This window comes from Bombus terrestris, chromosome 17 (genome assembly GCF_910591885.1).
Source record: "Bombus terrestris chromosome 17, iyBomTerr1.2, whole genome shotgun sequence".
Taxonomy (NCBI): domain Eukaryota; kingdom Metazoa; phylum Arthropoda; class Insecta; order Hymenoptera; family Apidae; genus Bombus; species Bombus terrestris.
In genome coordinates, this window is record NC_063285.1 from 1,346,057 (window position 1) to 1,418,145 (window position 72,089).

At 43.7% G+C, this 72,089-nt stretch overlaps 3 protein-coding genes across 3 annotated transcripts; 2 read left to right on the top strand and 1 right to left on the bottom strand.

Annotated features, from left to right (window-relative positions):
• Positions 1-9,217: 9,217 nt before the first annotated feature.
• LOC110120273 lies at positions 9,218-25,186 on the bottom strand. Its single transcript, XM_048413888.1, has 4 exons — positions 24,932-25,186; positions 24,678-24,870; positions 9,344-11,639; positions 9,218-9,233 (listed from the first exon to the last, which is right to left on the bottom strand). The coding sequence occupies exons 1-4, from the start codon at positions 25,184-25,186 to the stop codon at positions 9,218-9,220; spliced, it is 2,760 nt and encodes a 919-aa protein (XP_048269845.1).
• A 9,461-nt stretch (positions 25,187-34,647) lies between these two features.
• LOC105667042 lies at positions 34,648-40,173 on the top strand. The gene is made up of 2 exons (XM_048413611.1): positions 34,648-34,885; positions 36,511-40,173. Exon 2 carries the CDS (start codon positions 38,254-38,256, stop codon positions 38,863-38,865), a length of 612 nt encoding a protein of 203 aa, XP_048269568.1. The 5' UTR covers positions 34,648-34,885; positions 36,511-38,253; the 3' UTR covers positions 38,866-40,173.
• On the top strand, positions 38,871-59,831 carry LOC125386759. Its single transcript, XM_048413889.1, has 3 exons — positions 38,871-39,081; positions 57,410-59,705; positions 59,816-59,831. The coding sequence occupies exons 1-3, from the start codon at positions 38,871-38,873 to the stop codon at positions 59,829-59,831; spliced, it is 2,523 nt and encodes an 840-aa protein (XP_048269846.1).
• Positions 59,832-72,089: the final 12,258 nt, after the last annotated feature.

A 72,089-nucleotide genomic window follows, 5' to 3' on the forward strand; every position in this document is an offset into this window, starting at 1 on the left:
TTCTTAATAATAATATAAATAATGATGGAGGTAAAAGTCAAAATCTAATATTATTTATGCGTGGGAAAGCTGTATCAGGTGAACCTAATATTAATGGGATTAAATAATTACCAAATCCTCCAATTATAAATGGTATAACTATAAAAGAAATTATTAAAAATGCATGTATTGTAACTAAAGAATTATAAATTTGATCACTATTAATTCGTATACCTGGATGACTTAATTCTGTTCGAATTAATAAACTTACAGATGAACCAATTATTCCTGATCAAATAGCGAAAATAAAATATATTATTCCAATATTTTTGTGGTTAGTTGATGTTCCGCCGCGCAACACATCTGCACGCCAACCCGCGCGGCTTGCCAACCAATGGTCTACGTGTCGTCCTTCGAACACTCCATAGGCCCAAGGACCCACCAGTTCGTTCGTGAGTGCCGAGGCGTGCAGACGTGTGTCCAGTGCCCGGCAAAGTCCACAAAGCAGCACGTGACCATCCAGTTGCTGCTGAGTGCCGAGACGTGCAGACGTGTGTCCAGTGCCCTGTGAAGTTCACAAAACTCCACGTGACGCCCATCTGTCGAAAGCGAATCCAACTAACCTAGCCAGGGGTTAACAGCCTCTCGACTAGTTCTTTCACACTGAATTAACTATCTCGATGACGGCTCTATCATTTCCAACAGGCTCCCCGGAGCTAAATTATCACACCGCCATTTTTCCTCCCCCGTGGCAAGAGGGCAACACGTCCATCCTGGTAAACGACCAGCACACGAAAAAACGAAAGCTCGAACCGACCAAGACAAACGTAAACAAGAATCAAACCAAACCATCAGCCAGCCAAGTGACCACCTACAATAGATTCTCAATACTGGAGTCCACGGAAGACTCCATGATTACAACCGAAAAGGTAAACAATCTCCATACTCAAAGAATTCCCCCTCCCCCACGGATATTCATAAACGACGTAATCGACATTCAGTCAATGATTAAGACTATCGAAAAAGACATCAGCAAAGAGGACTACAAGTTAAAGATTAACAACAACCACGTGAAAATACTGCCGACCCACCCAGACGCCTATAGAAAGTTAACCAAGCTATTAAAAACATTAAACGCTAAACTCCACACATACCAGCTCAAACAAGAAAGACCATTTCGAGTGGTGCTACGCAACATCCATCACTCAGTCGATCTAGACGAACTAAAGTGCGAACTGTCAAACCACGGCCACGAAGTAACTAATATCAGCAACATTAGGCATAGAATCACAAAAAACCCACTATCCTTATTCTTTATAGACTTAAAACAAAAAACAAACAACAAAAAAATCTACAATATCAATCGGCTGATGAACTCCATAGTTAAGTTCGAGCCACCTCTAGTAAAGAAAGAAATAATACAATGCAAAAGGTGCCAAAGGTACGGCCACACGCAGAAATACTGCAATCACAACTTCCGGTGCGTAAAATGTGCAGGTAATCACCCCACTGACCAATGCACTAAATCTCCGGAAACCCCCGCCAAGTGTATCCACTGTCAAGGAGAGCATCCTGCGAACTACAAAGGATGCTCAGCCTACAAATCGCTACATAATATAAAGTATCCAAAACTGAGACTGAAGGACATAAACATACAAGAACCTAAACCCCAAAAACTCACCTCACCAACAGTATCCTATGCGCAGGCAACGCAAGGAAACGTATACAACTCGAAAACACACAGTGTACACACAGAAAATAGAATTCCCACCCCACAAAGCGCAGACAACTTTACCAGACTCGAAAAACTTATCGAGAAGCAAACTGAGCAAATTAACAACTTGCTGTCACTACTCACACACTTCATGGACAAATTCATAAACACAGAAGCAAAATAAAACCAATGCGAATAGCTCTGTGGAACGCCAACGGTCTAGCTCAGCACAAACCTGAGCTAGAACTATTCTTAAAACAACAGCAAATCGATGTGATATTCATATCCGAAACCCACTTCACCGACAAAAACTACCTCAAAATACACGGCTACAACTTCTACCACACCCAACACCCCAGCGGAAAGGCTCACGGCGGCACCGGAATCATAATCAAGTCAAACATCAAGCACTACGAACTTCAACCATTCCAGAAAGACTACCTCCAAGCAACAAACGTAGCAATAGAAGACTGTCATGGTACAATCACCACTTCAGCTGTATACTGCCCTCCCAGACACTCCATCGCCAAAGAAGACTTCGACTACTTCCTGGACACCCTGGGCAACAGATTCATAGCCGGAGGAGACTACAACGCTAAACACACCCAATGAGGTAGCAGACTGGTTACAGTAAGAGGCAAAAACCTCCTCAACAGCATAATAACCAACAACCTCAACTACCTTACCACATACGAACCCACACACTGGCCCACCGACACAAACAAAATACCCGATCTCCTTGATTTCCTCATAACTAAAAATATCTCGTCAAGACACGTCCAAATCAATTCCTCGGCTGATCTCTCCTCTGATCATTCCCCCGTGATAGTAACAGTCAGTTCAACTATCATAGATAATACACCTAATGGCTCCATTCATAACCAACATACCAACTGGCAGCTCTTTAGAGAAGTCTTTACCCACACAACTTCAGCTTCAACCTCACTAAAAACCAATGAAGAAATCGAAGCAGCCACGGAATACCTAAACGCGAGCATAATAAACGCTATCCTCGTCTCCACACCGGCAAAAACATCCATCAGCAATCACGAATAATCCCAGTACATATTAAAAAAATAGCAGAAAAACGTAGACTAAGAAGGATATGGCAGACACATAGAACACCGGAGGACAAACGCAAACTAAACAACGCAACTAGAAAACTATCCAAAACCATAAAAAACTACAATAATGACCGTTTTCACAAATATCTCGCCAGCTTGTCCCCCACAGCCGACTCCAACTACTCACTATGGAAAGCCTCCAGGAAACTCACGCGCCCCCCACAAATAATACCTCCAATCCGCCGCCCACAGGGTGGATGGGCGCGTAGCCCTATAGAAAAAGCTAACCTATTTGCCAAACACTTGACTGAAGTATTCCAACCGCATTCCTCCATAGCTGCAGCGGACGTCACCGAATACCAGCACACCCCCTTCCAAATGTCCCCTCCTATTGAACCCTTCACTTCTGCAGAGATCATAGAAGCAATCAGTCGCCTAAACCCCAAGAAAGCAGCAGGCCACGACCTAATAGGAAATAAAGCAATCAAGGAACTTCCCATAAAAGGGATTGCACTCATCGCATCAATCTTTAACGCCATCCTCCGCCTTGAACACTTTCCTAAGGCGTGGAAAATCTCACTAATCACTCTCATCCCCAAACCCGGTAAACCAATATATGAAACCAGCTCCTATCGCCCAATCAGTCTTTGACCTACCCTGTCTAAACTATTCGAGAGGATGCTCACGAATCGTCTCCTTCCACTCCTAGAAGAATTGAAAACACTCCCAGATCACCAATTCGGCTTCCGAAAACAACACTCAGCAGTAGAGCAAATCCACCGCATAACCCACATGATCAGCCAAACCCTTGAAAAGAAAAAATACTGCTCAGCGGTATTCCTAGACATCCAACAGGCATTCGATAAAGTATGGCATGAAGGGCTACTCTACAAGCTTAAAAAAATCCTACCTCACCCATACTACTCCATCTTAAAATCCTACCTAACCAACGGACAATTCATAGTTAAATGTCTAGACGCCACTTCCGCAACATTCCCAATAGAATCCGGCATACCACAAGGTAGTGTCCTCGGACCCCTACTATTCTCCATCTACACAAGGACTTTCTAATTCTAGAAGTGTTTTCAGCTGGTTTTTTAGAAAGGTCCTTGGGTTTATTACGCGCTCTTAAGAATTCCGCAGAAAGCGGGTGTGGCCTAACGTAAGATGGAAATGCCTAACGGAAAAGTCGGGTTTCCCAAAAAACAAAGGCATCAAACTAGCAACAGTAGTAGGAGGTTCCGTCCCCTCTCATCACTCATCAACATCGACTAACCAATGGATATCGCAGATCGTTGCCCTCACTTCACGAACGAAAAGTGTGAGCAACGAATCCGTTTTCTTCACCCAAAAAACCACACCCACACGAGCTTTCCTCCGCAATTGCACGAGAGCAAAGAGTCAGTCTTACTCATGCGGTCACCCGGTCAATCTTCTTTATACAGTCAATCGACTAATCAGTCGCGAACTCTCTCTTCTAAGAATAATCCTTCTCTTCGCTATCGGTATCTTATGTAACGACGTTATTATTTTGTGTGATTGTATAAATCGTTGGAAAAATATATATTTTTTCTAACTCTGTGAATCACAGTGTTATACCACAACTACCCCTATTATCCTAACCGAAATACGGTGATCGAACTATTCGTGATGTCGATTATTCTAATTGTAGCGGGAATTTACGACTCCCGTTGACGCGTATTCTAACGACCGCGTCTCCCCGCGATAGCTCGAAAATACAGTTGATATTAACCATTTTTTTATTAAGATTTATAAATTTATTTTATATTTTTAATTTTGAAGATTAATAGTTTTAGAAATTAACTTAAAATCTTTATATTTAAATATTAAAGTATTATGTCTGAAAAAGAAATAAATTGTAAATTTATTAGTGGAAGTTAAAATTTTTCTAATACTAATTATATATATATGTCGGAGATGAAAGAATATCGGAACCCCTCCTTGGATTCGCGGGAATACCGTAACTTTGTAACTTAGCATAAACAAATGTCGCTCCGATTGTTCGAGATTTATGATCATGACCTTGGGCTCGAGGCGACAATTAGTCGCCGAACGTAGCCGCGGTCAAAGGGATGAACGTTTTATCTAACAAAGGCACAGAGTAACTCTATACCTCTCCTTAAAAGAAATAGCCGTAGCGACACGTGGCAGTAAATATTTCAAAGGTTTCTGTTCCGTGGCTCGCCACACGCAGATCTTATCCTTCGGGTAAGATGATCTCCAGATGTCAATATACCTCCGCAGTATGTTTAGCTAACGTGAGGACCCGCAATAAATCTTAAGATTTAGTCAAGCAAAGTTCTTCATTTAGACAAACAGTCCTTGTCGCAACTACGGGAAGATAGGAGAAGCCTATCTTCCACGAACGATGCCCCCGTCAACAACCTCCCCTTAAGGGCGGCCAGCATCTCTTTCAAAACGCCGATATGGAGATCGACCAATTAGCAACAGCGCTAATTTCCCTCACCTTTGGAACGAAAGCTTTCTTTGACGAATCCGAGGATCTCATATCCTTAGACCCACCCATTATAGTTTTCCTCGACGACATCGTCGAGACGGAGAGTCATTCTTTCGTGCGATCTCATTGACGAGTGACAGTATTATCTTACAACCAGTGAATACCTCACGTCTAGTTAACAAAGAGTCAGACTTGAACTGTGCGATAACATACGTTTATCATCCTGTGACCGCGGATTCGTTTCGAACCTAAGGTCATTATCACTAGTGCTACGAGTGCTTAATCTTGTTAATAAGCCTGTGCTAATAAACTCTTCGTTGTATCACGACAATGGCTAATTCTAATGAAAATTCATTAAACGCCCATCTCCTTAATCCTGACTTCAATCCGACATCAGAAGTGGGATCAGGGCCATACGTAACGATGGAACAACTTATGGGCATCATGCGCCAGATGACTCAATCGCGAGAGCAAAGACCGAGTGAAACATTTACGACCGTACCGCTTCCACGTTTTAACCCCGGAAGCTTGGGTTCCGACCCAGCCGCATGGTGTGCGACTGTTGACGTGATCATGGAAGAAAAACCTTTGCAAGGCAGTGCGCTACTTTGTGCCTTGAGTGCCGCTCTAGAAAGCTCGGCAGCGCAGTGGCTTACGCAAGTACCTGCTACTCAAGTTTCCTCTTGGCCAAAGTTTAAAGACCGTTTCCTTATACGCTATGGTGGGAAAGAAACAGTTGCCACGGCGCTATGGAAGATGAAAAATGGAGCACGACTGGAGGGTGAAACCCTGGGAGATTAGAGTAGCCGTTTACGTTTCTTCCTGATGGCGAGGTAGGAAAGGTGCACCAAAGACGAGATAGTCAACGCTGCCGTGCTCCTCCATATAGGTTCACAGGACCAGCGCGTCTTACGGATAGCACTCATAAGCGATATCAAGACCGAGGACCAGTTCACAAGCGAAATGACAGTGCTCTACGATTCGGTGAAGAGGCCGGCGTCTTGAGTAAGTAGCTCCTCTACGGGTCCCGAAGCTAAACGGCATAAGCCTTCTGACTCCCGACACAAGTGCTACCACTGTGGTAGACACGGACATAAAGCATCTGAGTGCCGCGGGAGGACAAGACTGGAGGCGGAGAAACGCAATCGAAAACCAGGGGAAAACCAGGCTGCCACGTCTTCGAAGGTGTCCTGCTACAGGTGTAACGAGGAGGGCCACATCGCGCCCAACTGCCCGACCTTACGTAGAGGAAACCCTGCTACGAAAGAGGAGCGCCATGTTAACTTCTGCGTGGTGGAGGCCCCGACCGGTAAATTAAGTCACCAGGGTGAGTCGTTCCTGTTTTGCTTTGATTCCGGAGCTGAATGCTCATTAATCAAAGAATCGGTAGCCTCAAAATTTTCCGGCAAGAGAACGACCGAGATAGTTGTAATGCGAGGAATTGGGAACACTTGCGTTAAGAGTACGATCCAAATTCTGTCCGCCGTATGTATCAGCGGTCTTATACTGGAGGTAACTTTTCACGTCCTTGCCGACAATTACTTAAAACACGATATTATTATTGGGTGCGAAATTTTAAGCCAAGGCTTCGACGTACACATGACGCGCAATAGCCTCGATATTTGTAAGTCGAAAACGGTTAATGTCTGTAATAATATCGCCGAACCTGCGATCGATCTCAATGATGTAGACACCGTGGTACTCGGCGACGATAAAGACCGATTGATTTCCATTCTCGACAGATTCAAAAACTCGTTCATCACGGGTTTCCCACGTACCCGCGTAAATACGGGCCAATTAGAAATACGGTTGATCGACCCTAACATCACCGTCCAAAGAAGCCCCTGTAGACTTAGCGAGGAAGAGCGGAGAATCGTACGAGCGCGAATCAGCGAACTACTCAGAGCTAACATTATAAGACCTAGCAATTCGCCGTTCGCGAGCCCTATGCTACTCGTGAAGAAAAAGGACGGTTCGGATAGATTGTGCGTAGATTTTCGAGCGTTAAATAAGAATACGGTCGCGGATCGGTACCCCCCACCCCTTATCGCGGATCAAATCGCGAGGTTGCACACGGCGAAATACTTCATTAGCCTGGACATGGCCAGCGGGTTCCACCAAATTCCTATACACCCCAATTCGGTGGAATACACGGCGTTCGTTACACCCGACGGGCAGTACGAGTACGTAACGATGCCGTTCGGATTGAAAAATGCACCGTCCGTTTTTCAGAGGGCCATTTTCAATGCCCTGGGCGACCTTGCGTATTCCTACGTCGTTGTCTACTTGGATGACGTCCTAATTATTGCCGACTCAATAGATCAAGCCTTAGAGAGGTTGGACATCGTGTTAAGTACCGTTGTAAACGCCGGGTTTTCGTTTAACTTTTCTAAGTGCTCTTTCCTGAAGACGTCGATACTCTATTTGGGATATGTAATCCAGAACGGAGAAGTCCGTCCCAACCCGGGTAAAGTATATGCCTTAAGCTCCCTACTTGCGCCGACGACCGTCACACAGCTCAGGCAGTTCATAGGGCTAGCCTCGTACTTTTCGGCTCTAGCTTGGTTTGATTTCTTTCCTCGTTTTTGCCTCGTTTCGTAGTACGAAGTCGGCGAGGTTAAACCTAACCACTTTAGCTTTGTTCCTATCAAATCTTTCTTTATCGTATTGGGCGTTACTTTCTATGTTCTGTACGGCCTGCTGTCTTACATCGGAGATATCGACTTCTTTTTCTTCGATATTGTCGGGTAGCAATAGGTCATACGGTCTCTCCGATCTACCGATTAGTAGTTGTAAAGGGTTCGAATTAGTCACGCGGTTGACGGTGCAGCTCAACGCTAGCTGCATTTCCCCAATCGCGTCTTGCCACGGCCGCCCGGTCGTTTCTACTGTCGTGAACATGTTTTTCGACGTGCCCATAACACGTTCTACTTGTCCGTTAGCCCTACTGGCACCGGTCGCTATCAGGTGAACTTTAATTCCTTTGCTTTCGCAGAACTCGCGAAATTCTTTACCCGTAAAACATCTTCCCTGGTCCGCTATTATCCGACAGGGACTCCCGAATAAAAATATAGCGGATTTAAGCGCTTTAATGGTGTTAAGAGAATCTATCTTAGGAGTATGATGCAGGTATACAAATTTAGTGAAGGCGTCGATCAACACAATGACGTACTCCTTCGAATCGCTTTTACCACTCAACTTGCCCGTTATATCCATGTGGACCGTATGCCAAGGTATGCTGGTCTTAGGTATAGGATGTAGTTCGGCTTGTATCTTACCTGAACTAGCCTTCGAAACTCTACAAGCATGGCAGTTCTCTACGAACTTGCGAACGTACTTCGCCATTCCTTCGAACCAGTAATACTCGTACAGTTTCTCGAGCGTCTTATCCCAACCCAAGTGCATAATTGACTGATGCACATGGTTAATAACGGACCATCTAAACCCTCTTGGAACAATAGGTAAACTGAGAGTCCTGCCTCTTCTTTGAATTTTTCGGTAGAGAGTACCGGACCGTAATTCGTAAGTGTTCGCGATGTCTTCCGCGAGCTCATCATTTTGCAACTTTTCGACAATTCCGGAAATTTGGGGGTCACCACGTTGTTCGGCTAGTAGCCAATCTTCCGATATTTCGGCCAAATTGATTTCTTTCTCCGCGATTTTATCAATGTTACAGTGATCTGAATCTACGTGATTTCGTGAAAAGAAGTCAACGTGGGCCGATACATAATGTCAAAGGTGAAAGTCTGTAAGTAAGCCCACCACCTGTGGACCCTGTCATTCAAATGTGCCTTACTATTTGATGCTTTCAACGAGTTGCAATCGGTAACAACAAGAAATTCCCGTCCATGTAGATAGTGACGGAAATGCTTGATGGCGTTTACGACTATCAACGTCTTTAGTTCGTAGGAATGATACCCAGATTCCGCAGGGGTAGTTCTTTTACTGTAGTACTCGATCACTCTATTCTTACCTTCGACTTTATGCATCAAGATCGCTGCATAACCCTCCGAACTAGCGTCAGTATGTAGCTCAATGGGGTAATTAGGGGCGAATATCATCAGTACCGGCGCGTCTGTCAGGACGGAAACTATCTGTTGCCTGATTTTCTCGTGCCTATCTGACCATGTTATGTTTTTGCTACCTGAGGTGAGCGCATACAGGGGTTTCATCGTCTGTGAGAACTTGGGGACGAACTTACGGAAGTAGGAAGCTAACCCAATAAATTGTCTGAACTGAGTGACCATCGTTGGCGCAGGTAAGGAACTCAAGGCGTGTATTTTACCCGGGTTGGGGCGAACTTCCCCGTTATGAATCATGTACCCCAAATAAAGTACCGACGTCCTCAAGAAGGAACACTTCGCGAAATTGAACGAAAATCCGGCTTTCACAAGGGTATCCAATACATTGTTCAGTCTTTCTAAAGCTTGGTCTACAGAGTCGGCAATAATTAGGACGTCGTCTAGATAAACAACGACGTATGAATGAGCGAGGTCGCCTAAGGCATTGAGAATGGCCCTCTGAAAAACGGACGGCGCATTTTTCAATCCAAACGGCATCGTTACATACTCATATTGTCGGTCGGGTGTAACGAACGCGGTATACACCGTTGAATTGGGATGTATGGGAATCTGATGAAACCCGCTGGCCATATCCAGGCTAATGAAGTATTTCGCGTTCTGCAATCTCGCGATTTGATCTGCGATAAGGGGTAGAGGATACCGATCTGCGACCGTATTCTTATTTAGCGCTCGGAAGTCCACGGACAGTCTATTTGAGCCGTTTTTTTTCTTCACGAGCATCATCGGGCTCGCAAATGGCGAATTACTGGGTCTTATGATGTTAGCTTTAATCAGTTCACCGATTCTTTCTCGTCCCGTCCTACGCTCTTCCTCGCTAAGTCTGTAAGGGCTTCTTTGGACAGTGACGTTGAGGTCGATTAGCCTTATTTCTAGCTGGCCTGTGTTTACGCGTGTACGCGGAAAACCCGTGATGAATGAGTTTTTAAACTTTTCTAGAATAGAAATCAATCGACCTTTATCACTACCAATTACCTCAGTGTCTACTTCATTAAGATCGATCTCTTTTTCGACGGTCCTGTCACAGACATTGACTACCTTCGTTTTGCAAATATCGAGACTAGTGCGCGTGATATGCACGTCGAAGCCCCGACTTAAAATCTCGCGACCGATCTTGATATCGTATTTCAAGTATTTATCAGGGAGAACGTGAAAAGTTATCTCCAACGTAAAACCGTTGATACACACAGTGGATAAAATCTGAGACGTACTCTTAACACACGTATTTCCTATCCCTCGCATTACTACTACATCGGTGGTTCTTTTGCCAGAAAATTTCGAGGCAGCGGATTCCATAATTAATGAGCACTCGGCTCCAGAATCGAAGCAAAATGGGAACGACTCACCCTGGTGACTTAATTTACCGGTTGGAGCCTCCACCACGCAGGAGTCGACTCGCCGTTCCTTGTTGTGACCGCTTTTCTTATCCTCCCGTAACAGACAATTGGGTGCGATATGGCCGTCCGCACGGCACCTTAAGCAAAACACCTTGGATGATGTGGCTGGTCGGCTCCATTCCCGGCGCCTTGTCTCCTTCTGCTTTTCGGTCCGCATCTTCTTGCGGTACTCCATCGCCTTATGCCCGGGGGTTCCACAGTGATAACACCTAGTCTGGGAGTTGGATGGCCTGCTCCGTTTAGTTTCAGGTTCTGTCGGCGGATCATCTGCCAAGGGTAACGGCCTCTTCCTCGAACGAGGGAGAGCTCTCAGTTCCCGAAGAAATTGGTCCTGTGTCCGGACGTCTTGCGTGAGTGCTATCCGTTCGACACGCTGATCATATGACGTCAGTCGGAGGAGGATGACAGCGTTAATTAATTCGGCGTTGGATATACCACTCCATCTCGCAGCCAGGAGGGAGCGAAATCGAATGCCGAAATTTACCGTGGGTTCGTCCTCCTCTGGTGGTTCCTCGAACACCTTTATCAGCGTTGAGGTTGCCGTCTCCTTGCCGTCGTAGTGCGAAAGGAAATATTCCTTGAATCGTTCCCAAGTAAGGCCGCAGACCGGAACTTGCGTAAGCCACTGCGATGCAAAACCCCCCATCGCACGATTTAGGACGAAAAATAACTCGCGGTCTTGTAGGGGCTCGTTGCCCATAAGCTTACTGACTGTCTCGCACCACCCCATTGGGTCGGCGCCCGCCAGTTCAGGGTTAAAGAACGGTAGCGAAAATTTTTCGAGTTCCACTCCATCTTTCTTTGTTAGCGTATGAAATACGTCACGCATGAAATCCATTTGCCGTTTCATCGCTCTTAACAAGTCCTTGGATCCCACTTCTGATGTCGGGGAGGCACTAGGATTTGAGGTGTGGGCAGGTAACGAATCTTCACCAGTAGTAGCCATTGTCAAGGTATGATCCAGAGTTTATTGACACAAGTATGGAGATGTGAGGTTTGACAAATAAACTGCGGCGGTTAGGTACTCGCGATGCGAATGACAATAGTCTTAGGTCCGATAACGAATCCGCGGTCAACGGGACTCTTTTACTCTTTACTCGTCGGCAACGCCTAGGTGGTACTCTCAGTTAGCACGCGAAGTAAGCACTCTATCGAAATGATACCTTAGTCGATGAAATCGTACTGGAAACTCTCACGGTGACGCTGTTTAGGAAAAACTGCTCCACTCTCTAGCGGCACTAGGTCTTTTATATTCGTGGAGACAAGTCTTCGTTCGGAGAGTGAGGGAAATTGCCGTTGTTGTTAATTGGTCAGTCTTTGGAAGTGTCCTTCACGGAAAAGACTGTTTGCCTATTTTCGTTAATTAAGGTTTAAGGTTTATGACGGGTCATTAGGCTGGCTGCCGATGTTTTGCGAATATGTCTCGACAACCGGCAATCAACCTACCCATAGAATAGGGTCTGCTTATGACGAGCCATGAAACAGAAACCGTTAGTATGCTTACTGTCGAGTGCCGTTATAACTACTTCTTTTTATGGAGGGCTATAGACTTTTTCATCACTTTGTTAGAAAAATGTTCGTCCCTTGACCGCGGCTACGTTCGGTGACTGGTTGTCATCTCGAACCCAAACTCATTCTCATAGATTGCAGGCAATTACAATCAGGCTGAAGGACGGTGATTGTTTAACTACGGCTATGGTGGAATCCAAACTACAATATTAGGGGTTTTTCCCCGGTTTCGACGGAAGGCTCCGGTGTCTCTCCATCTCCGACATATATATATGTCGGAGATGAAAGAGCACCGGAGCCTTCTCCTCGGAACTTTGGGAAGACACCTAGTACTGTAATTTAGATTTCACCATAGCTGTATTAAGAAAACCGTTGTCATTCGATCCGACTGTACTTATTCGAGATTTATGATAGTGAGCTCGGGCTCGAGGCGACAACCAGTCGCCAAACGCAGTCGCGGTCAAGGGGATGAACGTTTTGTTTAACCAAGGCAGGAAGTAACTCTATAACTCTCCTTAAAAGAAATGCTTGGGACAGGGTGCGATGGTAAATGTCTCAATGGTTTCTGTCCCGTGGCTCGCCACACGCAGACTATGTTTCGAGTAAGACGATTGCCAGATGTTGATGCGTCTCCACGGTACATGTTCGGCTAGCCCGAGGACCCGCTATAAATCTTAAGATCTATTTAACGAAAGTCCTTCAAACCGACAAGCAGTCTTTGTTCCAACTACGGGAAAATTGGAGAAGTATATTCTTCTCACGAACGACGCGACCCGATGGCGACTTTCTCTTAAGGGCGGCTAGCACCCTTCCCCAACCACCAACATGGAAATTGACCAATTAACAGTAACTCCAATTTCCCTCACTTTCCGAATGAAGACTTTCCTCCACGAATCCGATGATCTCGTGCCCTTAGACACACCCATCATAGTTCTCCTCGACAGCGTCACCGTGATGGAGAGACACTCTTTCGTGCGATCTTAACGGCGATACAAGTAATTCTCCGGTACGGAGTGCTCGTTCTGTGGCGATCGGAATATAACTTAGACTTCCACGAAGTATACACGTTCGACATCCCGTTGACCGCGGATTCGTTACCGGACCCGAGGCCATTGTCATAGCGCCGCGAGCATCTAACATTGTGATTAATTACCAACGCTGTAATACCAGTCTCTTGTGCCAATAAACTCTACCATTGTTACTCCGCATCGATGGCCAATATCAACGAAGATTCATCGAACACCTCCACCCCCAATCCTATCGATAACCCGACATATATATATATATCGGAGATGGAGAGACGAGATCATCGGATTCGCAGAGGAAAGTCTTCGTTCGAAGGGTGAGGGAAATTGACGTTACTGTTAATTGGTCAATTTCCATGTTGGTGGTTAGAGAAGGACGTTAGCTGTCCTTGGGAAAAGCTGCCAGTGGGAAGCGTTCGTGGAAGGATAGATTGCTCTTATCTTCCCGTAGTTGCAACAAAGCCTGCTTGTCTATATGAAGGACTTTGCTTGACTAAATCTTAAGATTTATTGCGGGTCCTCACGTTAGCTAAACATATACTGCGGAGGTATGTTGACATCTGGAGATCATCTTACCCGGAGTATAGAATCTGCTTGTGGCGAGCCACGGGACAGAAACCATTGAAATATTTACTGCCGCTTGTCGCTACGACTATTTCTTTTAAGGAGAGGTATAGAGTTACTCTGTGCCTTTGTTAGATAAATCGTTCATTCCTTGGACCGCGGCTACGTTCGGCGACTGATTGTCGCCTCGAGCCCGAGCTCACTATCATAAATCTCAAATAAGTACAGTCGGATCGAATGACAACAGTTTCTCAATACGGCTATGGTGAAATCTAAATTACAATACTAGGGGTCTTCCAATACGTGTGTTAAGTTCCAAAGGGAAGGTTCCGGTGTTCTTTCATCTCCGACATATATATATTTTAATAAAACATTAATTTTGAATTGAACTTAAAATTCAAATAAACTTACTTATTAAAAATTTCTACATGAAATATATTTATATTTCAAGACTCAAATTCTGTTTATTCAGATAATCTTATTTCATTTCATAATTTAACTATAATAATAATTATTATTATTATTACTTTAACTACATTTTTCCTTATAGATTTTACATTAAATAATTTCTTAAACTTAAATTTATTAAAAAATCATACTATTAAAATTATTTGAACTTTAACTCCTATAATTATTTTAATAATTATTCGTTTTCCATCACTAAAAATTTTATTATATATTGATGAAATCATAAATCCTTATTTTTCTATTAAATCTATTTGTCATCAATGATATTGATCTTATGAATATCCAGAATTTAATAACTATGAATTTGATTTATATATATTAAATTGTGAATCAATAAATCAATTTCGACTTTTAGAAACTGATAATCGATTAATTATTCCATTTAAAATTTCAATACGTATAATTGTATCTTCTACAAATGTAATTCACTCATGAACAATCCCTTCATTAGGAATTAAAGTTGATGCAATTCCTGATAGAATTAATCAACTAAACATATTTTGTATTCGTCCTGGAATTTATTTTGGTTAACGCTCTGAAATTTGTGGAATAAATCATAGTTTTATACCAATTATATTAGAAAGAACTTCTTATGAATTATTTTCAAATCGGATTAAAAAAAATTAATATGAAAAATTAGTTAATTAAATAACATTAGATTGTCATTCTAAAATTAATAATTTAACTTATTATTTTTCTATCATTAAATGTCTGAAATTAAGAATTGATCTTTTAAATCAATTAGAGTAATTAAAATTTACTTCTAACGAATTCCACAAATGATACCTATTAATTGATTTATTTATCTTTTTATTATGTATGATTTGCTTATTATTAATTATAATTTTAATAAATTCATTACTATTAAATTTAAAAATTAAAAATATGTTAAGGTGGCCGTGAGTGAGTTATAGTTGTTGGGCCTGGTACGCTGTAATTGTCACTGGGGGCTGTAGATGTCGCTGCCGGGATACTGCTGATTTTTCCTCCGTTTTTTTGGTACGTGGAAATAAAATCGGACTCCGGTCGCCGGGATTCGAACCCGGGTTCCGAACGTTCGCAACCTAAGGCGTTAACTATTGCTTTTTTTTATTTTTGTTTATTAATTCCAGGTTTTTTACATATTTTTTTTACATAATTTTTTTTCCAGAATAAACGTAGCCATGCATTATTACTTTTTTTTTTTTTTTAAGATTATTATTGTGCCTTAAATTTAAGCCGCTGTTGCGCTGTGCCAATGTACGATATTTCAATTTATGTCCTGAAAGCCTGGACGCAAAAACAGGACAGTTCGCTAGCCTATTAGGGAGGGATGGGAGGGGTGTTCTGTGGGATTAGTATAATATTTGTTTATCTATTTACATATTTACATATTTACACTTTATTTGGTGAGCGTTGCCGTTCTGTGGCTCTTTATCTTGTTGTTTTTTGTTATGGGTTCCGTATCCACCAATATTTTTTTGTGTTTTTTCTGTGTTTGTCTTCTGTATCCTTTTGGGGAAGTGCCATGTTGTATCTCCACCTAGTGTCTGCAGTACGGCCATCTAGGTTTTCCTCGTATTGTATAGATTTCATTCCTATTTTCCTTTGCATATGGTAAATTATAGGGATGTTGTTTTGGTCTTGGAAATAGTTTCTTTCGTCTAGGTTCGGGGGGGGGGATGTAGCCTGTTAAAAGAGTGTCTTTGAAGTATGCGTCGTTTGGGAATAAGCAGCCGAAGATTAGGCTGTTTTCTTTGATCTTCGCGGCTTGCGCGAAGTGGTTTCTTGTTAGTTTTTAGGATGTGACAGTCGATGCGGTGGATGTTGGCTAAGTCGTATATTTTTTTGTTTTTTACGTATTTTCTGTATCCGCTGTGTTCTGATCTGTAAATGCTCAGGTAAGCTCTGGTGCATTTTCTTTCGAATATGCGAATTTTTTCCATTACTGACGCTGGTATTTTGTACCATATTGGATAGTCGTAGGTTATAATGGGTCTTATTAGCGTTTAGTAGCACATGATTTTTACTTTGCTATCGAGATGTCTGGAATAAAACAACCTTTTTGTATTCCAAAAAGCTTTGCTGGCTTTGGAGAGTTGGATTTCGATGTGTTGCTTGTAGTTTAGTTTTTCATCTATATTTACTCCTAGGTATTTTACGCAATTTTTGTGTGGTATGAGGTTCTCTTCGTTTGCTTTTTCTTTTAGATGGAATTTCCTGACGCGATCCCTTTCTGCTGGACCGATTTTGCTTGTCATGGGTCTGAATAGAATGATTTCGCATTTGCTTGCGTTAATTTTTAGTTTCCATGTGTGATAGTAATCGCTGATTTTGTTAAAGAGTTCTTGCAGTTCTGTTCTTATCGTTTTGGTTTTGCGGCCTGTTACGTAGATGATTAGGTCATCCGCGAAGGCTATGGAGCGTTTGTGTGTGGATGTGTTGAGGTTAAAGAGGTTTAGTAAGTCGTTATTGTAGATGCTGAAGAGTAGCGGGGAGTTTACTGTTCCTTGTTGCAGGCCGTTCTCTATGGAGAATTCTTTGCTTGAAGTGTGCGAGCCGTCGGTCATTATGAAAGTTTTGTTTGTTACCATGTCCCATACTATTTTGATTAGGTATTCGGGGAAGTTCTTTTTAATCATTTTATAAATGAGCCCTGGGATCCAGACGGTGTCGAAGGCTTTTTCGATGTCTATTAGGCAGGCGGCTACTCGCTGGTTTGCGTTAAGTGCCCAGCAGATATCCGACGTAAGTTTGTTTATTGCGTGGATTGTGGAGTGTTTGTGGCGGAAGCCGAATTGGTTTTCCGGGATTATCTTATTTTTTGAGCAGAAGGCTGCTAGGGGGTTGTTTATGATCATTTCGTATACTTTGCTTATGTTGGGGAGGAGGCTTATGGGTCGTAGGTTTGCAGGTGATGAGCCGTCTTTATTTTTTTTTGTAATGGCTATGAGTTTGGCTTTTTTCCATTTTTTAGGGAAGTACGTGTTGTTTAGTGCGTTATTAAACAGTACTGTGTAGTACCATTTTATTTTGTTTGGTAAGCGTTTGAGCGAGAAGTTTGGGATGCCATCGAAGCCGGCGGATTTTTTGTCGTTTAGCGTGCAGAAGATTGTACTTAGTTCATTGAAGTTTGTAAAGTAGTTTATTTCTGGGTCGGGCTGTTTGGGGTCGTCCGATGTGTTTTCGTTTGAGAATGTGCAGACTGTTTTGTTCAGCGCTATGTCTTGTTCTATTTTATTTTTTAGTTTGTTTGTTTCGTCGATGATAATTCTGTTTAATTGTTCTCGGCCCATGTGTTCGTTTTGTGTGTGAGTTTTGGCGAAGTGGGTGCCGATAATGTCTAGTTTTTCCGTTGTTTTTGAAATTATGAAGTTATCCTCGGTGTCTTTGTTGGTGTTGTGTATCTCGATGCCTGCTTCTTGGATGAGGGAGGCTTTTCTGGTGGCAGTTTGAGGGGCGGAATGGAGTTTTGTTCCTTTGGTCTGAAAATTTGATTTATCTGCGGGAACATGCTAGCAGAGTCTTTTTTGGAGATACTTTTTATTTTATTTGTCCAGTATTGATTTATAGAGTTTGCGAATTCTTGTTTTAGTTGTGATTTTATTTCGTGTAGCAGGTACTTTAGGAATTCTATGTCTTCTCTTTTGTCGTAAGAGTAGTTGTGTCTTAGGTTGTTTAATTTAGATAGTATGTAGCTTTTATCTCGTTGTAGTTTTTTTAATTTATAGTTTACATATGGCTAGCAGGAGTCTTTTTTTTAACGTCAGTACGAATTCTAGTAGGGCGTTTTGTATATGTTTTTCTATTTCGTCTATGAACGAGTCGATTTGTCTGTCTGTTAGGTTGACATTGTTATGGATTTTTAGGTCGCAATTCTGTTCGAGTAGGTTTTGGAACTTTTTCCAGTCTGTCTTTTTGTAGTTGTACCTGGGTGTTTCGGTCTATGTTTCGAGTGTTAGGTAGTCAGATGTGTTCCAGCTTATGTGAAATACTATGGCGTTATGGTCTCTGTCGTAGTCTATGGTTTTAAGAGTGTTATTTGGTCATAAGTTTTGGAATTTTATTCGGGCGACTGCTAGGCATATGTCTAGGTAGAAGCGTCCTTTTGGGTAAGAGGGTAGCTCGGAGCTGTAGAGGTTTGTTTTGTAGAAAATGCTTTTATTGTCTAGCCAGATTCTGACGGAGTTTCCTCTCGTGTTGTTTATTTCGTTTTTCCAGCTGGTATGTTTGGCGTTACGGTCACCGGCTATTATGTAGTAGATTTCCTGTTTGTCGAGCTGCAAAAGTTGGAAGAGATTGTCGAATTCGTCATTAAATTGTTTCTGGTTTCCGTAGGCAGCGTAGGCTGCGGTGATAAATGAGTTTTCCTTATTGTTTATTTTTATTTTTATGATCGTCGTCTCTAGGATTTTGAAGTTTGTTATTTTGTCGTTTTGTATTGTTTTGAACTTCAGGGGGTTTTTTATGAGGATTGCCGTTCCTCCTCCTTGGGTAGCGTTTGGTCTGTCGTGTCTTATTATAGAGTAGTTTTTGTAGTGCACTTTGTGTCTATAGTTCAGTTTTCTTTCTGAGATAAGTACTATGTCGGGGGTTTCTTTCTTAATTAGGGTTAGCATGCTGTACCTTTTTTGGTTTGAGATTAGTGAGTTGGCGTTTATTGAGATGATTTTCAGATGTTTAACTTTTATCCGGTTTATTTTTTGCTGTGATTGGTGGACGGGTGGGTTTTGGCTAATCTTCGTCTATATTTTCGATGATGTTGAAGATGGAATCGATTCTTTCTTCATGCGTATTTAATGCTTTTTTTATTTCATTTAGTTGTGTTTGTTGGTCGCTTAGTGCTTTTAGAATGCTTTTTTTGAAGTATTCAATGACATTTATTATGCTTATTTGGGGTGAGTATATCGTTGGGTTAGGGTTTTGTTTGACTCGTGCCGCTATATTTGTTACTTGTGGGCTTGTCTCGTTTATACTTGTTCCTTGTTTTACTATGTCCGCGAGCTTTAGCTCGGGGACGTACTTACGGCTTATTTTGGCGATTCTTTCGGTTTTTGCTGTTTTTGCGTTGGTGATTTTTTCATTAATCTTTTTACGTAGTTCGGCGAGTTTTGGGCATCCTTTGTATGATGCAGGATGCCCGAAGTTTTTGCAGTTTACGCAGTAGATTTTTTCTTTGCTTACTGCGACTTCTTTTTTTATCTTGCACTCGCCTGGTCCGTGCGGCTCAGTGCATTTTACACAGCGGTAGTTTAGGTTACAGTTTTGTGCTGTGTGGCCTATTCGCTGGCATTTGTAGCACTGCGTGATATCGTTTTTTTTTAATTTTTTCCCATGCTATTTTCAGATAGTTAAGTCTGTTTATTTTTAGTAGGTTCCCAATGTTGCTATCGGGGGATACTTGAATTATATAGATTGGGAGCAATATATTGTTCTCCCTTGATTTTCTTGGTGTGAATCGAGTCACTTTGGTGAAGTTAACTTCTTCTATTTTCAGGGCTTTTAGGTCTTCTAGAATTTCTGCTTCTGTGTAGCTGTTTCCTAGCCCTTTTAGCAGGTACGTGTGAGGTTTTTAGCATTTTGGGGTATATGTGTAATAGGCCGTGTTGGCTGCGGTCAGTATTTTTTTTGCTTTTGCGTGGTCATTTAGGTTTTGAAGATAAAGCACGTGCTTACCTGCATGGATTCTTTTGATATGGAAATTCTTGATTTTGAGGGAGTTTTCCATGAGTGCTATTGTGTCTTTCGGGTCTTGTAATGTTATGTTGATGGAGGGCGGCCTGGCCCGTTTTGCCGATGTGCGGGGGTCTGCCTGGTCTTCAGCGGGGTGGCTGGGTGGCAGGCCCTTATGCGTTTGGTTTTCTGTAATGTTGAAGGTTGTGGTGTTGTTTTTTTCGGCGGAGCGTCGGGGGGGGGGTGCTTGTCTGAGCGGTATAGCTTTTGCTCGTGGTTATTGGTGACGTGTCCAGGGGAGTGGGTTGTCTGGTTGCCTTTTTCCTTAATACGTCGTTTTTTTTTTTTAAATGTTTTCGATAATAGTTTGCTGCGGATGCGATGCGCAGGGGTCTTGAGCTTGGAGGGCTTCGAATCTGTTTTTTATTGGGATTGCCATTGGTTGAGGGCTTCTCTTTTGTTTCATATTTTCGTTTTTTTCGTCGCGCTCTTCTTGTGAATCGCTTTCTTCTTCTTTTAAATTTTCTTGTCTGATGTTTTTTTGTTCCTGCTTACCAGATTTGGAGGCGGATTGAGATTCCGCGTCTTTTGTACAGCAGGTCTTATGCTGCTGTCTTTAATTATCTGTTGTTTTTCTATCTTCCTTTTGATCCCTTTTTTTGTCGGGCTTATGGCGGATTCCGCCTCCTTGGTTTCAATTTCATTCCTTTCCTCTTCTATTTTTATATTGTTTGTAGTAGGGGTGATGTTATCACTATTGTAGTATCGGAAACAGGATAGGATTAGGATAATTTAGATTTGTAAAATTCTCCTAATACTATTTATTAAGATAAATGAAAATAACAGAGATTAATTGGACAGAGAACTATAAATGTTTAACTTGAACTAAAACACAAAAGTCTTATTCCGCTGAAATCACTCTCGCAACTCTATAACTATAACAACTCGATCTCTCTACAACACTAGCAACTCTACAACTCTCGTCTTCGCCATCTGCACTCGCACGCTCTCGCTTCTCAACTCATACTGCACGCCTCTTGCATTCGTTCTCGCTGGCGTCTCAACTAACTCTACCCTTAGCGTTTCATTGTCTTTTCTCGTCCCATCGAACACGTGTCCCGAAACCCCGTGGCCAGGGTCACGCAGGCTCTTTCCACAAAACTGTCCACTTGAGAGGACCGACGACACATTGATGTACTCGACGGCGCCACGGCTCTCGCCACTTTGTATACGGTTCGGCCGATATCTTGGGCCTTTTGCCCACGATACTACACTATTTTTTCACTGTTTAGCACTCTTTTTGTTTTTTTTTTTTTTGCTCTATCACTGAATACTGTACACTGTATAGCTTGCCGCGCGCACTGTTAGGGCCTACGCCTGGTAATCCCTTAGAGCCGAGAGGTCCGGCCTGCTCGGAGGATCACGGTCAACTGCCCGCGTTAACCACTGCGCTGCCGTCGTCCGACACTAGTTAGTGTCGAGTGGATGGTATTTGGCTTGTCGAGTGCCGCCGCATATAGATAAACTTTTCGACGAAAACAATAAATTAAAAACCAATATAACTAACAAAACATGTCTCAAAACTATAGCTTTACCCATAAATGACAGTCTAGAAGAAATCCTAACAAACGGGTAACGGATCCTCGGCCATCTAAACATATACTGTGAAGATGCGTTGACATCTGGCAATCATCTTACCCGAAGGACAAAGTCTGCGTGCAGTTGACCGTGATCCTCCGAGCAGGCCGGACCTCTCGGCCCTAAGGGATAACCAGGCGTAGGCCCTAACAGTGAGCGCGACAAGCTATACAGTGTACAGTAGACAGTGAGAGAGCAAAAAAAAAAGAAAAACAAAAAGAGTGCTAAACAGTGAAAAAATAGTGATAACATCAACCACTCTACAAACAATATAAAAATAGAAGAAGAAAGGAATGAAATCGAAACCAAGGAGGCGGAATCCGCCATAAGCCCGACAAAAAAAGGAATCAAAAGAAAGATAGAAAAACAACAAATAATTAAAGATAGCAGCATAAGAACTGCTGCACAAAAGACGCGGGAACTCAATCCGCCTCCAAACTTGGTAAGCAGGAAAAAAATAAACTCAAAACAAGAAAATTTAAAAGGAGAAGAAAGCGATGCACAAGAAGAGCACGACGAAAAAAACGAAAATACGAAACAAAAAAGAAGCCCAAAACCTCAACCAATGGCAATCACATTAAAAAACAGATTCGAAGCCCTCCAAGCTCAAGACCCCTGCACACCGCAACCGCATGAAACCATTATCGAAAACATTAAAAAAAAAACGACGTATTAAGGAAAAAGGCAACCAGACAGCCCACTCCCCTGGACACGTCACCAATAACCACGAGCAAAAGCTACACCGCCCGGACAAGCACCCCTCCCCCCCAACGCTCCGCCGAAAAAAAAACACCACAACCTTCAACATTACTGAAAAACCAAACGCATAAGGGCCTGCCACCCAGCCACCCCGCTGAAGACCAGGCAGACCCCCGCACATCGGCAAAACGGGCCAGGCCGCCCTCCATCAACATAACATTACAAGACCCGAAAGACACAATAGCACTCATGGAAAACTCCCTCAAAATCAAGAATTTCCATATCAAAAGAATCCATGCAGGTAAGCACGTGCTTTATCTTCAAAACCTAAATGACCACGCGAAAGCAAAAAAAATACTGACCGCAGCCAACACGGCCTATTACACATATACCCCAAAATGCTAAAAACCTCACACGTACCTGCTAAAAGGGCTAGGAAACAGCTACACAGAAGCAGAAATTCTAGAAGACCTAAAAGCCCTGAAAATAGAAGAAGTTAACTTCACCAAAGTGACTCGATTCACACCAAGAAAATCAAGGGAGAACAATATATTGCTCCCAATCTATATAATTCAAGTATCCCCCGATAGCAACATTGGGAACCTACTAAAAATAAACAGACTTAACTATCTGAAAATAGCATGGGAAAAAATTAAAAAAAAAACGATATCACGCAGTGCTACAAATGCCAGCGAATAGGCCACACAGCACAAAACTGTAACCTAAACTATCGCTGTGTAAAATGCACTGAACCGCACGGGCCAGGCGAGTGCAAGATAAAAAAAGAAGCAGCAGTAAGCAAAGAAAAAATCTACTGCGTAAACTGCAAAAACTACGGACATCCCGCATCATACAAAGGATGCCCAAAACTCGTCGAATTACGTAAAAAGATCAATGAAAAAATCACCAAAGCAAAAACAGCAAAAACCGAAAGAATCGCCAAAATAAGCCGTAAGTACGTCCCCGAGATAAAGTTCGCGGACATAGTAAAACAAGGAACAAGTATAAACGAGACAAGCCCACAAGTAACAAATATAGCGGCACGAGTCAAACAAATCCCCAACCCAACAATAGACTCAAACCAAATAAGCATAATAAATGTCATTGAAGACTTCAAAAAAAGCATTCTAAAAGCTCTAAGCGACCAACAAACACAACTAAACGAAATAAAAAAAGCATTAAATACACATGAAGAAAGAATCGATTCCATCTTCAACATCATCGAAAATATAGACGAAGATTAGCCAAAACCCACCCGTCCACCAATCACAGCAAAAAATAAACCGGATAAAAGTTAAACATCTGAAAATCATCTCAATAAACGCCAACTCACTAATCTCAAACCAAAAAAGATACAGCATGCTAACACTAATTAAGAAAGAAACCCTCGACATAGTACTTATCTCAGAAACCAAACTGAACTATAGACATAAAGTACAATACAAAAACTACTCTATAATAAGACATGACAGACCAAACGCTACCCAAGGAGGAGCAACGGCAATCCTAATAAAAAACCCCCTGAAGTTCAAAACAATACAAAACGACAAAATAACAAACTTCAAAATCCTAGAGACGACGATCATAAAAATAAAAATAAACAATAAGGAAAACTTATTTATCTCCGCAGCCTACGCAGCCTACGGAAACCAGAAACAATTTAATGACGAATTCGACAACCTCTTCCAACTTTTACAGCTCGACAAACAGGAAAACTACTACATAATAGCCGGTGACCTTAATGCCAAACATACCAGCTGAAAAAACGAAATAAACAACACGAGAGGAAACTCCGTCAGAACCTGGCCTGACAATAAAAGCATTTTCTACAAAAAAAAAACCTCTATAGCTCCGAGCTACCCTCTTACCCAAAAGGACGCTCCTACCTAGACATATGCCTAGCAGACGCCCGAATAAAATTCCAAAACTTACGACCAAATAACACTCTCAAAACCATAGACTACGACAGCGACCATAACGCCATACTATTTCAGATAAGCAAAAACACATCCGACTACCTAACACTCGAAACGCAGACCGAAACACCCAGGTACAACTACAAAAAGACAGACTGGAAAATGTTCCAAAACCTGCTCGAACAGAACTGCGACCTAAAAATCTACAACAATGTCAACCTAGCAGCAGACAAATCGACTCGTTCATAGACGAAATAGAAAAACATATACAAAACGCCCTACAAGAATCCGTACTATTATGTATATAATTATTATCATTATATGTATCGTGAACCTGATACAACTTTTCGTAGGTAACGTCTCTATTAACACTTTTCAAATCTTTTTTACTTGATACACGTTTTCTAATTTCTGTCTCTTCGGAAAGTTCTTTGGTATTAGTTGAGAACTTGGTATTAGTTGGGTATTGGTTGAGAACTCGGATGATTTCTCACTCATGATCCTGTCTGTGGTGTCGTGCGTCCTCTTCTTATTTACAGTAAGATTATCCTTTATCATAGCAGCGGAATAGTGTTTGTATTGGGAAGTCATATGGAATGAGCTTGAATCTTCTAACTTCCTTGTATCAGAAACCTTTGATTGTTTCAAATGATCAGTATCCCTCTTTTGACTTAGACTTCTATCTATCTAAGTATTCATCTATGCATTTTTCTTCCTAGGTTATTGCTTTTCTTGCTCTTTTCCTGACATCTAGATTAAGTTCAGAGGGCGTTGGGCAGCTAGCATTTGTAGATATACTCGAAGTCTTTATCTTCTTTCTCCTAAGTTCTTTATCGTCTTTCAATGCTTGCAACTCATCATTAGATAATGTTGGGCTTAAATTTGCATTAGAATCAATGTCATCGTTCGACTTACTTTTCTTTATTCCCGGTTTTGTCTCTCGCGATGTTATCGACGATGATGCAGGTATCTTAATTTCGTTTGTTACCCTACTCATACCCATTTTTTCCTCTAATTTACCAAGTGCTAGGTCGAGGTCGGTTATTACGCGAAATTTTTCATCCAACGCGTTCAAATTTTCTAACAATGTCAGGAGCGCGTCCTCATACCGTGAGTTTCATGCGGTCGACATGTTTTCTGTTTATATTTTGTCAATACTCGTAAGAAATTTAATCCTCTGTGGAGCGTATCCCACCGTTGTCACCAAAAAATATTTGTTACGTTCTATTTAGTTGCCGACGAGAAGGTAGCGTTAACTGACGTTTAATACAACTGGCAATAAGCTCCACTTTCGGCTAACCTGCTATGTGCGAGAATACTGGCATGGGAGAGGATTAAAGTTGTTTAAAAGTAAATTAACAATATGTAATGATTTATTCAAATCTTACTTGATTTCGATATTGAAAATTGACTAACAGACTGACGGATACAAAATTCTTCGGTTGACAAAATGATGATTCTTCGGTTAACAAAATAATAACTAACTATTCGATAGACAAAATAATAATTAACTCCTCGATAGACAAAACGACAACTAACTCTTTGATAGACAATGGTAATTAATCGGTTGACAAACGGTAATTAATTAATATGCTCAATAGACAAACGGTAAAGAATCTCACTCGATTAACGAACGGAAAATATTCTCATTCGATTAACGCACGGAAATATTCTCATCATGACTTCTCTGAGTCGCTACATTTATATCCGTCGAAGTTAAAAAAACGTCGTCGTCTTTCTTTTGAAAATGTTTCGGAAGACCCTCAACGTTTGTTCAACTACCGACTTTGTTCACAATTTAAGTTGTCTTAATATCGTTATAGAAACATGGTTAGATAAGTTTTCGCTAGATACAGCTTTTAGCGGCTTTAACCGTCTTTCACTTCAAATACTGTAAACATGGTTTCAAATAGACTTGATTTGAAGAAATTATCGATTTTTCTTTCGCGCTACGGATCGTGCGAGTCGCGGGACGTGACCCCCCCCTCTGGTTCCCTCTGCTGCATCGATAATTATTAAGGCTTTGAAGGAGCCACCCAGGGACCGAAAAAGGCAGAAGAATATAAGACATAATGAGAATCTATCATTTGATGATATCGTTTCCATTGCTCGGTCGATGAGACCGATATCTACGGCAAAGAACCTTAGTGGTACTGTTAAAGAAATATTAGGTACATGTCAATTAGTTGGATGTACTGTTGAAGGTAGACTACCACGAGATCTCATCGAAGAATAACAGTGTCAAGTAAAACAGTGTAAAATAGTGCTCCTATTACCCTTGGTAAAAGCAAAAACAAAAAAATAGAAGAGAAAGAGAATGAAATTGAAATCAAGGAGGCGGAACCCGCCATAAACCCAACAAAACAGGGGGTTAAGAGGAAGATACAAAATCAAAAGACAACCAAAGACAGTAGCAGCAGCATAAGACCTGCCGCACAAAAGACGCGGAAACTCAACCCGCCACCAAATCTGGTAAGCAGGAATAAAAAGTACAACAGCCAAGAAAGTATAAACGAAGAAGAAAACGATACACAAGAAGCGTACTGTGAAAAAAACGAAAACATGAAGCAAAAAAGAAGCTCCCAGCCAACGGTAATACCAACAAAAGATAGATTTGAAGTCCTACAATCACAAGAACCCAGCTTATCGCAACTGCAGGGCCATCCAAAATCAATATTAACGAAAAAAACAGAAACTCAAAATACGATTGTGGAAAGCATAAAGAAAGAAAATAAAATGTTAAGAAACAAACCAAACAGACAACCTACGTCCCTGGCTACAACACCAGAAACCAGAAACATGAGCAATGACGTACGGTCAATCACCCCCCTCCCCTCGAACTAATGAAAAAGACAACATCACAAGCGCAGCCCATGCAAACAGACAAACCCAAATGTCTATCACCACCGACAACGCCACTGAAGGGACAAGTAGTTTGAGCGGTTAGGGATCAACCATTTGGGCCGACCACGCCATTCCTGGAGTATAGCACTCATACTGGCTTCGCAATCAGATGTTAATTATATCCTACTTTCTGACGTCCAATGCCCGGGGAACGGCGCGCATAGGTGGTCGGCGCGCGACTTGGAAAAACCCTGCTCTCTCCTTTCGGGTCATTGGACACATTGAACCTACCCTTTCGGGTGGCAGCTCGCTTAGCCGGCGCCGAGCGATGCACGCATCGCACAGCACCGTTACCAGCGGGGGCCACGAAGAGGCCGGAACTGCCAGCATGTAATTCGATCTCAGCAGGTTGGCTTTGCAACCAATTGTCCCTGCACCGTCTCTGCACTCATTTGCATGAGTACCGCCTGCACTGACGGTCACAGGTCGCCTCTCCGACTCGTACTGGTTGTCCTCTCCTCTTCTTCTTAATTCTCATCTCCGTTCCCAGTACTTTTGTGTATTGTCCTGTCTTGGGTCCTGAGTTGTTTTGCAGGTTTTCTTCCTCTTCGCTGTTTTCTTCTTCTTCTTAATCCCTCTCCTCTTCTATTGGGTATTGCCGTCTTCTTCTTCGTTGTTATTGTGGTTGTCGTTGTTGCTGTTGCCTTTGCTGTTGTTGTTGATATTAGTCTCTCCGCTTTCAGGTGTCGTCATTGTGGTGGGTCCCTCTGCGTTGCTTTCTTCTTCTTCTTCCCTTCTTTGTTCGGGCACCCGCCGAGCCAGCCATGGACTTCGACTTGGAGGCCGGCCTGTTTGCTCCTCCAGTTGTGTCGATCTTCTTTCTGGGGGTCGTCCTAGCTGCGATGCGCCTCCCATCTCTCGTAGGGTTCTCCTTCTCTTCTATTCCTTTGCTTGGAGTATTTTCCTTGTGAACTGACGGAAGTGGGGGTATACGTCCTTTGTTACGAAATCCCACTTTTCTTCAGGCCAGCGCAGATCGAGTTCTCCTATTGCGTTCCGGAATTCTTGCCTTTCTTCGTTGAAGATTGGACAGTCCCCTAGGATGTGATGAGGGTTTCTGTTCTGCCGCATTTGCATGTGTCCACTTCTCTGAGACTGAATGACTTGAGTTTGCTGTTGAAGTCCCCGTGGCCGCTAATGAACTGTGTCGTGTAGTGGTCGGGTCTTACCCAGCGGTTCTCATGTCTATCCTTGACACTGTCGAAGTACTCGAACGTCGTCCTGCCCTTCGATGTTGTTCGCCAGCGTTCTTGCCACTTCTCTATCGCCTCTCCGACGATGGTTCTTTCGCCGCGCACTTCGTCGAGTCCTTTTTTCTTGTTGTGGAGTCTCGCCCTGGTTTCAACTAGGAGGTCGATGGGTATGACTCCAGTGATGACCTGTAGTGCCTCGGTTGACGTTGTTCTATAGGCCTTGGTAACTTGGAGAAGCGCCATCCTCTGTAACCTTATCAACTTACTCCTCGCTTTCCCCTTCAGCAGATCACTCCAACCGGCTGCGGCGTATGTGGTTATCGATCGGCTCGTACAGCCCTTTGTACAGGGTACGCATGGCCGCGTGTCCGTGTCCCCATTTTACCTTGGCCACTCTCGCGAGGCTGCTGAAAAGTTTTTGGCACTTACCGGTTATTTCTTGTACGTGCCTGTAGATTTTTAGGCCTCCTTCGAGATGCACTCCCAGGTATTTGATCGCTTGTTCCATCCTTACATTACTGCTGCTGATCTTAATGATTGGTGGTCTCTCCGCGTCCAGTTTGCCTTTGACAAGCAGCATCTCGGTCCTCCGTGCCGATAACGCTAATTTCTTCCTGGTGCACCAGGCAGAGATTCGGGTAACTACCTCCTGCCCTTTTTCCTGAAGCTCGCTCCTCGCGTTACCGGCGACCAGCATCATTATGTCGTCCGCGTACGCGATAGGTTCGCACTCTGTCTCGCTTTCCGTTAGCTCGGCCAGCAGGTCATCGAATATCAGGTCTGTAAGTATGAAACCGGAATTTGCCTATAGTTGGCCCTAGCTGATAATGTAGTTATCACTGAACTGCGTCATTGATGCCAAAAGTCTTTGTTGACATCTCACAAACATTTTCGACTCAGAACAATACAAGTTTCATACAACAGCATAGTTTGTGATAGCGTTGAACATGTCGAATTTTGTGCCTGGAAACTACGATTTACGGACAGCATTGATTTTCTGTTACCATTTGAAGAAAACTGCTGCAGAATCGCATCGAATGCTTGTCGAAGCTTACGGTGAGCATGCTCTTGGTAAATCACAGTGCTTTGAGTGGTTTAAAAAATTCAGAAGTGGCAATTTTGACGTGAGGAACGAAGAACGTGGAAGACCACCGAAAAAGTTTCAAGACAGCGAATTGCAAGCATTGTTGGACGAGAATGACGCTCAAACGCAACAATAACTCGTTGATCAATTAAACGTGAAACGAGAAGCCGTCTCCATACGTTTGAAAGCCATGGGAAAGATCTAGAAGGTGGAAAAATGGGTTCCACATGAACTGAATGAAAGACAGCGGAAAACCGAAAAATCACTTGCGAAATGCTGCTCGTCAGATACAAAAGAAAGTCATTTCTCCACCGAATTGTGACTGGCTATGAAAATTCGATATATTTTGAGAATCCTAAGCGTAAAAGATCATGGGTAGCTCCAGACGAATCACCGACATCGACTACAAGACCAAATCGCTATGGACGGAAGATAATGCCCTGTGTTTGGTGGAATTAGAAGGGTGTGATCTATTACGAGCTGTTAAAACCTGATGAAACCGGTTAATGCTGAGCGCTACCGACAACAAATAATTGATTTGAATCAAGCTTTGCGTGAAAAACGACCAGAATATCAAAAAAGGCAACACAAAGTAATTTTGCTTCATGATAATGCACCATCACAACAAAACCGGCATACAGCAAAACCGGTCAAGGAAACGATTGATGCGTTCAGTTGGGAAATACTTTCGCACGCGGCTTACTCACCAGACTTGGCTCCGTCCGATTACTATTTATTTGCATCGATGGGACACGCACTTTCTGACCAGCACTTCATTTCTTACAAAGATGTACGAAAATGGCTCGATGACTGGTTTGCCTCAAAATAGCGACAGTTTTTTTTGGCGTGGCATCCACCAATTGCCAGACAGGTGGGAAAAATGTATAGCTAGCGATGGGCAATACTTCGAATAAAATATTTTTAATCATTTTCATACAATAAACGTGTATTTTCTATACAAAAATTCCGTATTCATATTTACATACCTGGTACAAGGTTCCAGAAGCTTGGACACAGTACCGATCCCTGCGGGTATCCTTTCGTAATGAGCTTGCACACTATTCGTTTTTCCCAACGAGAACTGCCGCGTCGACTACGAAATCTGCGCACACTGCGCAGAAAGCGGGCATAGCACGAAAGAGTGCACAAGCAAAAACAAAGACGCCAGCTGCGTAAACTGCAGGAAGGCAGGGAAGAAGGGCGATCACGCAGCCTCCAGTGTGAACTGCCCGAAGTATAAAAAAGCACTGGAAGTACTTGTTTCACGCACACAGTATGAGTGAAACAGGAAACAGAGACCGAAGAGGACATGGGAAAAAAGGGGGAATATGGATCCTGCAGCATAACATTCAGCGATCCAAAACAGTTCCCTACGAGATCAGCATCAGGATGGATGCTGATGGTGACGATATCCTGTTAATACAAGAACTATACAGCTTCGAAGGAAAAATACCATACCATAGGATACTGGAGACGCTCCTAGATTTCGCGAAGAGAAGTACCATGCCGCAGCTTCAGGAAAGAAGATACAATACGCAGAAGGCCAACTGGGAGGAATTCCAGAGAGCTGTCATGGAGGGAACAGAGACACTCAAAGAAATAACCCTCCAGCGGGCTGAGGACGTCGAGCGAATGGCCGAACAACTCCAGGTAACCTTAATAAGAGCCTGCGATGCCGCCATTCAAAAGAAGAAGTGGCACTACAGGTCAGTACCCTGGTGGACGCCCGAACTCACCAGAGCAAAAAGGAGCACCTACCAGGCGAGAAGAAGATACCAAGGGGTCAAGGACCTCGCAACGAGGGAACAAGAGAAGTTGCGATACAGGGAAACCCGAAAGGAGTATCAGCGGATGATATCAAGAACAAAAGTCCAAAGTTGGCAGGATTTCTTTACCAAAGAAGATAACAGGGAATCTTGGGGCATCGCATATAGAACAGTCACAGGGAAACTCAGAAGGGAGGAAACAATATCAACTCTGAAAACGCCACAAGGAGACACCTCCAACTGGCCGGTACCTAATTAGAGACCACTTAGAATTAAAATTAACTATAAGTATTCGATTGGCGATTTTACGACGACACTGGAAAGTTTATTTGGATACGAATTGTATACATTCGGAAGGATACAGTGTGATTATACGACGACCGGCTACGTCAACGGACATTTCCCTTTTATATAAAAAAAACAATATGGATAAGTTAAATAAGGTAAATAAACTTACTTACGGCTCAGGGGGTTTCGGAGCCACCAGGTCCCGTCGATGATTCGAGTAGCGTCCCAGGCTCGACCCGATGGTCACCTAGCGACTGGACGAACGGCGAGGGGAAGGTCGATTCCAGGGTCACCCCTCGTTCGGTAAATACGACCGGGGACCAAGAAACACCCGCAGTTGTCACAGAGGAAAAGATGTGCAAGAAAGCCACAAGAAGATACCTCGAATTTGATGAAGACATCGCGGGAACCATCGAGGATGTCGAGATGCCAATGCAGGCATTCAAGGAAAAGACACCACCCACCGAAAAGGCGACCCGAATCGCCAAGAAAAAAATGTTGAAAGGTGACAAGATCACCAGATATATGAGTAAGTCCCCAGTGGAGGAGGGCGCGTGCAAGACAACGAAAAGCCTGGCCAGGAGCCAGCCGATGGCAACGAGGGACAAAGCAGCCAGCACCTCGGAGCTAGACACACCGGCGAAAATGTCGGACAGCGGCAGCGAAGCTGCGGCACCAAGGGAATCTCTCAGGAGGAAAGCCATGGCGAACAGAGCGACGGCCGAGACCAAATGCAATGACGAGGACAGTATCGTCATCAAAATGAGCGAATGGAAGGCGATGACGGAAATCATCACAGAAGTCTTCCGCGAAATCCAATGCATAGGTAGCAGACTCTACCTCATGAGCAAAAAGGACACCGACATCAAGAAAAGGAGGGACGCTATCAGTAAAAAAGCGATCAAGCTCCACTCGACGTTGGACGAGATGAGGCTCAAGAGGAACGCTAGGATAGTCACGGCCACCAGGATGACCACCCCTCCGGGGAGGAGTGAGGAGAAGGAAGGAAAAAGGAAGGAGATATCGCCCGTCGAGGGGAAAGGCTACACCAAGAGAAAGAGACCAACGACCGTGGAGGCCTCCTACGCAGGAGCCTGTGCCGGCAACAGCTCGGCAAAAGCGACTACGGACTGCACGGACAGCGATTGAAAGGAAGACTGGATCTGTCCGCGGAAGAAGAGGAACAAGAAAGGACATCCCGACGATGGACAGGAAGGCGAACGCAGAAAGGGTAGCAGTGGACAAGCCAAAGAGGCCGGAGAGACCGAAGAGGCTACGTAACAGGCCCGAAGCCATCCTTGTCAAAGTAGGACAAGACAAGGAGTGGACAGCTATAACAGCTGCATGGTATGATGATCGATGTTCATCTTCTTTTTGGTAAATAGCAGCGCATTCGGTATTAATTTCCTTGTGACATTCTCCTTTTTGTAGTTGTTCCACTCCTGCCACTCCTCTTGGGCTTTCTTGTGAATCGCCTCCAGTTCCTCCTTCAGCTCGCTGCCGTCATCCGCGCCGATCCTGGTCTTATGGATCTTGTTCCTCTCGTAAGTCTCTCCGAGCATCTTCATCTTTATGTAGATCCTTTCCCTTCGATGGGCGATATCTCCTTCCTTTTCCCTTTCTTCTTATCGCTCCTCCCCGGAGAGAAGGTCAGCCTGGTGGCTCTGACCATCCTAGCATTCTTCTTGAGCCTTATCTCGTCCAGCATCGAGTGGAGCTTGTTCGCTTTGTTACTAATAGCGTCCCTCCTTTTCTTGATGTCGGCATCTTTTTTGCTCGTGAGGTATAGTCTGTTACCTATTCCTTGAATTTCGCGGAAGACTTCTCTGATGATTTCCGTCATCGCCTTCCATTCGCTCACTTTAATGACGATACTGTCTTCGTCGTTGCTTTTGTTCTCGGCCGTTGCTCTGTTCATCATGGCCTTCCTCCTGAGACATTCTCTTGTTACTGCCGCTTCGCCGCCGCTGTCAGACATATCTGCCGATGTGTCTAGCTCCGAAGTGCTGGCTGCCTCGTCCCTCGTTGCCTTCGACTGGCTCCTGGCCAGGCTTCTCGTTGGCCTGCACGCTCTTTCCTCCTCTGATGACTTTCTCATATATCTAATGATCTTGTCGCATTTCAAGAATTCTTCCTTGACGATTTGGGTCGCCTTTTCGCTGGGTGGTGTTTTTTCTTTGCTTGCCTGCATCGGCATCTCGACTTCTTCGTTGATCTCCGCGATATCTTCGTCAAATTCCAGGTATCTCCTTGTGATTTTCTTGCACCTATTCTCCTCCTTGACAACTGTGGATGTTTCTTGGTCCCCGGTCGTATTTATCGAACGAGGGGAGGCCTTGGGATCGACCTTCCCCTCGCCGTTCGTCCAGTCGCTAGGTGACCATCGGGTCGAGCCTGGGACGCTACTCGAATCACCGACGGAGCCTGGAGACTCCGAAACCCCCTGAGCCGTAAGTAAGTTTATTTACCTTATTTAACTTATCCATATTGTTTGTTATATAAAAGGGAAATGTCCGTTGACGTAGCCGGTCGTCGTATAATCACACTATATCCTTCCGAATGTATACAATTCGTATCCAAATAAACTTGCCAGTGTCGTCGTAAAATCGCCAATCGAATACTTATAGTTAATTTTAATTCTAGTTGGTCTCAATAATTAGGTACTAACTATAATACTAGCAATTCGTAATTTATTTTAACGAATCTAACTTTATAACCTTAATTTTATTTTTATCATTCTCACTTTCAGTTTTACTAATTAGATGGTTATTATCAGTTCTAACTTTACTCGTAGTACTACTAACAATTACTTATTGGTTTAAATCTAACTTTGGTCTTAGTAATTGTATAGTTATAATTATTCTAACTTTAACTCGTAATTATTACCTTACGATCAATCTTACTAATTGTTATTAACAATTTGTTGGTATAATTAAATCTAACTTTTATTCGTAATTATCCTTTTACGAATCAAGTCCTAACTTTATAACCTTAATTTATTTTTTTTTAATCCGTGCGCGTATCAATTATGTGTGTGCAGATCTATTTTCTTTCATCTACGTTCGATATTAGCTACAGAATTTACATTTAAATTAAGCGTTTATATTCTCCGTTATTGAATCGGTTTTGCCATCGAGTTCGACTCTATGCATCGTGCACTCCGTGACTCATTGATATCCGCATCGATACGAGTCGTCGATCTTGAGACCGTGTGCTCTATGCTTCGGTCGGCCCGCCACGTGCCACCAGTGTAATGGCGGCGCGTCACTAGCGTAATGGCGGCGCCCGGTGATCACCGCACGTTTCACATCGCAGTTACGGTTTACGAGTTTTTTAAAAAATAATAAAATATTCACAGTAATATCCGAATATTTGTAAAAATTCACCGTGACCTGTGCTCTCCTTCTTCTCCTCGGTTAGAAAAACCCACCGATTCATGCCCGCTGACGATGCGCTGTCCGCGAAGGGTAAATATTTACCTCGCAAAGTCACTTTCACTATTCGTCGAGGAGAGTCTTAACTTGCACTACAGCTAGTTGATAAGTTTGTTCATCGGCCTTTATTGATTTGAAAAAATGAGCACGATGCCCCTGGTTACTGCATAACCTCAACCGTGTGACAGCTTGCCTTATAGGCACAAAACCTTAGTAAGTAATATTTGCTTATTATGGACTATTGCCTTCTCATCATAAGAACAATTATGTCCAAAAGTGGCATCGAATTCAGATGTTAGATATCCAGATTGTCATATATCAATTATGAACTTTTCCTCGTTTTAGGTTTGCGACAAGCAATTTTTATAAGCTATCCTGCTACGACACAATCAAGAGCGCTTGTGCCAGGAGAAAGGCACTAGAATTTAGTTTATTGACTATAATTATAGTGCTATAATTAATCTGGCGTTCTATCCAAGATCAGTTCAAGATCAGATGTTTCCTCCCCTTGAGTTGCGTCATATGACCACACGCTTCTATGTATCCCAGACTTTTCCCTTTCCCATGGAGAGTCTCCTCATTTGATTGTATTACACCCAAAGGGCTCGTGAACACATTCAGACACTAGTTGCTTTTACTTATAATGAAGAGCACGTATCTTGCTCCGACAGCTAGTATACAAGATAAGTATTACACTAATAACTTGTTGCTTCGGGCTTATCACATACACGAATCACATACATACAACTATCACTAATACTTTTTCTTCCAGGTGGAGGATTTAACACAACAATCAACCACTCTGCTCTCACACATAATATTTACCTAACTTAATTTAACTTAATACCACTCTACCTTCTGTGACGGTAATGGCCATACCCTGCGTCTACCCTGCTTTTCGCATAATCACTTTCTTAAATGCGACACAAGTTAAACTCATTGCATGGATTACCATCTCATATTTAATAAAGAATCTATAACATCCACCTTTGATTTATAATTTTGTTTTAAACCTATTTGTCCCTATAGAGAGTTATGAACACCGGACATAGCAAAGTATGCTATCACAATATCTTTCTACGTTGGTATTAACCCTTTCCCACTCCTTCTTAGCTCTGAAGGACCGTCGCCACTATTGCTGGTCAAAATTATAACCACATTGTATCAAGAACTCTATAGACTTTTTCAGAAACCTAACCTCGACTTTTCACAGCTCGCCTAGCCTTTGTTTTGACTGAATATATGCCAAAGCTAATGTTAGCATAATCGTTACACCTTGCACTTTTGATTGCACACATCGTAGTTGAGAAATTTATTAATTCGTAAGTTTTCAAGCATATTCTACGAAGTCGATATAACATCGGCATGGCCGGGCCACGTGGCCCGGCATACGATCCCCTATTGATAAGGCATATCTAGATAGCCTAACACGCCAGTATCCAGGACCTAAACAAAAATTTTCTATGGGACGAGACAAATACGAAACGAACGAATACGTAACGAAACGAATTTTTGGACAGGATCACATCTTTCACATAGTATCGGACAACTTCCCTATTATCGAAGACGGAATCATTGGGCTACCATGTTTAGGGAAGTATAACTATTCAATATCCAATGACAAAATCCGACTAAACGACAAAACCATTTTGTTTCAGAAACCAATACACTTAACTCCTGGTGTACTGTTGACCCGAGGAGATCGCTCGTCTCCGCGAGGCGTGAATCCGCGCTCGGCGCCGGTTCACCAGATCCCGCCGTAAACGGCGGCTGGACGAAGCCACGGTGGCTCGTGTGTACGAGGTGAAGAGACGGGCTTGGGACGAGCTTCTGACCAGCCTCGACTCCGATTCCCTGGGGGCACCCTTACAAGATGGTATTGAACAAATTCCGTCCATGGGCGCCTTCCGCAACGGAGAGCATGGACCTTCGGTTCATGGAGGAGGTTGTCGGCACTCTGTTCCCGGGAGCGGCGAACGAGGAAGAGGGCAGGTTCACCGATGAGGAAGAGCAGGAGCGTCAACCGCCGGAAGTTGGAGCCCGGAATCGAGGGTCACCGAGGAAGAATTGACCTAGGCTGTAGGGAGGCTCGGAGCGCGGAAAGCTCCGGGTCCCGACGGAGTCCCAGCCCGCCTGTGGAAGGACGTCGCCGGGGTCTTGCCCTGAGATTAATACGTCTGTTCGACAGATGCCTGTCTCGGGGCGAATTCCCCGTCTTGTGGAAGGAGGGACGGATGGTCCTGCTGCCGAAGCCGGGATGGTCTTCGTACTCGCCTTCCGTCTTTCGGCCGGTATGCCTTTTGGACGAGGCTGGCAAGCTACTGGAGAGAGTGGTAGCTGCCCGCCTCGAGTCGCATTTGTCTGGAAGTGTTCTCGGACTGCACGACAGCTAGTTTGGCTTTCGGAGGGGGCGGTCTACGGCCGACGCTGTCGCCCGTGTCCGTTCCTTGGCCAAGGGGGTCGAGCAGCGTGGTTGCGTGGCATTGGCCGTGTCGCTGAACGTGGTCAACGCTTTCAACAGTATCCCCTGGAACAAGATATGCCGGGCCCTCGAGTTTCATTGGGTACCCGCGTACCTGCGGCGTGTGGTCCGGGCGTTCCACCGGGACCGGAGTATCGTCTACACCGTTCGCGGCGGGGGGATGGCAGATAGGGCGGTGTACTGCGCGGGGTCCTGCAGGATTCTGTGTTGGGTCCGTTGCTGTGGAACATCGCGTACGACGCGGTGCTTCCCCCGGACTCGGCATTGGCGTGCTACGCCGACGACACCGTCAATTCACATCAATTCACATCAGAGACCAGGCCACACACCGCGGGCAGGATGGCACCCAGATGTCTGCACATCCTTGACGCGTACCCTCAATAGTCTTAAGTACTCACCAGGGGTCTTGCAATTTTCATAGTTAAGGTCCCTCAGACCAAGCGAGTATCTCTTGTCTTACATTTCCTTTTACGTTTATTGTTTACTACGGAAAGTCGGTTTTCCTCACTTCTGGTATATTCCGTTGGCAACTTTCTCACGAGGGCGGTTGAAACCCTTCCTGGTCCACCAACCGTCTTATTATCCAATCGGAGACGGTGTCTACTGCCCTCACTTCCTTAACCAAAATTAACATCAACAAATCCGATAGATCCGTGTCCTCAGACACGCCCACACCTACTTTCCTCGGATACAGTATCGTCAGTACGTCTTATACGTACTGATTGCTCCATGCATTAACCTCGAGTACAACTTAGACGCTAACGAAGAGTAAAGTTCGTCATCCCGTTGACCGCGGATTCGTTATCGAACCTGAGGCCATTGTCATTAGTGTCGCGAGTACCTAGACGTTGTGGTTAACTACCAACGCTGTAATATCTCTACTTGTGTTAATAAATTGTACCTTTGTTCTAACGCATCGATGGCTAATTCCAGTGAAGGTTCATTGAACACCCCTAACCCTAATCCTAACTGCAACCCGACATCAGAAGTGGGATCAGGGCAGTTAACTATGCAACAGCATATAGCCATCTTGCGTGAGTTAGTTCAGACGCTAGTGCAAAAATCGAGTGAGGAAACTAAAAATTTATCGCTTCCGCGCTTTAATCCTGGTATCGCGGGTTCCGACCCAGCTGCATGTTGCGCGGTTGTTAATCTGATCTTGGAAGAAAATCCTTTACGGGGCAGTGCGTTATTTTTTGCTCTAGAAGGTTCTGCAACACAATGGCTTTCGCAAGTACCTGTTGCTCAAGATGTTACCTGGTCAAAGTTTAAGGTCATTTTTATTGCACGTTTTGGTGGCAAAGAAACAGCTACCTCAGTACTAATGAAGATGTCCAATGAAAAACCACTGAAGGACGAAACCACGGGAGCTTTCGGCATTCGTATCCGTTCCTTCCTGAAGGCGAAGTGGGAAAATTTAACTTTGGTTGAGGTAATCAACGCCTCCGTCGTTTTTCAATTGGCTTCACTAGACCAGCGTATTGAACGGATAGCACTTCAAGCGATATCAAGACTGAAGATCAATTCCTGAATGAAATGGGAGCTTTCTACTACGCGAAGAAGAGGCCGGCGTCTTCGTCAGACAACTCCTCAGCGGGTCCTGAAGCTAAACGACATAAGCCTTTTGAGTCCCGGAATAGGTGCTACCACTGTCGTAACTATGGACATAAAGCACCCGAGTGCCGAAAGAGGATAAAATCGGAGACGGAGAAGTACAGAGAAAAACCGATCGGCCACATCGTCGAAGGTGTCCTGCTACAAGTGTAACGAGGAGGAGCATATCACGCCTAATTGCCCAGTGTTGCGGAAAGGAAACCGTACTTCCAAGGATGAGCGCCGGGTTGACTCCTGTGTGGTGGAGGCCCCAACTGATAGATTAAGTCATCTGGGTGAGTCGTTCCCATTTTGCTTCGATTCTGGAGCCGAATGTTCATTGATTAAGGAATCCGCAGCCTCGAAATTTTCCGGCAAAAGAACGACCGATATAATAGTAATGCGAAGAATAGGGAATACATGTGTTAAGAGTACATCTCAGATTTTGTCCACTATATGTATTAACGGTTTTGCATTGGAGATAACTTTTCACGTCCTGACCGATAAGCTATTTAAAACATGATATCATGATTGGTCGCGAGATTTTAAGCCAAGGTTTTGACGTACATATTACGCAAAATAGCCTCGTTATCAGTAAACCAAAGATAATTAATGCCTGTAGTAAAACTACGGAAGATGAGATCGATATTAACATGATCGACACTGATGTAATTAGTAACGATAAAAGTCGATTAATATCCGTTTTCGAAAAATTCAAAGATTCTTTCATTACGGGTTTTCCACGCACTCGCGTAAGTACGGGCAAGTTGGAAATACGGTTAATTGATCCTAACGTCACCGTACAGAGAAGCCCTTACAGACTTAGTGAAGAAGAGTGAAGAATAGTACGTGAGATTATAGGCGAACTAATTAAAGCCAACATTGTAAGGCCTAGCAATTCATCGTACGCGAGCCCTATGTTACTCGTGAAGAAGAAGGACGGCTCAGATAGATTGTGTGTAGACTTTCGAGAGTTAAATAAAAATACGGTCGCGGATCGGTATCCCCTGCCTCTTACTCCGGATCAAATCGCAAGACTGCAACAGGCGAGATACCTTATTAGCCTAGACATGACCACCGGGTTTCACCAAATCCCCATTCATCCTAATTCGACGGAGTACACAGCGTTCGTTACCCCCGACGGACAATATGGATACATAACGATGCCGTTTGGACTGAAAAAAATGCATCGTCCGTTTTTCAGAGGGCCATTCTCAATGCCTTAGGCGACATCGCTTATTCATATGTTGTTGTTTATATGGATGACGACCTAACTATTGCCGGCTCGATAGATCAAGTTTTAGAAAGATTGGACATCGTATTAAATGCCCTCGTAAACGCCGGATTTTCTTTTTGTTGAAGTGGTCACCACTTCTAGGAAAACTCCACATCTGGTCTTTTTAGCTTTCTCAAGCGCTGAAGCCATCGACAGCACATAGACAAAAGAATAGCAGGGAGGCAGACCATAAACAGTAGACAGGCGACGTTGGCTTCGGGGTTTTCAGTCATAAAGTAACACTGCTAGCATGCGGATCTGGACCAGCTCAAATTGTATTCCTGTATTTCATTATTAAGTCAAATATATACTTTGTATCTTACACTTTATCCACGCGTTTTTCTCTCTTTATATACCGAATAACCTCAACACTTTTAACTTCGCTAAATGCTCTTTTTTAAAGACGTCGATACTCTATTTGGGATATGTATGTAGTATCGTGGAGAAAAAGGCCTAAGATATCGGTCGAAACATAAACAATGTCGCGAGAGCCGAGGCGTCGTCGGGTCCATCAATGTGTCGTAGGTCCTTTCAAGTGAATAGTTTCGTAGAAAAGGCTCACGTGATCCTGGCCACGGGTGTCTGCGGAACACGGAACGTTCTACCGACGTTTCATACCGGAGGCCACAAAAACACTTAAACCGCTCAATGATCTGTTAACTGCAAACCTGTAAATTGCATCCGCTAAGGTTCGCAACGATATTTTTGACCCCCGCTCGGCAAAAATATAGCGCGTACGATCGCGAACTACTCGCAATATACAGCGCAATCAAACACTTTCGACACACTTTAGAGGGCAGAAACTTCGTAGTATATACCGACCACAAACCTCTTACCTACGCGTTCAGACAAAAACTAGAAAAATGTTCGCCCCGACAATTTCGATATCTAGACTACATCGGTCAATTCACCACCGACATACGTTACATAAAGGGTCTAGATAACAACGTAGCCGACGCTCTGTTCCGCATCGAAGCGATAGGAAAGTCAGTGAATCATTAAACTCTCGCCGCCGCGTAAGAAAACGACAACGAACTAAGCGACATCGTCAACTCCGGTACAACCGCGTTACGGTTAATGAAGATACGCTTTCCTGATCACGACGCAGAAATATCCTGCCACATATCAAACGACATTGTAAGACCGTACGTACCGAAATCCTTGAAGCGCGACGCATTTAATTCGCTCCACGGACTTTCCCATCCAGGGATACGTGCCACGCAAAAATTGGTGACGTCACGTTTCATTTGGCCGTCCGTAAATAAAGATTACCGGACTTGGGCACGACAATGTATCCCGTGTCAACGATGCAATGTCACCAGGCACTTATTCTCACCTGTCAGAACGTTCGAAACTTCAGCAGGCCGGTTCGAGCACATACACACATACATTATCGCGATGCAATATTCACAAGGATACCGATATTGTCTAACGTGTATCGACCGTTTTTCGCGTTGGCCCGAAGCCATTCCCATCGTTGATATGGAAGCGACAACCGTTGCCTCGGTTCTCCTCTCTACACGAATAGCTCGTTTCGGCGTACCTTCGAAAATAACTATCGATCAAGGACGCCGGTTCAAACTGGTAAACTGCAACCGGTAAAAACTGTAATTCCGACACAAAACATTGTATGGCTATGTCGTATCGTCACGTATCGGTACTTTTGCCTAAGCCAGCCCGCACTCGAAGTCCATTGTTTATTGTGAACAACATACAAATGTAATACGCATCTACTGGTCAATAAATGTTATATAGAAAAAAAGCACTCGTTCTCATCCGATCACGAAAGTTAAGCAGCGCCAGGCACGGATAGTACTTAAATAGGTGACCGCTTGGTAACTCCGCGTGGTGAAAAACAAAACACCTTTTTGTTTTTCCAATCCTTTTTACTTCCCTTAATAATCTATTTTCAATAATCTATAATCTAAACATGAGGAAATAGAAATGCTTTAGTTTTACATGACTAATACCATATATAACACTCATTCTTGCATAAATTTTTTCAAATATTCTTTTTTTGTACATTAAAAGCAAATAAATCACTTATTACAGCTACCGTTCATACCGCTCATAATGGAATCATTTTCGTCTGAAGGCAATTTGAGAGATGTGGTAGAGTTTGATTCTTTTGATGTAAAAATTTGATTCCTATGTGGGGCATGCTAGCAGAGTCCCTTTTAGAGATATTTTTTATTTTGTTTGCCCACTGTCGATTTATAAAGTATGTGAATTCTTGTTTTGACTCAAATTTATTTTGTGCCAAAGGTACTTTAATTATTCTAAATCTTCTTTTTGATCGTAGGAATAGTTTTATTTTAGATTGTTAATATTGGATGGTATCAAGCTTTTGTCTCGTAATTTTTTTTTTTTTTTTTATTATAGGTATAGGGCTCGAAAGCCGACTTTCTTACTTTATTTTTAGTACGGATTCTTGAAGAGCGGTTTGTATAAGTTTTCCTATTTTGTCTATAAATGAGACGATTTGCCTCTTGGTTACACACAGAAACACTCTGTGTTTCTAGGGTTAGGAAGTCAGATGTATTTTTATTTATCTGTAATACGGGAGCGTTATGGTCGCATTCGTAGTCTATAGTTATGAGCCTGTTATTTGCCCGTAAATTAGGGAATTGTAATTGTGTGTCTCCAAGGCATATGTTTAGGTATGAGCCTTCTTTTGGGCAAGAGTCAATCCATTCTTCGTGCGTTTTTAATGATTGTTTTAGTTCAATTGTGTTTGTTGTTCATTTAGGGCTTTGAATATGCTTTTTTTGAAGTCTTCGATAAGTTTATTACGGTATGGTTTGTTACGGATATGGTTTTAATTGGATTTGGATTTTGCATTACGCGTGGTAATAAATTTGTTCGATGTGATTGGTTTTTCAGAGACTTGGTTTCGGCTTATTCCTTGTCTTAGGATGGCTGAGAACTTTGGCTACGGGATGAATTTGCGGCTTATTTGAACAACGCGTTTGTTTTTGATTCTTTGCATTTGATGATATTTTCGCAAAGTTTTTTGAAAGGTTTGCAAAGAATTTTGGGCATCCTTCATACAAAGGATGTATCCGCAGTTTTTATGGTTCACGCAGTACACTTTGCCTTTGTTTACCGTGTCTTCCTTTCTGATTCTGCACTCGCTTGGACCGTGCGGCTCCGTGCAGTTTGCATTGGTGACATTGCGTTATGTCATTTTTTCTGACTTTATCCAATTTACCCTAAAGTAAATTAGACGGTTCAATTTTAGTAAGTAACTAATATTGCTTTGTGGGCATACTTGGATTTTGTAAATTGGAAGCAATTCATTGTTTTCTATTGATCTTTTTATTGAGAAGTACCAATATTTTGTCAATTGTACGTCGGACATCCGTAGTGCTTGTAACTCTGCGAGTATCTTTGTCTCGAAGAAACTATTGTTTAGACCCTTTAGTAAGACCGTGTGGTACTTCTTTGATTTGGATGTATATGCGTAAACCCTGTCTTAGTTGCAATTACGATTTCTTTCGCTTTGTTAAAGACTGGTATACTTCGTAGGAATAGCACATGTTTATCTGCGTGTATTCGTTTAATATGGAATGAATTTATGTTTAGAGTCTCTTCAAAGAGTTTTACTGTCTCCTTCTGGTCTTGGTTGATAATGTATATTGGAGGCGATTTGTCTCTATTTGTGGGGGGCTGTGGTGTCAGCGTTCTTTGTTCATCAGCGTTCTCTGGCTTCTCGGTAGCGTTGCCGCTGGAAATGCATTGTCCATTTCGCTGGGCTACGCCTGGGACGTTGAGGTTTTCGTTGATGATAGTATATCTCTCTCTCGATCCATCCTTTATTCTCTTTCGCACATGTGATTTCCCTGTGATTTCCTGAGAGGCCGTATGACTACTTGCTTTCTTCCGTAGGTTTTCGTTCTTTTTCCTTATTATGATGGTTTCTTTTATTGTTCCTATTTGAGGGTGTTGCTGTATCCGAGATAGGCAGGACTCTTGCGAATGCAATACGCTGAACCTATTTTTCGTTCGTATTGCCGATAATGGGGAGCTATCTGCTGAATTTATGGTTTCGTTTCCTTCGCGGTCCGCGTCTCCTGTTGCGCTTTCCTTTTTGTTTACACTTTCCTGGCTACTTTGTGCCCTGTTATTCCTGTTCACCAGGTTTGGCGGACGGTTGAGTTTCCGCGTCCTTTGGGTGCCAAAGCTTGTATTGCCAAGAAAGTTCTTGATTCACTTTTGCTATATTTTTCTTTTGGTTGTTTCTTTCATTCTCTCTACCTTCTTTCCTTCTCTTATTTTCTTGATTGTTTTTATAGTGAGCATTATTTATCACTTTTCGTTATTGAGTTTTACTGTATAAATTGGCAAACTCACTAACAGGCCTTACGCCTGGTATTTTTTGCCAGGGAGGACCGACCTGCTTGGGGGGTTCCCAGCACTCCGACGAGAAAGAATGCATTCAGCTCGGTATGAGCGTTAGTTGAAGTAATCAATTTCGGTATTTAATATTATTGAATAAAAAGCTTTTACGACGTACAATTATGTAAGAGGATAAAAGAGATATGTAAAATCTTGCCCGGCTTCGTTTTCAAGAAAATGGACTGTGAAGTTAAGTAGGGGCAACTTCATAATTGATTTTCGCGAAAACAAAGCGAAAAATGTCATTTTACATTTTCGACTTCATTTTCGCCACGCGCAGGGAATCATTGCCCTTCGGTTTGTGTCACAATTTTTGGCACATGTATTTTTGCATTCTCTCAAACGACGTACGTATGTATAATACTTGCACATTCTCCAATTCCCAATATTGAATACATATAACATTATCGGAAAGTATAAACAAAGTAATATATAAGTAAGCGTGTATGCGAGAATGATACAACATATGGTGATAATCGTTTAATGCTAAAAAGATATTTTCTTCGTGTATACGACCATAGCTTATTAACACTTAGCCAACCGCGCCAGCACAGGCCAACCTATAAACTGCCCATCGTGCATATTTCTAAGTAAGGAGGAGAACATCTAAATAAACTCGCAAAGGAAATAAAAAGTAAAATAAAAGATCATAATAATAACAAATTCTCAAAATTCATAGAGACACTCTCTGCGCACGTGCATTTTTCTAAGTAAGCAGGACTGATATTAACTAATATTTGAAAAACAAAGAAGTCTAAAAATTATTTAAGTGGTCAATTATATTCTGCGGTAATGATTTTGTTGAATGATTTCACATATTGTGTATACAAAACGTCAAATTAAAACTATAAACAGATATAGGTAAAATTAAAAACATTAAAGATGACTAATGATAAATGACACGACTTGAACGCGAAGTTAAAAATTCATAATACATTTTAATATTTTTTTACAGTGTGGTATCGTTCGACTTCAACTTTATTTAGTCATAACTGATAGTGTAACTTTTTAATTAATTTTAAGACCACTAAATTGGTGTATTTTACTACATATTGCACTTTATAAAAGCAGAAAGAATCGCAATTAATTGGGAACAATTCCAAGTAGACAATAACTGATAATAACAGCAACATCAAAAAAGAAAATGCGTTGCTAAAGTCAAAAAGGGAGACCTCCCCCTGTTCGGTCACTCAGCGATGTTCTTCACAGGGGGGGGGGGGAGAGATCTGATGGTTCGGTTGGCCAAGTGTTAACAAAAGTAAAAAGAGCCAACACCACACGGAGTTCCCAACCGGTCGCCCATCTAAGTACTAACCGTGCCCAGCGATCGGACGAGAACGACTACTTTTTTTCTTTTATAACGTTTATTGACCAGTAGGTAGTATTACATGTGTATGTTTCTCATAATAAACAATGAATTTCGGTTGTGGGGTGGATCAGGCAAAAGTACCGATACGTGACGGTACGACATAGCCATGCTATATTTTGTGTGTCGGGTTTACGTTTTTTTAAGTTTACAATTTGTAACTGAAATTTAGGTTGACGTTGTTGTAGACCTTTAGGTCGCAATTCTGTTCGAGTAGGTTTTGGAACTTTTTTCAGTCTGTCTTTTTGTAATTGAACCTGGGTGTTTCGGTCTGTGTTTCGAGTGTTAGGAAGTCAGACGTGTTCTTGTTTATCTGAAATGCTATGCCGTTATGGCCGCAGTCGTAGTCTAGGGTTCTGAGAGTGCTATTTGGTCATACATTTTAGAATTTTAGTCGCCTGTCTGCTAGGCATATGTCCAGGCATGAGCGTCCTTTTAGATAAGAGGATAGCTCGGAGCTGTAATGATTTGTTTTGTAATGTATGCTTTTATTGTCTAGCCAGGTTCTGACGGAGTTTCCTCTCGTGTTGTTTATTTCGTTTTTTCAGCTGGTATGTTTGGCGTTAAGGTCACCGGCTATTATGTAGTAGTTTTCCTGCTTGTCGAGCTGTAAAAGTTGGAAGAGATTGTCGAATTCGTCGTTAAATTGTTTCTGGTTTCCGTAGGCTGCGTAGGCCGCAGTGATAAATAAATTTTCCATACTGCTTATTTTCATTTTTATGATCGTTGTTTCTAGGATTTTGAAACTTGTTATTTTGTCGTTTTGGATTGTTTTGAAATTCAGTGGTCGTTACGGTTTGCCAATTCTCTCTCTAATCAAGTGTTCAAGGAAACTTTAATTTGTGGCGGCATCGACCACGAAACTTTCCAACGGCTTCGCGGTACAAAGAGCTATGCCGTCGAAGCGCAATACCGACATGACCAATGTATCATCGATATCTCTACGTTTCTTTCGCCGAATTCTCGGAAGAACGCACATGCGGCGACCGTCGCGGTACATGTAATAAACGTATGTGTAGTAGGAATATCGAAGAGTAACAAAGGAAAGAATCCGTGGTTTCCAACAAAAGAATCAGTCAGTCTATCTCAAACTGCGAAGTACGAAAAGTCCCGGTATAAACAAACCACTAACAAAACATGAATTGTTATATTTTCGTCTTAATTGTTAATCGAAGATACATTTTTGTTGGGAATATGATACATTTACACTGTACATGTGAATGTGTGTGTAAGCGTCAGAGGACGTCCGGGTCTTGGTTGAGACAAAAGACAAGAGCAGTCGTTAGAAGTATCTGGAAGAGTCGGTTGACAACAAGCGTGCGTGCGAGTAGGATTTTGAGGTCTTAAGAGTATAAGATATATGTATAACAGTTGTGTGCTAAATAAAGGGAATTATTTGTATTTCCGAATCCATTCTATATCTTTTCAATTTCGAACTGAAATTGTTGCTTCTTTATTTATTATTAAACTTTATTAACAAATCAAGTGTAGTTTTCCGTATGCACTCATTCCAATCACTTCTATTCTCGTAATAGAAATAGGGGATCAATCAGTTCGTGGCGTCAATTGTTTAATCGTAACGACAATTTACAACTCTCGTTGACGCGTCATCTCGCGATCGCGTCTCTCCACGAACGGTTGAAACAGTGGATTTTTTTATGAGGATTGCCATTCCTCCTCCTTGGCTAGCGTTCGGCCTGTCGCGTCTTAACATAGAATAGTTTTTGATGTGTACTTTGTGTCTTCTGTTCAATGTTGCTTCTGAGATAAGTACGATGTCGGGGGTTTCTTTATTTATTAGGGTTAGCATACTGTATCTTTTTTGGTTTTGGTTTGAAATTAGAGAGTTGGCATTTATTGCAATTATTTTCAGATGTTTTAAGTTAAACCGATGTTTTTTGCTGTAATTGTTGGTTTAATGGATTTTGGTTATTCGTCATCTATACTATGGATAGTGTTAAAGATGGCGTCGATTCGTTCTTCGTGCGTTGATAACGATCTTTTCATTTCATTTAATTGTATTTGTTGTTCGTTTAATGTTTTGAGTATACTTTTTTTAAAGTCTTCGATGACGTTTATGATGTTTAGTTGAGTGGTGTTATCGGTTGAGGTTAAGTTTTGGTTTGAGCGCGGAGCTGAGTTTGTTGTTTGTGGTGGATTTTCGATCGCCTGATGTAGGTTATTTTTTTTATTTATTTCTTTATATTCACAATTTGTCTAACCTGGAAATTTGGTAGAATTTTTTAATAGTTATATTAACATGTTGGTGGCTACCCCCAGCGGGGTACTATCCTCGCGTTTGCTAGGTTATATCCTTCGCGAGATCTGTTGGGAGGTTCGTTTTTAGCCTTCTTTCCATATTTAAAGTGCTGATCGTTTCCGCAGTTAGTCAGTTTGGCGAGATATATCTAGGCGAGATATTTTTTGTTATGAAGAAGTCAAGTAAATCAGGAATTTTGTTAGTGTCAGTGGGCCAGTATGTGGATTCATATGTGGTGAGGTAGTTGAGATTGTTGGTGGTTATGCTATGCAGGAGGTTTTTGCCTCTTGCTGTGACAAGTCTGCTGCCCCATTGGGTATGTTTGGCGTTATAGTCTCCTCCACCTAAGAATCTATTGCCTAGGGCATCAAAGAGGCTGTCGAAGTTCTCTTTAGCAATCGAGTGTCTGGGAGGGCAGTATACTGCTGAGGTGGTGATTGTACCATGGCGGTCTTCTATTGCTACGCTTGTGGCTTAAAGGTAGTCTTTCTGGAGTGATGGAAGATCGTAGTGCTTAATGCTGGATTTGATGATGATTCCGGTACCGCCGTGTGCCTTTCCACTGGGGTGTTGGGTGTGGTAGAAGTTGTAGCCGTGTATTTTGAGGTAGTTTTTGTCGGTGAAGTGGGTTTCGGATATGAATATCACATCGATTTGCTGTTGTTTTAAGAATAGTTCTAGCTCAGATTTGTGCTGAGCTAGACCGTTGGCGTTCCACAGAGCTATTCGCATTGGTTTTATTTTGCTTCTGTGTTTATGAATTTGTCCATGAAGTGTGTGAGTAGTGACAGCAAGTTGTTAATTTGCTCAGTTTGCTTCTCGATAAGTTTTTCGAGTCTGGTAAAGTTGTCTGTGTTTTGTGAGATGGGAACACTATTTTCTGAGTGTTCACTGTGTGTTTTCGAGTTGTATACGTTTCCTTGCGTTGCCTGCGCATAGGATACTGTTGGTGAGGTGAGTTTTTGGGGTTTAGGTTCTTGTATGTTTATGTCCTTGGGTCTCAGTTTTGGATACTTTATATTATGTAGCGATTTGTAGGCTGAGCATCCTTTGTAGTTCGAGTTCAAATGATGGCGGCAAGCAGAACGGACACGTGCACGTCGCTCCGTAGGCATAACCGAAATATCTGGGTATATTAAAGAATTCGGGCGGAAAGTGCACGAAAGTGAAGTTTCTAGTGCTCCGGAATGAGTGGGAACACAAGAGATAGGTGAGCTCGCTGGTATAAAAGCGAGAGAAACGATTGAAAGTGCTGTGTGTGAAAGGTGAGGTTAGGGGCAGAGCGGGGGCCATCTTGGGTCGCGCAACCGAAGCGCCACCGTGCGGGCTACCTGGGTAACCAAGGAGTGGTGGAGAGCGCCCCCGTGGAGGGCCAGTCAAAACTCCCCGCGTCGAACAGACACGAATCGCATACACGCGGAAGGATACAGTGGGATTATACGACGACCGGCTACGTCGAAGGACATCCACCTCAAACATACATATATATATATATATATATATATATATATGTATATTAAGACACAAACACAATATGGACAAGTACTGTAAGTCAAGTAAACTTACGGCTCAGGGGGTTTCGGAGCTTCCAGGCCCCGTCGGGGATTCGAGTAGCGTCCCAGGCTCGACCCGACGGTCACCCAACGACTGGACGAACGGCGAGGGGAAGGTCGATCCCAGGGCCTCCCCTCGTTCGGTAAACACGACCGGGGACCAAGAAACACCCGCAGTTGTCACAGAGGAAAAGACGTGCAAGAAAAGCACTAGAAGATACCTCGAATTTGATGAAGACATCGCGGGAATCATCGAGGATGTCGAGATGCCAATGCAGGCACTCAAGGATAAGACACCACCCACCGAAAAGGCGACCCGAATCGCCAAGGAAAAAATCTTCAAAGGTGACAAGATCACCAGATATATGAGAAAGTCCCCAGTGGAGGGGACCGCGTGCAAGACAACGAGAAGCCTGGCCAGGAGCCAGCCGAGGGCAACGAGCGACGAAGCGGCCAGCACTTCGGAGCTAGACACACCGGCGGAAATGTCGGTAGGGCGGCATTGGACAAGCCAAAGAGGCCGGAGGGACCGAAGAGGATACGTAACAGACCCGAAGCCATCCTCGTCAAAGTAGGGCAGGACAAGGAGTGGATCCAGGTCTACAAAGACCTGATGGGGGCAAGGAAGAGGTGACATACTGATCGAGCTGAAAGCAGGTAGCAACGCCAAAAAGACCGCGGCAGATATGAACACGGCGCTAAGAGGCAAGGTGAGAGCGCTACCAATGCGCGACAAGACCTCCGTAGAGATCAGGGATATAGACCCGCTCGTAGGCAAGGAAGAACTAGCCAGGGAGATAGTAGTGCAACTGGGCGTATGCGACATCACTGAGGTCGAAGTAAAGACCCTAAAAATGGCGCCGTGGGGCATCCAATCGGCAATAGTGACGATGCCGAAAGCCTATCTGGCCAAAGAGGGGGCGAGCCGGAAGATCAGAACCGGCTTGACGATAGCCTCGATAAAGGCACTACCCAATGTGGTAAAGTGCTTCAGATGTCACATGTTCGGGCATATCGCGAAAAAGTGCACGGCGATAAGCCCTGGAAAGGAGATTTGCGGGAAGTGCGGAGCCAAAGACCACACGATAGCTGCCTGCGTCAACGCACCCTGCTGCTCCATCTGCAGCAAGGAGAAAGGAGTGAAATTTGACCACGTAACCGGATCCCTGGCTTGTCCAGAATATAGAAGGCGGTTGAAAGCGAGTGAATGAGGATACTGCAGATAAACCTCAACAGATGCAAGCTGGCGCAGGACATGATGCACCAATGCGCGATCGAACTTAGGCCGGATATAATAATAATTTCCGAGCCGAAGAGGCAGCTACCGCACTGGTTTAATGACACCAAAGGAGACGCCTCGATATGGGTCACACTCCTCAATGGCAAGCTGCCTGATGAAACAACAGAGGTCAAGAGCGACGGGATAGTGGGCGTCCGCGTCGGCGACGTCTTCTGCTTCAGCGGATACTGTTCGCCCAACATAAATAAGCCATCATACTGCAAATACATAGACACGCTGTCTACTATGACGAAGAGCGTTGCTAGAAGACACGACAAGGTCGTCGTGGCCGGAGACTTCAACGCAAAATCAACCTGTTGGGGAGGATCGACCACAGACAAGAGAGGGAGAGTCTTAATGGAGGCACTAAGCGGCCACCGGGTGTTTCCATTGAGGCTCAAGGAAAAGTACACCTTCTTCATGAACGGGAAGACGAGCTTCCCCGACATAATAAGCGTATCCAACAAGGTCAGCGAGATACACGCCGGAAGCGCGGTCTTGGACAAATACTCGGCCTCGGACCATCTGTACGTGCTCCACAGGTTTAAGACGAGGAAGACCCGAACCGTATCGAAGTTCTACAGGTACGTGACCAAGGACATGTCGCCGGAGGAGTTCCTGAGCAGATTCGACGACACACTGAAGAAGGAGGACCTCAACGCGGCTATCGGAGAGGATGGGGCCGAGCCCTTGCAAAAGAGCATCGAAGGTACGTGCGAAGGGATGCTAAGGAAGTCGAACGGTGCGGTGAGCCGCAAGTACGCGAACTACTGGTGGAACCCGATGATCGCGGAACTGAGAGCGCAGGCGCAAAAAGCGCTCAGGAAGGTGACGAGAGAAAGAAAGAAGAATGCCGGCAACACCGAGCCCCTCGTCAACGCCTACAAGGAGATCCGTAGGCAGTTAAAAAAGGAGATCGCCTGTAGCAAAAAAACAGCTTGGGCAGAATACTGCAAGATACTGGAGAGCGACCCTTGGGGCAAACCCTATCGCACGGTCATGAAGAAATGTAAAAGCAAGGGACCAACAAACGACATGCCGATCGACATGGTGAAGGCAGTCCTACAGAGGCTATTCACCTTGGGACACGGACCCCCCCCCCCCCCCATTATGAGAGCCGCGAAGAGGCAGAGACCGAAGAAGAAGGAGATATTAGCCTCAGCGTCGCCATCGGCGAAGGCGATGTCGTCGATGCCGCCGGAAGAATGAACTCCGAGAAGGCTGCAGGAGTCGATGGCGTGCCGGGCGAGATCGCAAAGCTGGTAGCGAGTCGCACGAGCGAGCTCGTGACAAGGGCGTTCAACGGCATCACCGAATCAGGAAGGATCCCAGACTGCTGGAAGACGGCCAGAGTAATACTGCTAAGGAAACCGGGAAAGGATCCCAGTCTCCCCAACGCGTACCGGCCGATAAGCATACTCCCAACCATGAGCAAGATCTGGGAAAAATGCTTTAAGAGGATCATCGAGAGATGCATCGGGACGGACCCGTTCCATCGGAGGCAATATGGCTTCAGAAGGAAGAGGAGCACGGTATATGCCATCACGCAGGTGATGAAGTTTGCCAACATCTGCAAACAGAAGAAGGTAATATGCGTGATGATCACCCTGGATATTAGCAATGCCTTCAATTCGCTCAGCTGGAAGAGCATATACGAGGAATTTGACAAGAGGAAGCTGCCATGGAAGGTCAAAAAGCTAATCGGCAGTTACCTATCCGGAAGGAGGATCATAGTGAGCAACCAGCACGGCAGGGTGGAGCACGAGGTGGCGGCGGGAGTTCCGCAGGGATCTATCCTCGGACCATTCCTGTGGAACTTGGTATACGACCGGTTGCTCGAGAGGCTCGACAACATGCCAATGGTCAGAGCAACCGCCTTCGCGGATAATCTGACCATCACATGTTACGTCGGGAGGAGCGAAGATGCCTCCGTCAAGGTCAACACGATGCTAAGGATCGCCAACGATTGGCGCACGAGTGTCGGGCTCACCCTGGCGAGGGAAAAGACGGAGGTCATGCTCATCACAAGCTTGCGAGTGCCGAGAGTGGTGAAACTCAGGTTGGGCTCCTCGGACATCGAAACGGTCGATCGCATCAGGTATCTCGGAGTCGTCATCGACTCCAGTCGGAGGTTCGGTGCGCATATCGAGATGGTGTGTAACAGAGCCGACAAGTTAATAGGAGCCCTTAGGGGAATTCTACCCAACATCAACGGGCCGCCCAGCCTGGCTCGTAGGCTCTACTACAATGTGTGGGAGTCCATCGTAACTTACGGAGCACCGGTGTGGGTTAGAGCAGCGAATACCGATAAGAACAGGAAAAAGCTGAAACGAGCACAACGAACGGCCCTGTGCATAACAACGACGGCATACCGTACCGTCTCCCACGCGGCACTTTGCGTGTTGACCGGGAATCTCCCGATTTACATAAAGATAAAGATGCTCGGAGAGACCTACGAGAGGAACAAGATCCATGGGTCCAGGATTGGCACGGATGACGGCTCCAAGCTGAAGGAGGAACTGGAGGCGATTCGCAAGAAGGCCCAAGAGGACTGGCAGAAGGAGTGGAACAACTACAAAAAAGAAAATATCACAAAGAAGCTAATACCGAGTGCGCTGCTTTTTACCAAAAAGAAGATGGACATCGATCACCACACCATGCAGCTGCTAACCGGGCATGGGAGCTTCGGTGTCTATAGGAAAAGGATCGGCAGGGACAGCGACAGCAACTGTCTCGACTGTGGAGACCCGAACGACGATGCAGAGCACGCCCTCTTCGCGTGCCCGAAGTGGACGGACAGAAGGATCGAGCTGGAGAACGCTCTGGGCGGGAAGATAGACGTGGGCAATCTGATCGCCACGGTGACCGCCAAGGACGAGAGCTGGAATAAATTCAGGCAATTCTGCAAGACCGTCATGTGTCACAGGAGGGTGACAGCGAGGGCCTGGGAAGAGGCAAGGAGGAGAACGAGCGAAACAACAACTACGCGGAGCAATGAGGGCAAGAACATGAAACAACGAAAAACCGCAGAAGGAGACCAGCCCAGTATTCTGAACTGGCTGAGAGGACGACATGAGCAGTAACTGCCCGAAGAAGTAGATACAACGGGGCACGAAAGGACAACCCTGATGACTGCCGACAGGTTTTACCGGGGTTGTCTGCCCTCTAAGCGGAGGAAGAAGGAGGAGGGGTTTTTAGTGGGTATGGCAACGACATCCGACCGACTCCCACATAACCCAGTGATGCGGGTCACTTGGCATGCGTAATAGCATTTTCCCCTCCCCACGCAAAAAAAAAAAATGTTACAATTATACGTATTGAAATTTTAAATGGAATAATTAATCGATTATCAGTTTCTCAAAGTCGAAATTGATTTATTGATTCACAATTTAATATATATAAATCAAATTCATAGTTATTAAATTCTGGATATTCATAAGATCAATATCATTGATGACAAATAGATTTAATAGAAAAATAAGGATTTATGATTTCATCAATATATAATAAAATTTTTAGTGATGGAAAACGAATAATTATTAAAATAATTATAGGAGTTAAAGTTCAAATAATTTTAATAGTATGATTTTTTAATAAATTTAAGTTTAAGAAATTATTTAATGTAAAATCTATAAGGAAAAATGTAGTTAAAGTAATAATAATAATTATTATTATTATAGTTAAATTATGAAATGAAATAAGATTATCTGAATAAACAGAATTTGAGTCTTGAAATATAAATATATTTCATGTAGAAATTTTTAATAAGTAAGTTTATTTGAATTTTAAGTTCAATTCAAAATTAATGTTTTATTAAAATATATATATGTCGGAGATGAAAGAACACCGGAACCTTCCCTTTGGAACTTAACACACGTATTGGAAGACCCCTAGTATTGTAATTTAGATTTCACCATAGCCGTATTGAGAAACTGTTGTCATTCGATCCGACTGTACTTATTTGAGATTTATGATAGTGAGCTCGGGCTCGAGGCGACAATCAGTCGCCGAACGTAGCCGCGGTCCAAGGAATGAACGATTTATCTAACAAAGGCACAGAGTAACTCTATACCTCTCCTTAAAAGAAATAGTCGTAGCGACAAGCGGCAGTAAATATTTCAATGGTTTCTGTCCCGTGGCTCGCCACAAGCAGATTCTATACTCCGGGTAAGATGATCTCCAGATGTCAACATACCTCCGCAGTATATGTTTAGCTAACGTGAGGACCCGCAATAAATCTTAAGATTTAGTCAAGCAAAGTCCTTCATATAGACAAGCAGGCTTTGTTGCAACTACGGGAAGATAAGAGCAATCTATCCTTCCACGAACGCTTCCCACTGGCAGCTTTTCCCAAGGACAGCTAACGTCCTTCTCTAACCACCAACATGGAAATTGACCAATTAACAGTAACGTCAATTTCCCTCACCCTTCGAACGAAGACTTTCCTCTGCGAATCCGATGATCTCGTCTCTCCATCTCCGATATATATATATATGTCGGGTTATCGATAGGATTGGGGGTGGAGGTGTTCGATGAATCTTCGTTGATATTGGCCATCGATGCGGAGTAACAATGGTAGAGTTTATTGGCACAAGAGACTGGTATTACAGCGTTGGTAATTAATCACAATGTTAGATGCTCGCGGCGCTATGACAATGGCCTCGGGTCCGGTAACGAATCCGCGGTCAACGGGATGTCGAACGTGTATACTTCGTGGAAGTCTAAGTTATATTCCGATCGCCACAGAACGAGCACTCCGTACCGGAGAATTACTTGTATCGCCGTTAAGATCGCACGAAAGAGTGTCTCTCCATCACGGTGACGCTGTCGAGGAGAACTATGATGGGTGTGTCTAAGGGCACGAGATCATCGGATTCGTGGAGGAAAGTCTTCATTCGGAAAGTGAGGGAAATTGGAGTTACTGTTAATTGGTCAATTTCCATGTTGGTGGTTGGGGAAGGGTGCTAGCCGCCCTTAAGAGAAAGTCGCCATCGGGTCGCGTCGTTCGTGAGAAGAATATACTTCTCCAATTTTCCCGTAGTTGGAACAAAGACTGCTTGTCGGTTTGAAGGACTTTCGTTAAATAGATCTTAAGATTTATAGCGGGTCCTCGGGCTAGCCGAACATGTACCGTGGAGACGCATCAACATCTGGCAATCGTCTTACTCGAAACATAGTCTGCGTGTGGCGAGCCACGGGACAGAAACCATTGAGACATTTACCATCGCACCCTGTCCCAAGCATTTCTTTTAAGGAGAGTTATAGAGTTACTTCCTGCCTTGGTTAAACAAAACGTTCATCCCCTTGACCGCGACTGCGTTTGGCGACTGGTTGTCGCCTCGAGCCCGAGCTCACTATCATAAATCTCGAATAAGTACAGTCGGATCGAATGACAACGGTTTTCTTAATACAGCTATGGTGAAATCTAAATTACAGTACTAGGTGTCTTCCCAAAGTTCCGAGGAGAAGGCTCCGGTGCTCTTTCATCTCCGACATATATATATGTCGGAGATGGAGAGACACCGGAGCCTTCCGTCGAAACCGGGGAAAAACCCCTAATATTGTAGTTTGGATTCCACCATAGCCGTAGTTAAACAATCACCGTCCTTCAGCCTGATTGTAATTGCCTGCAATCTATGAGAATGAGTTTGGGTTCGAGATGACAACCAGTCACCGAACGTAGCCGCGGTCAAGGGACGAACATTTTTCTAACAAAGTGATGAAAAAGTCTATAGCCCTCCATAAAAAGAAGTAGTTATAACGGCACTCGACAGTAAGCATACTAACGGTTTCTGTTTCATGGCTCGTCATAAGCAGACCCTATTCTATGGGTAGGTTGATTGCCGGTTGTCGAGACATATTCGCAAAACATCGGCAGCCAGCCTAATGACCCGTCATAAACCTTAAACCTTAATTAACGAAAATAGGCAAACAGTCTTTTCCGTGAAGGACACTTCCAAAGACTGACCAATTAACAACAACGGCAATTTCCCTCACTCTCCGAACGAAGACTTGTCTCCACGAATATAAAAGACCTAGTGCCGCTAGAGAGTGGAGCAGTTTTTCCTAAACAGCGTCACCGTGAGAGTTTCCAGTACGATTTCATCGACTAAGGTATCATTTCGATAGAGTGCTTACTTCGCGTGCTAACTGAGAGTACCACCTAGGCGTTGCCGACGAGTAAAGAGTAAAAGAGTCCCGTTGACCGCGGATTCGTTATCGGACCTAAGACTATTGTCATTCGCATCGCGAGTACCTAACCGCCGCAGTTTATTTGTCAAACCTCACATCTCCATACTTGTGTCAATAAACTCTGGATCATACCTTGACAATGGCTACTACTGGTGAAGATTCGTTACCTGCCCACACCTCAAATCCTAGTGCCTCCCCGACATCAGAAGTGGGATCCAAGGACTTGTTAAGAGCGATGAAACGGCAAATGGATTTCATGCGTGACGTATTTCATACGCTAACAAAGAAAGATGGAGTGGAACTCGAAAAATTTTCGCTACCGTTCTTTAACCCTGAACTGGCGGGCGCCGACCCAATGGGGTGGTGCGAGACAGTCAGTAAGCTTATGGGCAACGAGCCCCTACAAGACCGCGAGTTATTTTTCGTCCTAAATCGTGCGATGGGGGGTTTTGCATCGCAGTGGCTTACGCAAGTTCCGGTCTGCGGCCTTACTTGGGAACGATTCAAGGAATATTTCCTTTCGCACTACGACGGCAAGGAGACGGCAACCTCAACGCTGATAAAGGTGTTCGAGGAACCACCAGAGGAGGACGAACCCACGGTAAATTTCGGCATTCGATTTCGCTCCCTCCTGGCTGCGAGATGGAGTGGTATATCCAACGCCGAATTAATTAACGCTGTCATCCTCCTCCGACTGACGTCATATGATCAGCGTGTCGAACGGATAGCACTCACGCAAGACGTCCGGACACAGGACCAATTTCTTCGGGAACTGAGAGCTCTCCCTCGTTCGAGGAAGAGGCCGTTACCCTTGGCAGATGATCCGCCGACAGAACCTGAAACTAAACGGAGCAGGCCATCCAACTCCCAGACTAGGTGTTATCACTGTGGAACCCCCGGGCATAAGGCGATGGAGTACCGCAAGAAGATGCGGACCGAAAAGCAGAAGGAGACAAGGCGCCGGGAATGGAGCCGACCAGCCACATCATCCAAGGTGTTTTGCTTAAGGTGCCGTGCGGACGGCCATATCGCACCCAATTGTCTGTTACGGGAGGATAAGAAAAGCGGTCACAACAAGGAACGGCGAGTCGACTCCTGCGTGGTGGAGGCTCCAACCGGTAAATTAAGTCACCAGGGTGAGTCGTTCCCATTTTGCTTCGATTCTGGAGCCGAGTGCTCATTAATTATGGAATCCGCTGCCTCGAAATTTTCTGGCAAAAGAACCACCGATGTAGTAGTAATGCGAGGGATAGGAAATACGTGTGTTAAGAGTACGTCTCAGATTTTATCCACTGTGTGTATCAACGGTTTTACGTTGGAGATAACTTTTCACGTTCTCCCTGATAAATACTTGAAATACGATATCAAGATCGGTCGCGAGATTTTAAGTCGGGGCTTCGACGTGCATATCACGCGCACTAGTCTCGATATTTGCAAAACGAAGGTAGTCAATGTCTGTGACAGGACCGTCGAAAAAGAGATCGATCTTAATGAAGTAGACACTGAGGTAATTGGTAGTGATAAAGGTCGATTGATTTCTATTCTAGAAAAGTTTAAAAACTCATTCATCACGGGTTTTCCGCGTACACGCGTAAACACAGGCCAGCTAGAAATAAGGCTAATCGACCTCAACGTCACTGTCCAAAGAAGCCCTTACAGACTTAGCGAGGAAGAGCGTAGGACGGGACGAGAAAGAATCGGTGAACTGATTAAAGCTAACATCATAAGACCCAGTAATTCGCCATTTGCGAGCCCGATGATGCTCGTGAAGAAAAAAAACGGCTCAAATAGACTGTCCGTGGACTTCCGAGCGCTAAATAAGAATACGGTCGCAGATCGGTATCCTCTACCCCTTATCGCAGATCAAATCGCGAGATTGCAGAACGCGAAATACTTCATTAGCCTGGATATGGCCAGCGGGTTTCATCAGATTCCCATACATCCCAATTCAACGGTGTATACCGCGTTCGTTACACCCGACCGACAATATGAGTATGTAACGATGCCGTTTGGATTGAAAAATGCGCCGTCCGTTTTTCAGAGGGCCATTCTCAATGCCTTAGGCGACCTCGCTCATTCATACGTCGTTGTTTATCTAGACGACGTCCTAATTATTGCCGACTCTGTAGACCAAGCTTTAGAAAGACTGAACAATGTATTGGATACCCTTGTGAAAGCCGGATTTTCGTTCAATTTCGCGAAGTGTTCCTTCTTGAGGACGTCGGTACTTTATTTGGGGTACATGATTCATAACGGGGAAGTTCGCCCCAACCCGGGTAAAATACACGCCTTGAGTTCCTTACCTGCGCCAACGATGGTCACTCAGTTCAGACAATTTATTGGGTTAGCTTCCTACTTCCGTAAGTTCGTCCCCAAGTTCTCACAGACGATGAAACCCCTGTATGCGCTCACCTCAGGTAGCAAAAACATAACATGGTCAGATAGGCACGAGAAAATCAGGCAACAGATAGTTTCCGTCCTGACAGACGCGCCGGTACTGATGATATTCGCCCCTAATTACCCCATTGAGCTACATACTGACGCTAGTTCGGAGGGTTATGCAGCGATCTTGATGCATAAAGTCGAAGGTAAGAATAGAGTGATCGAGTACTACAGTAAAAGAACTACCCCTGCGGAATCTGGGTATCATTCCTACGAACTAAAGACGTTGATAGTCGTAAACGCCATCAAGCATTTCCGTCACTATCTACATGGACGGGAATTTCTTGTTGTTACCGATTGCAACTCGTTGAAAGCATCAAATAGTAAGGCACATTTGAATGACAGGGTCCACAGGTGGTGGGCTTACTTACAGACTTTCACCTTTGACATTATGTATCGGCCCACGTTGACTTCTTTTCACGAAATCACGTAGATTCAGATCACTGTAACATTGATAAAATCGCGGAGAAAGAAATCAATTTGGCCGAAATATCGGAAGATTGGCTACTAGCCGAACAACGTGGTGACCCCCAAATTTCCGGAATTGTCGAAAAGTTGCAAAATGATGAGCTCGCGGAAGACATCGCGAACACTTACGAATTACGGTCCGGTACTCTCTACCGAAAAATTCAAAGAAGAGGCAGGACTCTCAGTTTACCTATTGTTCCAAGAGGGTTTAGATGGTCCGTTATTAACCATGTGCATCAGTCAATTATGCACTTGGGTTGGGATAAGACGCTCGAGAAACTGTACGAGTATTACTGGTTCGAAGGAATGGCGAAGTACGTTCGCAAGTTCGTAGAGAACTGCCATGCTTGTAGAGTTTCGAAGGCTAGTTCAGGTAAGATACAAGCCGAACTACATCCTATACCTAAGACCAGCATACCTTGGCATACGGTCCACATGGATATAACGGGCAAGTTGAGTGGTAAAAGCGATTCGAAGGAGTACGTCATTGTGTTGATCGACGCCTTCACTAAATTTGTATACCTGCATCATACTCCTAAGATAGATTCTCTTAACACCATTAAAGCGCTTAAATCCGCTATATTTTTATTCGGGAGTCCCTGTCGGATAATAGCGGACCAGGGAAGATGTTTTACGGGTAAAGAATTTCGCGAGTTCTGCGAAAGCAAAGGAATTAAAGTTCACCTGATAGCGACCGGTGCCAGTAGGGCTAACGGACAAGTAGAACGTGTTATGGGCACGTCGAAAAACATGTTCACGACAGTAGAAACGACCGGGCGGCCGTGGCAAGACGCGATTGGGGAAATGCAGCTAGCGTTGAGCTGCACCGTCAACCGCGTGACTAATTCGAACACTTTACAACTACTAATCGGTAGATCGGAGAGACCGTATGACCTATTGCTACCCGACAATATCGAAGAAAAAGAAGTCGATATCTCCGATGTAAGACAGCAGGCCGTACAGAACATAGAAAGTAACGCCCAATACGATAAAGAAAGATTTGATAGGAACAAAGCTAAAGTGGTTAGGTTTAACCTCGCCGACTTCGTACTACGAAACGAGGCAAAAACGAGGAAAGAAATCAAACCAAGCTAGAGCCGAAAAGTACGAGGCTAGCCCTATGAACTGCCTGAGCTGTGTGACGGTCGTCGGCGCAAGTAGGGAGCTTAAGGCATATACTTTACCCGGGTTGGGACGGACTTCTCCGTTCTGGATTACATATCCCAAATAGAGTATCGACGTCTTCAGGAAAGAGCACTTAGAAAAGTTAAACGAAAACCCGGCGTTTACAACGGTACTTAACACGATGTCCAACCTCTCTAAGGCTTGATCTATTGAGTCGGCAATAATTAGGACGTCATCCAAGTAGACAACGACGTAGGAATACGCAAGGTCGCCCAGGGCATTGAAAATGGCCCTCTGAAAAACGGACGGTGCATTTTTCAATCCGAACGGCATCGTTACGTACTCGTACTGCCCGTCGGGTGTAACGAACGCCGTGTATTCCACCGAATTGGGGTGTATAGGAATTTGGTGGAACCCGCTGGCCATGTCCAGGCTAATGAAGTATTTCGCCGTGTGCAACCTCGCGATTTGATCCGCGATAAGGGGTGGGGGGTACCGATCCGCGACCGTATTCTTATTTAACGCTCGAAAATCTACGCACAATCTATCCGAACCGTCCTTTTTCTTCACGAGTAGCATAGGGCTCGCGAACGGCGAATTGCTAGGTCTTATAATGTTAGCTCTGAGTAGTTCGCTGATTCGCGCTCGTACGATTCTCCGCTCTTCCTCGCTAAGTCTACAGGGGCTTCTTTGGACGGTGATGTTAGGGTCTATCAACCGTATTTCTAATTGGCCCGTATTTACGCGGGTACGTGGGAAACCCGTGATGAACGAGTTTTTGAATCTGTCGAGAATGGAAATCAATCGGTCTTTATCGTCGCCGAGTACCACGGTGTCTACATCATTGAGATCGATCGCAGGTTCGGCGATATTATTACAGACATTAACCGTTTTCGACTTACAAATATCGAGGCTATTGCGCGTCATGTGTACGTCGAAGCCTTGGCTTAAAATTTCGCACCCAATAATAATATCGTGTTTTAAGTAATTGTCGGCAAGGACGTGAAAAGTTACCTCCAGTATAAGACCGCTGATACATACGGCGGACAGAATTTGGATCGTACTCTTAACGCAAGTGTTCCCAATTCCTCGCATTACAACTATCTCGGTCGTTCTCTTGCCGGAAAATTTTGAGGCTACCGATTCTTTGATTAATGAGCATTCAGCTCCGGAATCAAAGCAAAACAGGAACGACTCACCCTGGTGACTTAATTTACCGGTCGGGGCCTCCACCACGCAGAAGTTAACATGGCGCTCCTCTTTCGTAGCAGGGTTTCCTCTACGTAAGGTCGGGCAGTTGGGCGCGATGTGGCCCTCCTCGTTACACCTGTAGCAGGACACCTTCGAAGACGTGGCAGCCTGGTTTTCCCCTGGTTTTCGATTGCGTTTCTCCGCCTCCAGTCTTGTCCTCCCGCGGCACTCAGATGCTTTATGTCCGTGTCTACCACAGTGGTAGCACTTGTGTCGGGAGTCAGAAGGCTTATGCCGTTTAGCTTCGGGACCCGTAGAGGAGCTACTTACTCAAGACGCCGGCCTCTTCACCGAATCGTAGAGCACTGTCATTTCGCTTGTGAACTGGTCCTCGGTCTTGATATCGCTTATGAGTGCTATCCGTAAGACGCGCTGGTCCTGTGAACCTATATGGAGGAGCACGGCAGCGTTGACTATCTCGTCTTTGGTGCACCTTTCCTACCTCGCCATCAGGAAGAAACGTAAACGGCTACTCTAATCTCCCAGGGTTTCACCCTCCAGTCGTGCTCCATTTTTCATCTTCCATAGCGCCGTGGCAACTGTTTCTTTCCCACCATAGCGTATAAGGAAACGGTCTTTAAACTTTGGCCAAGAGGAAACTTGAGTAGCAGGTACTTGCGTAAGCCACTGCGCTGCCGAGCTTTCTAGAGCGGCACTCAAGGCACAAAGTAGCGCACTGCCTTGCAAAGGTTTTTCTTCCATGATCACGTCAACAGTCGCACACCATGCGGCTGGGTCGGAACCCAAGCTTCCGGGGTTAAAACGTGGAAGCAGTACGGTCGTAAATGTTTCACTCGGTCTTTGCTCTCGCGATTGAGTCATCTGGCGCATGATGCCCATAAGTTGTTCCATCGTTACGTATGGCCCTGATCCCACTTCTGATGTCGGATTGAAGTCAGGATTAAGGAGATGGGCGTTTAATGAATTTTCATTAGAATTAGCCATTGTCGTGATACAACGAAGAGTTTATTAGCACAGGCTTATTAACAAGATTAAGCACTCGTAGCACTAGTGATAATGACCTTAGGTTCGAAACGAATCCGCGGTCACAGGATGATAAACGTATGTTATCGCACAGTTCAAGTCTGACTCTTTGTTAACTAGACGTGAGGTATTCACTGGTTGTAAGATAATACTGTCACTCGTCAATGAGATCGCACGAAAGAATGACTCTCCGTCTCGACGATGTCGTCGAGGAAAACTATAATGGGTGGGTCTAAGGATATGAGATCCTCGGATTCGTCAAAGAAAGCTTTCGTTCCAAAGGTGAGGGAAATTAGCGCTGTTGCTAATTGGTCGATCTCCATATCGGCGTTTTGAAAGAGATGCTGGCCGCCCTTAAGGGGAGGTTGTTGACGGGGGCATCGTTCGTGGAAGATAGGCTTCTCCTATCTTCCCGTAGTTGCGACAAGGACTGTTTGTCTAAATGAAGAACTTTGCTTGACTAAATCTTAAGATTTATTGCGGGTCCTCACGTTAGCTAAACATACTGCGGAGGTATATTGACATCTGGAGATCATCTTACCCGAAGGATAAGATCTGCGTGTGGCGAGCCACGGAACAGAAACCTTTGAAATATTTACTGCCACGTGTCGCTACGGCTATTTCTTTTAAGGAGAGGTATAGAGTTACTCTGTGCCTTTGTTAGATAAAACGTTCATCCCTTTGACCGCGGCTACGTTCGGCGACTAATTGTCGCCTCGAGCCCAAGGTCATGATCATAAATCTCGAACAATCGGAGCGACATTTGTTTATGCTAAGTTACAAAGTTACGGTATTCCCGCGAATCCAAGGAGGGGTTCCGATATTCTTTCATCTCCGACATATATATATAATTAGTATTAGAAAAATTTTAACTTCCACTAATAAATTTACAATTTATTTCTTTTTCAGACATAATACTTTAATATTTAAATATAAAGATTTTAAGTTAATTTCTAAAACTATTAATCTTCAAAATTAAAAATATAAAATAAATTTATAAATCTTAATAAAAAAATGGTTAATATCAACTGTATTTTCGAGCTATCGCGGGGAGACGCGGTCGTTAGAATACGCGTCAACGGGAGTCGTAAATTCCCGCTACAATTAGAATAATCGACATCACGAATAGTTCGATCACCGTATTTCGGTTAGGATAATAGGGGTAGTTGTGGTATAACACTGTGATTCACAGAGTTAGAAAAAATATATATTTTTCCAACGATTTATACAATCACACAAAATAATAACGTCGTTACATAAGATACCGATAGCGAAGAGAAGGATTATTCTTAGAAGAGAGAGTTCGCGACTGATTAGTCGATTGACTGTATAAAGAAGATTGACCGGGTGACCGCATGAGTAAGACTGACTCTTTGCTCTCGTGCAATTGCGGAGGAAAGCTCGTGTGGGTGTGGTTTTTTGGGTGAAGAAAACGGATTCGTTGCTCACACTTTTCGTTCGTGAAGTGAGGGCAACGATCTGCGATATCCATTGGTTAGTCGATGTTGATGAGTGATGAGAGGGGACGGAACCTCCTACTACTGTTGCTAGTTTGATGCCTTTGTTTTTTGGGAAACCCGACTTTTCCGTTAGGCATTTCCATCTTACGTTAGGCCACACCCGCTTTCTGCGGAATTCTTAAGAGCGCGTAATAAACCCAAGGACCTTTCTAAAAAACCAGCTGAAAACACTTCTAGAATTAGAAAGTCCTTGTGTAGATGGAGAATAGTAGGGGTCCGAGGACACTACCTTGTGGTATGCCGGATTCTATTGGGAATGTTGCGGAAGTGGCGTCTAGACATTTAACTATGAATTGTCCGTTGGTTAGGTAGGATTTTAAGATGGAGTAGTATGGGTGAGGTAGGATTTTTTTAAGCTTGTAGAGTAGCCCTTCATGCCATACTTTATCGAATGCCTGTTGGATGTCTAGGAATACCGCTGAGCAGTATTTTTTCTTTTCAAGGGTTTGGCTGATCATGTGGGTTATGCGGTGGATTTGCTCTACTGCTGAGTGTTGTTTTCGGAAGCCGAATTGGTGATCTGGGAGTGTTTTCAATTCTTCTAGGAGTGGAAGGAGACGATTCGTGAGCATCCTCTCGAATAGTTTAGACAGGGTAGGTAAAAGACTGATTGGGCGATAGGATCTGGTTTCATATATTGGTTTACCGGGTTTGGGGATGAGAGTGATTAGTGAGATTTTCCACGCCTTAGGAAAGTGTTCAAGGCGGAGGATGGCGTTAAAGATTGATGCGATGAGTGCAATCCCTTTTATGGGAAGTTCCTTGATTGCTTTATTTCCTATTAGGTCGTGGCCTGCTGCTTTCTTGGGGTTTAGGCGACTGATTGCTTCTATGATCTCTGCAGAAGTGAAGGGTTCAATAGGAGGGGACATTTGGAAGGGGGTGTGCTGGTATTCGGTGACGTCCGCTGCAGCTATGGAGGAATGCGGTTGGAATACTTCAGTCAAGTGTTTGGCAAATAGGTTAGCTTTTTCTATAGGGCTACGCGCCCATCCACCCTGTGGGCGGCGGATTGGAGGTATTATTTGTGGGGGGCGCGTGAGTTTCCTGGAGGCTTTCCATAGTGAGTAGTTGGAGTCGGCTGTGGGGGACAAGCTGGCGAGATATTTGTGAAAACGGTCATTATTGTAGTTTTTTATGGTTTTGGATAGTTTTCTAGTTGCGTTGTTTAGTTTGCGTTTGTCCTCCGGTGTTCTATGTGTCTGCCATATCCTTCTTAGTCTACGTTTTTCTGCTATTTTTTTAATATGTACTGGGATTATTCGTGATTGCTGATGGATGTTTTTGCCGGTGTGGAGACGAGGATAGCGTTTATTATGCTCGCGTTTAGGTATTCCGTGGCTGCTTCGATTTCTTCATTGGTTTTTAGTGAGGTTGAAGCTGAAGTTGTGTGGGTAAAGACTTCTCTAAAGAGCTGCTAGTTGGTATGTTGGTTATGAATGGAGCCATTAGGTGTATTATCTATGATAGTTGAACTGACTGTTACTATCACGGGGGAATGATCAGAGGAGAGATCAGCCGAGGAATTGATTTGGACGTGTCTTGACGAGATATTTTTAGTTATGAGGAAATCAAGGAGATCGGGTATTTTGTTTGTGTCGGTGGGCCAGTGTGTGGGTTCGTATGTGGTAAGGTAGTTGAGGTTGTTGGTTATTATGCTGTTGAGGAGGTTTTTGCCTCTTACTGTAACCAGTCTGCTACCTCATTGGGTGTGTTTAGCGTTGTAGTCTCCTCCGGCTATGAATCTGTTGCCCAGGGTGTCCAGGAAGTAGTCGAAGTCTTCTTTGGCGATGGAGTGTCTGGGAGGGCAGTATACAGCTGAAGTGGTGATTGTACCATGACAGTCTTCTATTGCTACGTTTGTTGCTTGGAGGTAGTCTTTCTGGAATGGTTGAAGTTCGTAGTGCTTGATGTTTGACTTGATTATGATTCCGGTGCCGCCGTGAGCCTTTCCGCTGGGGTGTTGGGTGTGGTAGAAGTTGTAGCCGTGTATTTTGAGGTAGTTTTTGTCGGTGAAGTGGGTTTCGGATATGAATATCACATCGATTTGCTGTTGTTTTAAGAATAGTTCTAGCTCAGATTTGTGCTGAGCTAGACCGTTGGCGTTCCACAGAGCTATTCGCATTGGTTTTATTTTGCTTCTGTGTTTATGAATTTGTCCATGAAGTGTGTGAGTAGTGACAGCAAGTTGTTAATTTGCTCAGTTTGCTTCTCGATAAGTTTTTCGAGTCTGGTAAAGTTGTCTGCGCTTTGTGGGGTGGGAATTCTATTTTCTGTGTGTACACTGTGTGTTTTCGAGTTGTATACGTTTCCTTGCGTTGCCTGCGCATAGGATACTGTTGGTGAGGTGAGTTTTTGGGGTTTAGGTTCTTGTATGTTTATGTCCTTGAGTCTCAGTTTTGGATACTTTATATTATGTAGCGATTTGTAGGCTGAGCATCCTTTGTAGTTCGCAGGATGCTCTCCTTGACAGTGGATACACTTGGCGGGGGTTTCCGGGGATTTAGTGCATTGGTCAGTGGGGTGATTACCTGCACATTTTACGCACCGGAAGTTGTGATTGCAGTATTTCTGCGTGTGGCCGTACCTTTGGCACCTTTTGCATTGTATTATTTCTTTCTTTACTAGAGGTGGCTCGAACTTAACTATGGAGTTCATCAGCCGATTGATATTGTAGATTTTTTTGTTGTTTGTTTTTTGTTTTAAGTCTATAAAGAATAAGGATAGTGGGTTTTTTGTGATTCTATGCCTAATGTTGCTGATATTAGTTACTTCGTGGCCGTGGTTTGACAGTTCGCACTTTAGTTCGTCTAGATCGACTGAGTGATGGATGTTGCGTAGCACCACTCGAAATGGTCTTTCTTGTTTGAGCTGGTATGTGTGGAGTTTAGCGTTTAATGTTTTTAATAGCTTGGTTAACTTTCTATAGGCGTCTGGGTGGGTCGGCAGTATTTTCACGTGGTTGTTGTTAATCTTTAACTTGTAGTCCTCTTTGCTGATGTCTTTTTCGATAGTCTTAATCATTGACTGAATGTCGATTACGTCGTTTATGAATATCCGTGGGGGAGGGGGAATTCTTTGAGTATGGAGATTGTTTACCTTTTCGGTTGTAATCATGGAGTCTTCCGTGGACTCCAGTATTGAGAATCTATTGTAGGTGGTCACTTGGCTGGCTGATGGTTTGGTTTGATTCTTGTTTACGTTTGTCTTGGTCGGTTCGAGCTTTCGTTTTTTCGTGTGCTGGTCGTTTACCAGGATGGACGTGTTGCCCTCTTGCCACGGGGGAGGAAAAATGGCGGTGTGATAATTTAGCTCCGGGGAGCCTGTTGGAAATGATAGAGCCGTCATCGAGATAGTTAATTCAGTGTGAAAGAACTAGTCGAGAGGCTGTTAACCCCTGGCTAGGTTAGTTGGATTCGCTTTCGACAGATGGGCGTCACGTGGAGTTTTGTGAACTTCACAGGGCACTGGACACACGTCTGCACGTCTCGGCACTCAGCAGCAACTGGATGGTCACGTGCTGCTTTGTGGACTTTGCCGGGCACTGGACACACGTCTGCACGCCTCGGCACTCACGAACGAACTGGTGGGTCCTTGGGCCTATGGAGTGTTCGAAGGACGACACGTAGACCATTGGTTGGCAAGCCGCGCGGGTTGGCGTGCAGATGTGTTGCGCGGCGGAACATCAACTAACCACAAAAATATTGGAATAATATATTTTATTTTCGCTATTTGATCAGGAATAATTGGTTCATCTGTAAGTTTATTAATTCGAACAGAATTAAGTCATCCAGGTATACGAATTAATAGTGATCAAATTTATAATTCTTTAGTTACAATACATGCATTTTTAATAATTTCTTTTATAGTTATACCATTTATAATTGGAGGATTTGGTAATTATTTAATCCCATTAATATTAGGTTCACCTGATACAGCTTTCCCACGCATAAATAATATTAGATTTTGACTTTTACCTCCATCATTATTTATATTATTATTAAGAAATATATTTACACCTAAAGTAGGTACAGGATGAACTGTATATCCACCTTTATCTTCATATCTATTTCATTCATCACCATCAGTTGATATTGCAATTATTTCCTTACACATAACAGGTATTTCTTCTATTATTGGATCATTAAATTTTATTGTAACTATTATAATAATAAAAAATTTTTCATTAAATTATCATCAAATTAATTTATTTTCATGATCAGTGTGTATTACAGTTATCTTATTAATTTTATCTTTACCAGTATTAGCTGGAGCTATTACTATACTATTATTTGTTGAGAAATGCTCAGTTGGTATGACCGCTAGTTACTAAAAGGTTACTAGGGTTATGTTGGTACGACTCCTGACGACGCTCTTTTGTCTTAGGAGTCGACCGCGTGTTATTTGCTACGACGCATCCCGAGTGATTAGACGCTTGCTGTGTGATTTGGCGTTTTGTATAAGAAAGAAAATAAAAGGTGTGATAACCAATCCGAGTGGATCAGCTTGATTATCAACCCCAACCTATATAAAATAACAGGTTATGGGCCCAGGGCAGTAAACTGCGGCAGGAGAGACATATATTTTTGAGTTTTCAATTTTTTTTGCGAAATTATCCGAGGAGAAAGCACACTATGTCCGACCAAGAAAGTGTAACGTAAATCACATCAGAGACCAGGACACACACACACACACACCTCGGGCAGGATGGTGTCCCGGTCGGCATACTTCGCACCCGATGCACCGACGAGAGGAACACATGGCGACCTTGGCGACAATGTATATTGGCAGAGTACCTAAGGATTCATTTATGGCCTAACGGTCCTACCATAAAATGTTCCAGAAGCGTAGCAACGGTCACGTACGCCTACAGGGTAGTGGGGATAATGAGAGAACAGATGACCGAAAATAAAAAGATTGTAGGGACTCACTCTCGTACGGTCACGGCTAGAGCACGGAAGTGTCTTATAAGTGTATAAACGAAAGAAAAATAAAGTTTTCTTCTTCCTTATAAAATTTCTCTTTATTTTACGTGACATTTTGGCGATCCGTGCCAGGATCCATCAACTTCAAGAAAACGAAATTACGCATTTCGGGCTACGGTCAACTTTGAAGATTGAGGATCAGTGGACCACTGTAACAGAGCAGACACTTTCGACGTTTCGACAAAGGAACACCGCAACGGAACCTTTCCTACGGGTTAAACGATCAAGGTGAGCAAGCCCTGGATTCTTTTGTCAAATACAGATCGAGAACAGACAGCACAATTAGTATAACAATGGCAACGCCACGAGAAGACAAAACCTAAACTGTTAGCGCCGCTTTAACTAACAGCGGAATAGACCCAATAGTTAAAGCTCTGCTTGATGCGATGCAGAAGCAGAATGAGAGACTGACCCAACAAATGAGTATGCTTACACTGCGTATGGATGAAGTTGTAGCAAAAACAAAAACGGGAAATGTATCGGAGGCCAGTTCCTTAATAACCGTAGACGAAGTAACCCACACCGCTAAAGATCAATCGGTCCTTCGAGAACCTCGCCCATTACTTCAAACACCACCTCAACCATCCTGGGAAAGGACTTTTCCTGAACAATATACGCAACCAGAGCTAAAAGCTGAGAGTGCATTAAAATGCATTCCGATATTAAACGGAAAGGATGATATAGACGTGGAGGATTTTATTCATGAAATACAAGAAGTAAGAATGATGTGTAGCGAACCAACACTATTACTAAAAATGATTAAAATAGAGAAGATTGTAGGAAAAGCCGCAATGGCAATCCGCAATATTCGTATTACCGAATTCGAATCTCTGTATGAAGCATTGAGACGTAATGTAGCTGCGCAAGTATCAGTGAGAGAACAACAGGACGAATTAAGAGGAATGAGGCAAGGATTAACTGAGAGCGTGCAAAACTATAACATCAGATTTCGAAGCGTTTTTAACAAACTCCAACACAGCATTACCAACGAGTATAGAGACGAACTAACTCGACGGGTGATGAACGAGCAACTATACATGGACTCTGTGACCGACTATGTAAGAGGCCTTCGTCCAGAAATAGGGCAGGCGCTAATGGCTAATCCCCCCCCCCAAACCTCATCGAAGCAGAAAGGAAAGCAATGAATATGGAAAGATACTTTCGCGAGCACAACTCTCGCAGACAGATGACGCGACAAACAACCGCCCCGCCATTTTATCGTAACCAGGCTTCTCATCCAGTAGACAATCGCCTCGCTATTACAAGTAACACAAATAATAAAACTTCACTCACACAAAATATTCTACCAAGAACGAACAATTTTACGAAGTTTGAGAACAGACCATTAAGCGAAATGTCCCAAATGCAATCGATTGGGACACCTTCCCAATCAATGCCAAAATTTTCGGATACCGCCTCAAAGGAAAGCCCCTCCAGGAATAAACCACGTTCAAGAACAATCAGAATTAACAATGCTATCTCAGGAAGATTACCCACAATACTATTACAATTACCAGGACGACCAGGATTGCGATTTCTCGTTGACTCCGGGGCAGGAATCAACTTGCTTAAACAAAGATGCTACCCAGGAAAGACAACAATACCAGACACAAAGAAATTCTCCATGGGACATTCCGAATACGAATCTAATTCCAAAGTCAAATTGAATTTGTTCGACAAAAGGATAGACTTCTCTTTAATAGATGACGATTTCCCAATTATAGAAGATGGCGTATTAGGCTTACCCGGTTTGAATCAATATCGATTCGAACTCTCCAACGAAACATTGAAATTAGATAACAACACCCTTCTGCTGCAACAAGAACCAACCCTTGTATACGTCGAAGGGAAGCCAACGCCAGTGTGCTTTATCAATGGTGGTAAGTCCTCAATTCAAGTTTCTAACATTATCGAAAATACAAATACCATAGATCAAATGCAAAAATTCAAATCTTCGATTCGACTATCGCACATAGAAAAACCTCTCAGAGAACCTATAGAAAAGATTCTTCTCTATTACATGGATGTATTTAATTTAGACAGCGAAACATTACCGTGTACAT

What these genes read in the sequence shown, in the direction of transcription:
- LOC110120273 (XM_048413888.1), bottom strand. Translation starts at nt 25,186, where the DNA reads ATGGGTATGAGTAGGGTAACAAACGAAATTAAGATACCTGCATCATCG. An exon ending in CCTCTGAACTTAATCTAGAT is followed by an intron (nt 24,871 to 24,931) that starts GTCAGGAAAAGA and finishes ATGAATACTTAG; the next exon opens with ATAGATAGAAGTCTAAGTCA. An exon ending in CACCACAGACAGGATCATGA is followed by an intron (nt 11,640 to 24,677) that starts GTGAGAAATCAT and finishes CTACTGGTGAAG; the next exon opens with ATTCGTTACCTGCCCACACC.
- LOC105667042 (XM_048413611.1), top strand. Translation starts at nt 38,254, where the DNA reads ATGGCTAATTCCAGTGAAGGTTCATTGAACACCCCTAACCCTAATCCT.
- LOC125386759 (XM_048413889.1), top strand. Translation starts at nt 38,871, where the DNA reads ATGGGAGCTTTCTACTACGCGAAGAAGAGGCCGGCGTCTTCGTCAGAC. An exon ending in GATCGGCCACATCGTCGAAG is followed by an intron (nt 39,082 to 57,409) that starts GTGTCCTGCTAC and finishes CTACTGGTGAAG; the next exon opens with ATTCGTTACCTGCCCACACC.